Source organism: Henckelia pumila, chromosome 4 (genome assembly GCF_033568475.1).
Source record: "Henckelia pumila isolate YLH828 chromosome 4, ASM3356847v2, whole genome shotgun sequence".
Taxonomy (NCBI): Eukaryota; Viridiplantae; Streptophyta; class Magnoliopsida; order Lamiales; family Gesneriaceae; genus Henckelia; species Henckelia pumila.
In genome coordinates, this window is record NC_133123.1 from 9,302,321 (window position 1) to 9,372,938 (window position 70,618).

The 70,618-nt window shown below is 35.6% G+C and overlaps 7 protein-coding genes and 1 pseudogene across 15 annotated transcripts in view; 4 read left to right on the plus strand and 4 right to left on the minus strand.

Moving 5' to 3' along the window:
* LOC140864974 (uncharacterized) overlaps positions 1-259 on the minus strand; it is a 3,759-nt gene extending 3,500 nt beyond the window's left edge. The window contains exon 1 of the mRNA XM_073269436.1: positions 102-259. The gene's annotated coding sequence lies outside the window, so the exon portion shown is untranslated. The remainder of the gene's footprint in view (positions 1-101) is intronic.
* A 578-nt stretch (positions 260-837) lies between these two features.
* LOC140865506 (carboxyl-terminal-processing peptidase 2, chloroplastic) lies at positions 838-6,393 on the plus strand. 2 transcript variants are annotated; one of them, XM_073270173.1, is made up of 14 exons: positions 868-963; positions 1,371-1,421; positions 1,521-1,881; positions 1,967-2,116; positions 2,723-2,805; positions 2,940-3,148; positions 3,785-3,853; positions 4,139-4,257; positions 4,590-4,665; positions 4,746-4,787; positions 5,202-5,310; positions 5,686-5,783; positions 5,895-5,988; positions 6,086-6,393. In XM_073270173.1, exons 2-14 carry the CDS (start codon positions 1,407-1,409, stop codon positions 6,209-6,211), a joined length of 1,551 nt encoding a protein of 516 aa, XP_073126274.1. In that variant the 5' UTR covers positions 868-963; positions 1,371-1,406; the 3' UTR covers positions 6,212-6,393. The 2 variants fall into 2 exon arrangements, with proteins under 2 accessions (XP_073126273.1, XP_073126274.1); XM_073270172.1 differs by lacking the exon at positions 1,371-1,421 and having other exon boundaries at positions 838-963.
* Positions 6,394-17,987: 11,594 nt separating this feature from the next.
* On the plus strand, positions 17,988-30,505 carry LOC140865006 (putative receptor-like protein kinase At5g39000). 4 transcript variants are annotated; one of them, XM_073269482.1, is made up of 7 exons: positions 17,988-20,802; positions 21,089-21,252; positions 21,358-21,375; positions 21,460-21,562; positions 21,698-21,917; positions 21,997-22,153; positions 22,335-23,292. In XM_073269482.1, exons 1-7 carry the CDS (start codon positions 18,282-18,284, stop codon positions 22,593-22,595), a joined length of 3,444 nt encoding a protein of 1,147 aa, XP_073125583.1. In that variant the 5' UTR covers positions 17,988-18,281; the 3' UTR covers positions 22,596-23,292. The 4 variants fall into 4 exon arrangements, with proteins under 4 accessions (XP_073125583.1, XP_073125581.1, XP_073125582.1 ...); XM_073269480.1 differs by having other exon boundaries at positions 21,358-21,562; XM_073269481.1 differs by having other exon boundaries at positions 21,358-21,562; positions 22,009-22,153.
* Positions 18,639-33,651, minus strand: LOC140865008 (uncharacterized). 4 transcript variants are annotated; one of them, XM_073269485.1, is made up of 4 exons: positions 33,297-33,651; positions 32,677-33,151; positions 19,331-19,370; positions 18,639-18,763 (listed from the first exon to the last, which is right to left on the minus strand). In XM_073269485.1, the coding sequence occupies exons 1-4, from the start codon at positions 33,594-33,596 to the stop codon at positions 18,754-18,756; spliced, it is 825 nt and encodes a 274-aa protein (XP_073125586.1). In that variant the 5' UTR covers positions 33,597-33,651; the 3' UTR covers positions 18,639-18,753. The 4 variants fall into 4 exon arrangements, 2 of the variants coding, with proteins under 2 accessions (XP_073125586.1, XP_073125585.1); XR_012144458.1 differs by lacking the exons at positions 18,639-18,763; positions 19,331-19,370 and adding exons at positions 30,525-32,118; positions 32,227-32,581; XR_012144457.1 differs by lacking the exons at positions 18,639-18,763; positions 19,331-19,370 and adding exons at positions 30,525-32,151; positions 32,227-32,581.
* Positions 27,220-30,297, plus strand: LOC140865007 (putative receptor-like protein kinase At5g39000; annotated as a pseudogene).
* A 2,627-nt stretch (positions 33,652-36,278) lies between the features above and the next one.
* LOC140860018 (uncharacterized) lies at positions 36,279-45,447 on the minus strand. Its single transcript, XM_073262748.1, has 15 exons — positions 45,034-45,447; positions 43,727-43,876; positions 43,532-43,648; positions 43,349-43,433; positions 43,026-43,134; positions 42,869-42,936; positions 42,663-42,788; positions 41,645-42,585; positions 41,236-41,439; positions 41,091-41,151; positions 39,735-39,848; positions 38,869-38,982; positions 38,699-38,785; positions 37,804-37,877; positions 36,279-36,581 (listed from the first exon to the last, which is right to left on the minus strand). Exons 1-14 carry the CDS (start codon positions 45,162-45,164, stop codon positions 37,851-37,853), a joined length of 2,334 nt encoding a protein of 777 aa, XP_073118849.1. The 5' UTR covers positions 45,165-45,447; the 3' UTR covers positions 36,279-36,581; positions 37,804-37,850.
* Positions 45,448-49,284: 3,837 nt separating this feature from the next.
* On the minus strand, positions 49,285-50,197 carry LOC140867547 (uncharacterized). 2 transcript variants are annotated; one of them, XM_073272620.1, is made up of 2 exons: positions 49,744-50,197; positions 49,285-49,641 (listed from the first exon to the last, which is right to left on the minus strand). In XM_073272620.1, the coding sequence occupies exons 1-2, from the start codon at positions 50,129-50,131 to the stop codon at positions 49,406-49,408; spliced, it is 624 nt and encodes a 207-aa protein (XP_073128721.1). In that variant the 5' UTR covers positions 50,132-50,197; the 3' UTR covers positions 49,285-49,405. The 2 variants fall into 2 exon arrangements, with proteins under 2 accessions (XP_073128721.1, XP_073128720.1); XM_073272619.1 differs by having other exon boundaries at positions 49,285-49,644.
* A 16,063-nt stretch (positions 50,198-66,260) lies between these two features.
* Positions 66,261-70,618, plus strand: part of LOC140866598 (myosin-6-like) — a 17,665-nt gene continuing 13,307 nt past the window's right edge. The window contains exons 1-8 of the mRNA XM_073271624.1: positions 66,261-66,676; positions 67,764-67,895; positions 68,047-68,190; positions 68,554-68,699; positions 68,785-68,941; positions 69,031-69,089; positions 69,177-69,336; positions 70,467-70,616. Coding sequence (XP_073127725.1) covers positions 66,674-66,676; positions 67,764-67,895; positions 68,047-68,190; positions 68,554-68,699; positions 68,785-68,941; positions 69,031-69,089; positions 69,177-69,336; positions 70,467-70,616 — 951 coding nt within the window. The 5' untranslated portion in view covers positions 66,261-66,673. The remainder of the gene's footprint in view (positions 66,677-67,763; positions 67,896-68,046; positions 68,191-68,553; positions 68,700-68,784; positions 68,942-69,030; positions 69,090-69,176; positions 69,337-70,466; positions 70,617-70,618) is intronic.

A 70,618-nucleotide genomic window follows, 5' to 3' on the forward strand; every position in this document is an offset into this window, starting at 1 on the left:
AGGATAAGAAAAGCATACTCATGGCTCATATTTTGCACCATAATGAAAAAATAATGGAAAAATTAAAATCATGTAAAAAAAAAAAAGACTTTTTGACTTACAATTATCATCATAAGAATCGGAATCAGCAGCTGAGTAGAAGAAGTCTGATAATATTTGGAGCGAATTTGGTGTTGGGTTTAGGTTTGGTGTGGGGTTTAAGAGAAGGTTTAAGGAGGAAGGAGAGCAGAAGCCGAAATCGGCTCCCTCCCTCTTACTGAGAAATATTGAACTTACAAATGCGATTTTGCCCTAAAGATATACGACACTATTATATATATATATATATATATATATTGGAAATATGATAAATAAATGACACTAAAGTTGCTATCCCTAAAAAAAAAAAAGTTGCTAAAAATGTTGAATAATAATTAATAAATAGTTTCATCAATTTTTTTTACGATAATAGCTTTTCTGGAAAAAATACGTGGTTTATATTCATTTTTTTTTATAACCAAAAATAAAAAATGGGCTTGAGGTCAGAAGGTGTCAATTTATTCTATCAATATCTTTTTGGATAGTGTGGTTTACCTGACTAGCGTAATTTACATGCTATTGCGATACTCCGAGAGTTTATCCCGTGCTTAAGAAAGAGTAGCTGCTGCGGGTTCCGTAAAAAAAACAAAAAATCCAAAAAAAATATATATATAAAAAATGGGACCCAAAAGCGTCATCTAATATGGAGAAGAGACAGAGACAGATGGGCGAGGCAGAACCACGCTTTCTCTTTTACCAGAAGACAAAAAAAATAAAATAAAAAAGCGCGCAAATATAGAAACGACGCTTTTGTGGATATTGTGGCTGCAAACGAAAGAAAACGAGAGTTACCGAATGGAAGTTATTTTGGGAAGCTCAGGATCTGCTGTTGCATTCGCGTCTCTCCCATCTTTCCGAAATTCCTCCGCTCTTTTCTCCTCGGAGGTAAAATTTTCAACTAAAAACTGATTATTTTTCTGCATTATCTGTTATTTCGATTTTCATTGTTTTTTACCCCTTTGGTAGGTTGTTCTCTTTGTTATCGGTTTCAAGATTCATTTTTGATTTAAAACAAGTTGCTGTTTTAACGAAATGACATTATACATTACCGATCAATTAAATGAAACAATCAATTTCACTTCTTCAACCAAGGGAATTGAAGTTTTTTTTAAAAAAAAAAAAAAATTCTTTTGGAGCTTTCTAATTGATACAAAGTTATAGTTAATTGTAAACGGGTTGATTTTTAACTTCAAATGAATATGGCGTGTTTAATGCATGTTCCGTGTACTTTTCATTATCAAGAACATTTGTGTAAATACATCAAACCCCTCATTGTGCATGGTCCTTAGCAGGGGTGGCTGGAATTCTAGGGATGGCTTGTGTAGCATATGGGAAGGATTGAAGTAGCTTGGACTCTATTTTAAAATCTTAATTAGCTTATGATATGAATTTTCCTTGTTGACAAAGTGAAGTTTTCAAATTTTTTAATTGAACATGTCCAGGTGCTACTTTTGAATCGTCCTCCAGCAAAGAGAAGTAGAGGTCAAATACATTATTCTTCATTCAGTAAAGAACAGAGTATTGTAAAATATAATTCAACTCAGTCCTTCAAAAATGACCACGTCCATGACGATGTTCGTCTGAAACTTTGGAGGCTGAATAAGACATTTGTCTCTCGAAGTGGTTTCTTTGTGCTTAAGCCTGAAAGCTTTACCTGGTGGAGAAAATTTATTATCAGCATCCAGAAAGTAGTAAAATGTACCGAGTGGCATAGCAATCTTGGTCCCATACTTTCTATCAATCTTGTTGTCGGAGTGATGCTTTATATGACATTTAGTGCTGCTGTCACTAAAACTCCTTCATGTAAGTTTGACCGTACTTACTTGGTATTTCTAGAGTTGCATATTGCCTCCATTTTACCCATTACTTAGCTTCTCACGATATGTAGGGGCCCTAACTGAAGAAAATCTTATTTTTTTGGAGGCTTGGAGAACAATTGACCGTGCTTTTATTGATAAAAGTTTCAATGGGCAAAGTTGGTTTAGGTATAGAGAAAATGCTCTTCGCAACGAACCTATGAACACAAGAGAAGAGACATGTAAGTTTCTTATCATTTAGCTTTGATAACAAACTTATCTATTTTTATAGCTACCTGACCTTTGAGAAATTATTGATTAATCTTTATTTGTTCAGTCTATCTGCTGATGTTCGTAAAAAAGGTTCGAGAACTTTTTTCGGGATAGTGTCATAGAATAGAAGGGTGACTGGTAAAAGATTAGACAGATACATAGGTACAACTGGTTTTTCCCCCCCAAGGGCTCATACACAAAAACAAGCACACCTCCATGCTGTGCCAATGTCCACAAATAATAATCTAGAAATAGGAACAGGCATCCTGCACAACTCTTCATGTAGTGATGCATATCTGCTTCTGATTTGTTGGATAGTTGATTTAGCTATCTTTGTTCATTGGTTGTACATTTTTTGGGAACCAGAATTTCTTAATTCCAGCTTTAGAAGAAATTAGAATATGTATTGTGGATGTGGGCATGCTTCTTGTTGTGTGCTTGTTTATGTATGTGAGAACGCATCAGCACAGGGATCTTTTTTCAAAACAATTTCACACAAATCTTAATCCAAGCTTTAGCGGTACCATATTTAATTCTCTATCAGCTGTTCTAATCCTGGCTTTGTATGATTGCAGATGCAGCTATAAGGAAGATGGTTGCCACTCTAGATGACCCTTTCACTCGGTTCTTGGAGCCTAAAAAATTTAAGAGTCTGAGGGTACCGGCTTTGTAATGATATTATGCATTGCTATATTTTGCTTGAAGAGAATACATTCTGCAATGTTCATAAATTAATCATTTTGATTGATCTTTGTAGCATGTAAAACTTATTGATATGTCCTTTGAAGGCAGTCTGGAACGAAAAACACTCTTACTGGAGTTGGGCTCTCAATTGGTTACCCTAAAGAAAAGGATAAATCAAGTTCTGAACTCGTGGTTGTCTCTGCTGCTCCAGGAGGTCCAGCATTTAGGGCTGGAATTTTATCCGGGGATTTGATTGTTGCAATTGATGATAAAAGTACCGAGAGCATGGAAATATATGATGCGGCTGAGCGCTTGCAGTGAGTTTCATCTATGATGAGCCTACAATTGATGATAAAATCGATAATTTATTTTTTTCGAACTTTTGAAATTGAGCTGTATATGTTATTGTGTAAGTAGACTTTTTATTTCTCCACAAAGATGACGTCCTTTGAGTTCTTTTATCCTACATGGCGACTATGCCTACCTTCCCAAAGAACCCAAGATTTCATGCAAAAAATCCATTCTAGAGTAATATCTTAAGTAGAAGATCACAATTTGGAATTTACCAATACCAAATTACCATCTTGATAAATGATATTTATCTGTAAAACTTTGAGATATTTGGCTGATAGGGATGAAGTTTTGCTCAAAATATCGTGCTATGAGTGGCGTCTTTGGTTGGCCATCTGTAGCTGTTTAAGGTCATGGATACAGTGAAGCAGAAATTCAATGCTTTTAAATTTGGAAGTCATTATTAATTGGTCTTCTTTCCCTTCCTTGCAAAATATTATAAACTATATTTATGTATTAATTTCATGATTAGATACGATGTATGATATGTATGCTCTTGTATTATTGCTCATGGTTAAGTTCAATACATGATGTATATGTTTATGATAAGGCTCTGCTAAATCGAGAACTAGGTATGACTGAATATTGAAATGGATTTACAGGGGACCTGAAGGAAGTGGTGTGGAATTAATTGTACGCCATGGTTCTGAGACAAGGCACCTATCCTTAATGTATGTACATCTTTATCTGTGTAAGAATTGCTTCATTTACTTTGAGTTACACTCTTCGAATTAACAGGAAAGAATTTTTACCCCGTTTATATGCGTAAAAGTTGAAACAGGACTCCTGTCTGGTTAAGCATAAATTTTTATGCGATAGTATCTTTTGTATGAATTGTATGGATTTAAAATTTAAGACCTTGAATAAAATATTTTTACATGCATGTCTTCTTTTTTAATATTTTGTTTTTTTCCGGATTCAAAATTTTTTACAATCCCTTAACTTCTGTTTTTCAGACGAGAGAGAGTTTTACTGAATCCAGTGAAGTCCCGAGTCTGCAAAACTCCTGGTTTGGGGGATGATGCCCCTCTAGTTGGATATATCAAATTAACTTCATTCAACCAAAATGCTTCTGGTATTTTTTGTTATTGAAGATGAATCTTATGTGTCTGTTTGTGTGAACTCTTCTCGAACTTTTCATGGTTAAATAATATTTCATATAAATTATAACCACCCATTTTGAAAATTGTATTAATACCACAAAGAATTGGAGTATTTTCTTTTTTTGTCTATCTTCGAAGTCTGGTTTCAATTGTCGTATAATGTTAACAGGGCATGCTTGTCTTGGTCATTGAAAGTGGTTTACTCGCAATTTATATTTGACTCTAATACATTCCTTTCCATGCTAAATGTATTATACTTTTCGAGTTTTATTTTTCTCAATATGTCATCATTCATACTTTTTAGGTGCTGTGAAAGAAGCCATTGAAACATTGAAGGGAAACAATGTGAATTCCTTCATATTGGACCTTCGAGATAATAGGTGACATGCTTTGAACATTCTTCATTCTATTTCTACCATTTTCCTTGAGCTGGATCTTTTACTTGCTTTGTTTGTTGCAGTGGTGGCCTTTTCCCTGAAGGAGTTGAAATTGCTAAAATTTGGTGAGTTTCTGGCAGAAGTTAGTTTTTCAGAAGAGACATATGAACTTGACGTTGCTACAATTAATGTTGAAAATCTTCCTTTTTTATTCTGTTCTTCTCCTTCACTCCTTCTGTATGATCAATTTGAATATTCCTAGGCAGTGATTTAGTTGAATTTGTCAGGAATTTTTTTCCTGCTTTTGAAAATGTGCTTGTATGCGTCAGTAAGACATTGTTTGAGGATGACTTTCTCAACTTCATTTGCCTTTTTTTACCTTCAAAATTGAACTGCATCTCTGTCCTGGATATTTTGTTTTCAATATCAGTTTCATTACCTCTTTTAATCTCGAGAATCCATATGTTTCATGATGCTGGCATTTCTGTGTTAAAATGGACGCTGAAGGGTGACTTCTTGCTGCTTTTTATTGCAATCAGGTTGGAGAAGGGAGTGATTGTGTATATTTGTGATAGTCGAGGTGTTCGTGACATATATGACACAGATGGAAGTAATTCAGTGGCATCATCAGAACCCTTGGTAGTACTGGTACGCTGAGTTCTTTTCTGAACCATTCTTGATCTTTATCTTTGCATGTGATCTAGAATCCTTCATATGGCTTCTCCTCCTTTCTTTGTGTCACGTGTCTATAAAAATTGCAAGACTTGTACTAATGGCATTTTGGGTTGACCAACTCGATGTCTTTTTCCGTGAAGAATCTTATCAATTAATCATACATCCAACTCAAAGCTTCACTGTCCATACTATTGATTTTTTTTTCGATGAAATTTCTTCTGGACGATAGCATCGCTACTCCCTACCTTTTCTTCTAAAATATTGAATCTTTGTATCTATATCTCGTATCTCAGGATACTTTTTCTCCGTTCTTCATATGGTTTGATTCGCTTCAATCTTGCCGTGCAGGTCAATAAAGGCACTGCAAGTGCCAGTGAAATTTTGGCTGGTGCTCTAAAGGACAACAAACGTGCAGTCCTAGTTGGAGAACCTACATATGGGAAAGGGTGACTATTTCATGATCCTTACAAGTTAAACCGTTGTTTTTTGTTTGTATACAAGGATATATTGTATTGATTTTAGAACGTTGATAATTTCCCAATTACCAAAATCTGCAGTAAAATTCAATCTGTTTTTGAGCTATCCGATGGTTCTGGCTTGGCCGTTACTGTTGCTCGTTATGAAACTCCTGCCCACACTGATATCAACAAGGTCTCACTCCATCTCCACATATCATTCCATGTTAACATGCGGATCTATCCTCAGTAGATAATAATGCGTGCAACTTTATTTGTTTTGTTTTATCTAGGTTGGCATAATTCCGGATTATCCCTTGCCAGTGTCGTTTCCAAAAGATGAAGATAGTTTATGTGGTTGCCTTCAGGATCCCACCTCTGCTTGTTATCTCAACAGAGTTCAGTTATTCTCTAGATAAAATTTCTGGGTATTTTTTTATTTGAGGGTTCTTTAATCCTTTTTCCTTTGGGCATTCATATACAAAGTATGTTCCCGTTGATGCAAAGTTTCACTCAAGAGTTTTGTTCCTTCGGCTTTCAGGAAGTATAGTGTCAAAAGTGTAAATTTGGGAAATATTTATTAGTTGACCAATGTAAAAATGTTATTGCATTCAAAAACTGTTTGTTCATATCTCGTAAATATATACCTAAATATCTTCAAATAAATCCTTAAAGAATGCATCGTTGAGTTGACCACATTTCATGTGTGTCTTATTTCGAGGACATGAACTAAGTTATTTTTAACAATTTCTTCTAAGCTATGTGTGCGTTAAATCAAAATCCCGAAACCATTTTGTTCACGCAAAAATACGACGCTTAAAAAGGCTGGAAAAATAAAACGTTTCTTTTGAACACAAAATAAGGTACCAAATGTCCTTCTTGTCTATATAAAGGACTCCTTAAAGAATGCATCGTTGAGTTGACCACATTTCATGTGTGTCTTATTTCGAGGACATGAACTAAGTTATTTTTAACAATTTCTTCTAAGCTATGTGTGCGTTAAATCAAAATCCCGAAACCATTTTGTTCACGCAAAAATACGAGGCTTAAAAAGGCTGGAAAAATAAAACGTTTCTTTTGAACACAAACTAAGGTACCAACTGTCCTTCTTGTCTATATAAAGGACTCCCAGGTTATTTAGCCAACGGTTGTGAGACACAAACTAAGATACCAACACACTATTCTCACGCCCAGGAACGAATATGTCTTCAGACAAGATTGTTATTTTTAAAAAGTTTTATAAAATATAGTTTTTAAAAAACAATTGAGATGTGTTTTTAGATGTTTTTAGCAGTGTTGAAAATGGCAGGAGGCGGTGGCGGGACGGTCCGTAACCGCCTATCGCCTTGGCCGCCTAGGCGGCGTCTAGGCGGTTGAATTTTTTTTAAGCACTTTTTATGGGTAATCATATAATTCATCTATAGTCATGCAATGTAATAAAAATAGTCATAATTTTTTTATGTAAGATGTGTAATTAAATAATTTTTATGCATAAAAAAAGCTTCATAAATATAATACCATCTATACAAGATGCAAAAATGAAAAACAAAAAGAAAGTGGCTAGTGTTTTTGAAATATGTTAATAACTAGAGTTTTAAAATGGGTAGACTTTGACTAGGTTTTTAAAATTTATTGACTTTTGATTAGAATTTTAAAATTAGTTGACTCTTGACCTTTGACTGAATTTAAAAATGTATTGACCGCCTTGGCCGCCTCAACCCTGCCACCGCAGCCTCGCTCGTCAGACAGCTTGGGCCGCCTGTCACGCCCCGAAACCGGGCCTAGTTGACATCGGCGTTGTTTAACAATTTAACATTGAAACAACAAGTCTCGTAGTGCAAATCTTTCCAAAAACCAGTCTATTTCATAAACCATAACTGTTTTTTTACAGTGAAAATCACAAGTGCGGAAGCAATTAACATAGTAAGAAATAAGACTGAAATAAATTCTTGAATTTCCATATCTTAAACTTGATCACCAACCCCAAAATGCGTGTTGTTCATCATCTTCCAACTCATCTTCGCCCGTATCTGGGGAGGGAAGTAAGGGGTGAGTGTTTTGGTAAACACTCAGCAAGTGGGGGCCAATCGTACACACAAATATCGAATATATATATATACATGATACGAATTCAAAAGAAGACATGTTCCAGAACAAGTCGCAACATGAGTTAAGATATGAGACAAACAGAATTCGAAACAAAGCATCAAGACAAATCATAACTTAAGCATAACTTAGACATAGTACTGTTATTCATCTCGTTAATCCTGGCTACTGATCAGTCCCTAATTGTTACTCCTCTAAGGGAACGAGGCCTTAAACTGTTATTATAACCCACCGCATCAGAGCCTTATCATATCATGTTTTTGGAATTTCCTTACCATTTCTTAATTTGAATCCTAACAGTGCATTTCAAGATCTCCTTGCATAACAGAGGAATCGTACAGAATGAAACATGAAACGAAATCAAAGGACATGAAACGAGGAATGTACGATCGAGTTTTAAAAACAGGAAAATCATTCTTTTAAAAATATATTTATTCATATCTTATCATAATGACCATGGGCTTTTACTGGTTTTGGACTCTCTCTGGGGCCTTTTCCCATGCATGGGCTCCCTCTGGGGCATTTTCCCGTAGACAGGCTCCCTCTGGGGCCTTTTTCCTCACAGGCTTTTCCCAATGCGCCATTATTCAAATCAGAATCATCACAAACGAACATATCACATGGGTATCAATTGGAACAAAAAGAACAGAATGTTTCTGGACAAAGGCTTAGGAAAGGAATGCATAACGAATCATAAGGTACTTCAAAATGAAGCATAACAAAGGATTCATGTGGAAGGAAACATATACGGAATCAAAGTACATAAAGCAAACAGTGTACGATCAAAACATGAAACAGATGCTTGGTGATTTCAAACAAGAATAAGCCCAAACAAAGACTTCGATGGTTTCTTAGAATAATGCTTGGAGAATCAAAATTAACAAAAAGAGTCCAATAGAAACAAGACTCAATGATTTCCATCGAATTGAAACAAAGATGGCTTAAAGAAACAAAAACCAAATTACCTTATTTTTGGATTTAAATGCAACAAAATTCAGTCAACTTGCAGAAGTATTTTCGGAATATTGAACCGTCGAATCAACCACAAATTTTGTCAGCACGTTCATAAGGATGTGAGAAAGATTATGAACGGTGTAGATCATCTTTGAAGATCATTTGATACCATTTCTGGTCGACGAACTGGAGTCGCTCCCTTCTCGCCTAGAATCTGCCACTTATTATTGCGAAGGCCTTTTACGTAAATCTAACTGTTGGATTCGAAGTCATATGGGGTGACGAAAAAAATCAGTACAATGGACTTTGAAATGCTTCTTGGTTGTGATTTTTCACTCAACCTTTGGGAGTATTTATAGGCAACTTAGATCACCTGAATGGTCATGATTTAAGACCATTAAATCCCATTTTAATGTCATTATCAGCCATGAATTGGGATGTTACAAACCTTGATCATGACTCTTCAATTTCTACATTGATGTTGGCCTTTCAACTCCTTGTAATGTTACTAAAAAAACTGAATCTTCACATCACACCCTCCTTATTGAGAGTTTTGTCCTCGAAACTCGAATCAACTTGCCCTTTAAAAAGAAAGGGATATATCTTGCGCATCTTTTCCTCAAGTTCTGAAGTGCCTCTCTCTCCGTGTGGTTAGACCATTTTATTTTTATGTACGGAATGGTTCTTCATCTCAAAACTTGGTCCTTGGTATCCACTATTTGGATTAAACTTTCTTCATACATCAAATATTCATTCAAGATCCCTTTAATCACGAGTGGTCCAACTTCAAGAATTTGACTTAGATATCTACAAGATAGTATGCTTGTCATGATTCCTCGTAATCACACCATATTGTCCATGTCTAGTATAACCAACTTGTCTAGAATAAATTCATGCGATGATGCACGAATTTATGAGTCTATCAACGATCACCCATGATCTTATTTAAATCCAAAAATAATTTTGATACAATTAATGTCCATACAAAAAATTTCTTATTGGCATATCTCTACTAATTGAACCCAAATTACGTAATTATCTTACATTGTTCAATCAAGTTCACTAAAATCCTCATCCTCTCGGCATGTTTTCTTTTAGCCGGACTTTTCTTAATCTTGTCTATAAGAATTACATACCCAAATTCCTACTAGATGAATCAATCATAGTTGAATTCCTCTCTAAATATATCCATATTTTTCAATAGTTCAAACCTAAATTTCTTTAACTGAGTTTCTCTTAACTAGAATCATCCTTAATTGGTTTACCCTTAGCTAAACACACAAGATATAGTGTGATAGATCTATGAATTAAAATTCATCCTTTCAGTGATAAGCTTAGTCTGTTGCATTTCACGCATGTCTACTTCTATTGGCTCTTTTTCATGTGCGTTCTTTGCGCTAACTGGTGTTGATTTGTAGCTAACATGATTTGAGTACTTGCACGTCCCATAACTCGTTCAAGGACAAAAGTGAAGTTCATTCTAGAATCAGATTACTCTTAAAAAATCTATTCTATCAGCCAACTATTTTGTCTTATCGGATTCTTTCTCTCCCAACTGGTCTATTGTCCCAGCTGGTCTATCTGAACTAGGGCTGCTTCACAACTTTTTTTTTTTTTTTCTGCAAGAAGGTCTTCCAATTCGGATTATGGAACCTGGCGGCTCTGATACCACTAAAATGTCACGCCCCGGAACCGGGCCTAGTTGATATCGCCGTTGTTTAACAATTTAACATTGAAACAACAAGCCTCGTAGTACAAATCTTTCCAAAACCAAGTCTATTTCATAAACCATAACTGTTTTTTTACAGTGAAAAACACAAGTGCGGAAGTAATTAACGTAGTAACAAATAAGACTGAAATAAATTCTTGAATTTTCATATCTTGAAATTGATCACCAACCCCAAAATGCGTGTTGTTCATCATCTTCCAACTCATCTTCGCCCGTATCTGGGGAGGGAAGTAAGGGGGTGAGTGTTTTGGAAAACACTCAGCAAGTGGGGATCAATCGTATACACAAATATCGAATATATATATACATGATACGAATTCAAAAGAAGACATGTTCCAGAACATGTCGCAACATGAGTTAAGATATGAGACAAACAGAATTCAAAACAAAGCATCAAGACAAATCATAATTTAAGCATAACTTAGACATAGCACTGTTATTCATCTCGTTAATCCTGGCTACTGATCAGTCCCTAATTGTTACTCCTCTAAGGGAACGAGGCCTTAAACGGTTATTATAACCCACCGCATCAGGGCCTTATCATATCATGTTTTCAGAATTTCCTTACCATTTCTTAATTTGAATCCTAACAGTGCATTTCAAGATCTCCTTGCATAACAGAGGAATCGTACAGAATGAAACATGAAACGAAATCAAAGGACATGAAACGAGGAATGTACGATCGAGTTTTAAAAACAGAAACATCATTCTTTTAAAAATATATTTATTCATATCTTATCATAATGACCATGGGCTTTTACTGGTTTTGGACTCCCTCTGGGGCCTTTTCCTGTAAACGGGCTCCCTCTGGGGCCTTTTCCCACGCATGGGCTCCCTCTTGGGCATTTTCCCGTAGACAGGCTCCCTCTGGAGCCTTTTTCCTCACAAGAGTTTTCCAATGCGCCATTATTCAAATCAAAATCATCACAAACGAACATATCACATGGGTATCAATTGGAACAAAAAGAACAGAATGAATCTGAACAAAGGCTTAGCAAAGGAATGCATAACGAATCATAAGGTACTTCAAAATGAAGCATAACAAAGGATTCATGTGGAAGGAAACATATACGGAATCAAAGGACATAAAACAAACAGTGTACGATCAAAACATGAAATGGATACTTGGTGATTTCAAACAAGAATAAGCCCAAACAAAGACTTCGATGGTTTCTTAGAATAATGCTTAGAGAATCAAAATTAACAAAAAGAGTCCACTAGAAACAAGACTCAATGATTTTCATCGAATTGAAATAAAGATGTCTTAAAGAAACAAAAACCCACTTACCTTATTTTCGGATTTGTATGCAACAAAATTCAGTCAACTTGCAGAAGTATTTTCGAAATATTGAACCGTCGGATCAACCACAAATTTTGTCAGCACGTTAATTATGATGTGAAAAATATTATGAACAGTGAAGATCGGCTTTGAAGATCATTTGATACCATTTTTGGTCGACGAACTGGAGTCGCTCCCTTCTCGCCTAGAATCTGCCACTTATTATTGCGAAGGCCTTTTACGTAAATCTAACCGTTGGATTGAGTTGAAACTTAAACAGAATATGTATAACATAAAAAGGTATATTATGAACGGTGGAGATTGGATTTCAAAGTCATATGGGGTGACGAAAAAAATCAGTACAATGGACTTTGAAATGCTTCTTGGTTGTGATTTTTCACTCAACCTTTGTGAGTATTTATACGCAACTTAGATCACCTGAATGGTCATGGTTTAAGATCATTAAATCCCATTTTAATGTCATTATCAGCCATGAATTGGGATGTTACAAACCTTGATCATAACTCTTCAATTTCTACATTGATGTTGGCCTTTCAACTCATTGTAATGTTACTAAAAAAATTGAATCTTCACATCCCACTCTCCTTATTGAGAGTTTCGTCCTCGAAACTCGAGTCAACTTGCCCTTTAAAAAGAAAGGGATATATCTTGCGCATCTTTTCCTCAAGTTCTGAAGTGCCTCTCTCTCCGTGTGGTTAGACCATTTTATTTTTATGTACGGAATGGTTCTTCATCTCAAAACTTGGTCCTTGGTATCCACTATTGGATTGGACTTTCTTCATACTTCAAATATTCATTCAAGATCCCTTTAATCACGAGTGGTCCAACTTCAAGAATTTGACTTAGATATCTACAAGATAGTATGCTTGTCATGATTCCTCGTAATCACACCATATTGTCCATGTCTGGTGTAACCAACTTGTCTAGAATACATTCATGCGATGATGAACGAATTTTATGAGTCTATCAACGATCACCCATGATCTTATTTAAACCCAAAAATAATTTTGATACAATTAATGTCCATACAAAAAATTCCTTATTGGCATATCTCTACTAATTGAACCCAAATTACGTAATTATCTTACATTGTTCTATCAAGTTCACTAAAATCCTCATCCTCTCGGCATGTTTTCTTTTAGCCGGACTTTTCTTAATCTTGCCTATAAGAATTACATACCCAAATTCCTACTAGATGAATCACTCATAGTTGAATTTACTTTTTTAAAAACCGGACCGGACCGGCCGGTTCGATCGGTTCGACCGGAAACCGGTCACTGGTTCGGTCCGAAATACCCTTAAAAACCATTTTAACGGTTCAACCGCTCAGAACCGGTCAAGAACCGGTCAAAACCGGTCAAACCGGCCAAGAACCGGCTAAGAACCGATCTTAAGAACCGGCCAGAAAACCGGTTGAACCGGTTTTCGAATTTTTTTATTTTTTTTTTGAATTGTTTTTTTAAAATTTTAAAATCTTAATTTAATATTTTATTATATATATACAAATGCTTATTTGAAATTTTTAATTCGTTAAAAATATTATTTCTATATTATTATTATTTTTTAATTAATTTATTTATTTTTAAAAATATAGTATATATAGCTATAATTAATGTTTTGAATATATTTATATAGTTATTTATTTTTTAAACTATGATAAATATGTTTTTTTTTATTTATATACATTTTAAGATTTTTAAAATTTAAAAGATATTATTAATTATATTATATTATATAAACGGTTTTCCGGTCCGACCGTCCGGTTAAAACGGTCGAACCGGTTGGACCGTTTTTTTAAGGTAGACCGGTTCGATCACCGGTCCGGTTATGAAAACATTGGTTGAATTCCTCTCTAAATATATCCATATTTTTCAATAGTTCAAACCTAAATTCCTTTAACTGAGTTTCTCTTAACTAGAATCATCCTTAATTGGTTTACCCTTAGCTAAACACACAAGATATAGTGTGATAGATCTATGAATTAAAATTCATCATTTTAGTGATAAGCTTAGTCTGTTACATTTCACACATGTCTACTTCTATTGGCTCTTCTTCATGTGTGTTCTTTGCGCTAACTAGTGTTGATTTGTAGCTAACATGATTTGAGTACTTGCACGTCCCATAACTCGTTCAAGGACAAAAGTGAAGTTCATTCTAGAATCAGATTACTCTTAAAAAATCTATTCTATCAGCCAACTATTTTGTCTTATCGTATTCTTTCTCTCCCAACTGGTCTATTGTCCCATCTGGTCTATCTGAACTAGGGTTGCTTCACAACTGTTTTTTTTTCTGCAAGAAGGTCTTCCCATTCGGATTATGGAACCTGGAGGCTCTGATACCACTAAAATGTTACGCCCCGGAACCGGGCCTAGTTGATATCGTTGTTGTTTAACAATTTAACATTGAAACAACAAGCCTCGTAGTACAAATCTTTTCAAAACCAAGTCTATTTCATAAATCATAACTGTTTTTTTTACAGTGAAAAACACAAGTGCGGAAGCAATTAACGTAGTAAGAAATAAGACTGAAATAAGTTCTTGAATTTCCATATCTTGAACTTGATCACCAACCCCAAAATGTGTGTTGTTCATCATCTTCCAACTCATCTTCGCCCGTATCTGGGGAGGAAAGTAAGGGGGTGAGTGTTTTGGAAAACACTCAGCAAGTGGGGGCCAATCGTACACACGAATATCGAATATATATATACATTATATGAATTTAAAAGAAGACATGTTCCAAAACATGTCGCAACTTGAGTTAAGATATGAGACAAACAGAATTCGAAATAAAGCATCAAGACAAATCATAACTTAAGCATAACTTAGACATAGCACTGTTATTCATCTCGTTAATCCTGGCTACTGATCAGTCCCTAATTGTTACTCCTCTAAGGGAATGAGGCCTTAAACGGTTATTATAACCCACCGCATCAGGGCTTTATCATGTTTTCGGAATTTCCTTACCATTTCTTAATTTGAATCCTAACAGAGCATTTCAAGATCTCCTTGCATAAGAGAGGAATCGTACAGAATGAAATGTACGATCGAGTTTTCAAAACAGGAACATCATTCTTTTAAAAATATATTTATTCATATCTTATCATAATGACCATGGGCTTTTACTGGTTTTGGACTCCCTCTGGGGCCTTTTCCTGTAAACGGGCTCCCTCTGGGGCCTTTTCCCACGCATGGGCTCCCTTTGGGCCATTTTCCCGTAGACAGGCTCCCTCTGGGGCCTTTTCCCTCACAGGCTTTTTCCAATGCGTCATTATTCAAATCAGAATCATCACAAACGAACATATCACATGGGTATCAATTGGAACAAAAAGAACAGAATGAATCTGAACAAAGGCTTAGCAAAGGAATGCATAACAAATCATAAGGTACTTCAAAATGAAGCATAACAAAGAATTCATGTGGAAGGAAACATATACGGAATCAAAGGACATAAAACAAACAGTGTACGATCAAAACTTGAAACGGATACTTGGTGATTTCAAACAAAAATAAGCCCAAACAAAGACTTCGATGGTTTCTTAGAATAATGCTTAGAGAATCAAAATTAACAAAAAGAGTCCACTAGAAACAAGACTCAATGATTTCCATCGAATTGAAATAAAGATGACTTAAAGAAACAAAAACCCACTTACCTTATTTTCGGATTTGTATGCAACAAAATTCAGTCAACTTGCAGAAGTATTTTCGGAATATTGAACCGTCGGATCAACCACAAATTTTGTCAGCACGTTAATAAGGATGTGAAAAAGATTATGAACGGTAAGATCGGCTTTGAAGATCATTTGATACCATTGCTGGTCGACGAACTGGAGTCGCTCCCTTCTCGCCTAGAATCTGCCACTTATTATTGCAAAGGCCGTTTACGTAAATCTAACCGTTGGATTGAGTTGAAACTTGGACAGAATATGTATAACATAAAAAGGTATATAATTAACGGTGGAGATTGGATTTCGAAGTCATATGGGATGAAGAAAAAAATCAGTACAATGGACTTTGAAATGCTTCTTGGTTGTGATTTTTAACTCAACCTTTGGGAGTATTTATAGGCAACTTAGATCAGCTGAATGGTCATGGTTTAAGGCCATTAAATCCCATTTTAATGTCATTATCAGCCATGAATTGGGCTGTTACAAACCTTGATCATGACTCTTCAATTTCTACATTGATGTTGGTCTTTCAACTCCTTGTAATGTTACTAAAAAAACTGAATCTTCACTCCGCCTAAAAGACCGCCTCATGCCAAGGCGTGGCGGTCGAGGGCCGCCTACCGCCTAGCGGTCACCTCGACCGACATTTAGAACACTGATTTTTATAATGGAAACAATTATGAAAGTCAAAAAACATTGAAATGTTAAAATGTTTTAATAGAATAGTTGTCAAAATACATTTATTCTTAAAACAACTTTTAAAAAATTATATAAAAATTTTGTAAAAAATATTTTATAAGTACTTACCCAAATGGATCCTAAAACAATATTAAGAGAACAACGAGAAAGAAGATCATGAACTGAAAGACTAGTTGAGTGAGAGTTTTAGCTCAAAGACATTAAAGATTCTGCTTGTACTCTTTGCATAAGAGACGTTAAACATTATGCAGATTGTGAGGTTGAGGCCTACAATCGAGTGTGCTAGGAGTTCTTGTTTAGGCAATGTATAAGTTCTAGATCGGATTGGGTTTGTACAAAGAGTTTATAAATCAAAGTCTTCTAGTTGATCCTTCCAAGGGGAAGAAGGGGTGACATATGAGTTTTATTTTCGAATATCCATAAACAAATTCGTGTCTTTTTCTTTATTGTATTTAATACTTCTTGTTATTGTTTTGGATTTTATTGTTGAAACATTTTATGTGTTTGATAAAATACCAAAATCTTGCTTACAAAGTATTTGATAAAATGCTTCAACCAAACTGTTTTTATCATTTCAACTTACATTCTTTTCAAACGATTTTCAGTTGTTTAAATCAGTTTTTAGAGGGATTATTTCGAGTGATTTTCGCTTGGTTTGAAAACCGAACTCGATATAATCTCTCAGTGCTAGGTTCATTTTTGAACATTTCAAAAACGAGTTATTGTAGCTCCAAAATTATTTTAAGTGTGTATTCAAACCCCATCTACACACGTTCACGGTTATAACATATAGTAAATGCTATCAAACAAGTGAGAGAAAACGGGAAGAATTAAAAAGTATGTCCCTGAAATCTTGGAAATGAAATAGGAAAGACAATTTCTAGTATGAGTATGAAAGATTATTTATGTCGAATAAAAAAGGGGAATAATTAAGTAATGATAACCGTAAGTTAAGATAACAAAGAATAAAAGTGGAGGGTGAGAAATAATTTTTTGAGTGAGAATGTTCTCTCTTTTACATATATAAATGGAAATATCTTATTTCCTTGGAGGATGAATGTAATTTAATGGCGGATTTTTGTCCTTGTCATAAAATTAATTAATCCCGAGATTTGACTTAAACACAGGTGTATCGTTCAAACTTCAAATCCTGAGAATGCATTATTTGAAATTGACCATGTGCCTTATTTCAACCTCATCAATCAAGACATTATTTGAAAGTGTTGTTAGAAAACATTTTTTAATATTTCTTCATAAAATTCCTAGAAGCGATTTCAAATATTATTAAGTTGTGTTTGAACGAAAAACTTTGATTTCGATAATCAAATCCATCGCGATTATCATTATATCTACGTAAATTCATCTAAACAATCAATAATTTGTTTTTAAAATAATCACCGTTTGTGACACCAAACTAGATGAAAACGTTCTTGTAATGTTCTTGATATATTTTATAGTTGATTCCTTAAACATCTTAATAAATTTGTTTTAAAAAAACTTTTGTAATCAAATTTGCCAGCGCCAATTATTTAAGACGGGAGAAGAAATGTAGCCTACGCAAACAATTCAAACCATCTCAGTCATCATCTAGAAAACTTCAATTGCCCAACAAATCAATCGGCGAACACAAAAGATGTTGACCTTTTTTTTTTCCAGGAAGGCAAAAACTGGAATTAATTAACAGAAAAATAAAGCATACATCTACATATACACTTGAATTTGGTTTCCACCTAAACAAAACAAAACAAAAGTGCCTTGATCATCCGAACCTGGAACCAAACCAAGGAATAAGTCTAAATCGAAATTGTTGATTATTTTTTATTCAAATTAATAATGCATCAACTCTCAATCTGAATTGAAATATGAATAAGTTGACATTTCTATCTGTTATCTAAGTTTTCAAGCTAATCTCAAAATCCTTGGATATGAGAAGTAGCACCTCTGGCATAAATGGTCCCATGAACAAAATTTCATGAATGTGAAGATTTCATGAATAAATATCCATAGAGCAGTTGAACCTGGAGCACAAATCACAGCATGAATCTTTATCCGGTTTCAGTTGCTCCCACGATAATTCTCTGCCTTTTGACCATATTTGCAGCAGCAAGCTATAACCAGGATTACCTTACGGGAGATATTTCTGTAAATTGTGGCTCGACTGGAACTTCAGTGGCAATTGATGGAAGGGAATGGCACGGAGATATGAACGCAGAAGACGATTCTTCACTACAAGTGAAGGGAGCATCATCTAGCTCAAGTGTCATCAGCCAGTTAACAGCGACTGCCGATCCAGTTCCCTACAAAACAGCACGAATCTCTCGTTCTACATTCTCATATGCATTCCAGGTTGATCCAAGTCTGAAACTAATCCGACTTCACTTTAATCCGACTCGGTACAAAGGGTTTAAAGTATCAAAAGACCTCTTCACTGTAGAATCTAGAGCCGTCATTTTGCTTGATAACTTTAGCCCTTCAGTCGTTGCTGATGCTCTAGGTGTGAATACTTTTGTCAAGGAATTCTGCATAAACATAGAAGGAAATCAAATATTGGATATTGTTTTCACTTCAGCAAGTAGTCAACTACAAGATGGGATGTATGCTTTTATAAACGGCATTGAGATCATCTCGGTGCCTAAAGCTCTTTCTTACTTTCATGGTATAGATCTTGGTGCACAAGTTTATAGACAGAAGGCTATCATATACATAGATAACAGCACCGCGCTCGAAAGAATTTATAAACTAAATATTCTACAGGATTCTATTCTACCAGTAGAGGATTCAGCCGAGATGATTGAGATAGGGGCCACTATACAAACACAAAAACGACATAGGGAAAAATCTAACACTTGGAAAATATCTGTGGACGTGGGGTTTAGGTACTTGGTAAGGATTCATTTCTCCAAGTCAGGCCTCAAGATGGCAGAAACGGGTCACGAGAAATTTGAATTCCTCATTAACCACATGATTGCCTATATTGATTCTGATACAAGGACACATGGTAAAGATAATGGCATCATCTTGTATAGGAACTACATTTTGGTGATGAAGGGATACAAACAAGAGGGTAAACGTGATTTGTCGATTACCTTGCAATCCAGAGATGAATCCATCGACAGAGAGCGGCCCCTGAAAGGATTTGAAATATTCAAGTTGAGTAATCCTGATAATAGTCTTGCTTGTCCAAATCAAATGTCTACAGCACAAAATTTTCAATCTGGGACTCCCCAAAATTTAGCATCTGTTCTTGGCTACAGCAATGCAACTGCAGTCATATTTATGATTGTTTTTGTGAACATCATTGTTCATGGATCAAGGCAACTTTCGGAAAAAAATCTTACAACAAAGGAAAACAAGCCACTAGTCAAGGGAGAACGACTCTGTCTTCGTTTTTCGTTGGATGAGATCCGTGCAGCCACCCAAAATTTCAATGATGAACTTGTAATTGGACGCGGTGGATTTGGCACAGTATATAAAGGACTTCTTAATGATGGGGGAGAGATTGTTGCCATAAAGAGGTTAAGATTAAACTCCAAGCAAGGGGAGCACGAGTTTTGGAGAGAGATTGAAGCACTTTCTGAGCTTCGGCATCTTAATCTAGTCTCTTTGATTGGTTATTGCAATGAGCGTCATGAAATGATTCTTGTTTATGATTACATGTCTGGTGGAACATTGGCCGACCACCTCTATAAAAAAGCTGATGACAGCAATTATTCACCTTCTCTGACCTGGAATCAGAGACTTAGCATCTGCATTGGAGCCGGTCGGGGACTGGATTATCTTCACACAGGCCATGGTATCATACATCGTGACGTAAAGTCTTCAAACATCTTGCTGGATGAAAATTTTGTGGCCAAGGTTTCGGATTTTGGCCTGGCTAAACCTGAAACCAGAAATATGCTGCATAGTTATGTCAGCACAAATGTTAAAGGCACATTTGGTTACATTGACCCACATTACTTTAGGACTCGTCAACTAACAAGAAAAAGCGACACATATGCCTTTGGCGTGGTGTTATTGGAAGTATTATGTGGGAGAATGGCACTGGATTTAAGGGTTGAAGAAGATAAGCACAGTCTAACCATGTGGGCTCAAGAGCAGATTAGGGAAGGAGAAGTAGAAAAGATCATAAGTTCAGATCTGAGGGGGGATATCTCACTAGATAGCTTGAAGGCATTTGTGAAAGCTGTTCAAAGTTGCATAAACGATGAACCAAAGAGACGGCCAACGATGGCTCAGGTTGTATTACAGCTTGAGTTTGCACTTAAGCAGCACGAGAGCTCGAGACAAGTAACAGATGAAAGAGATGTTTTTGATGTCTTTCCCTATTCTGATGAGATTATCTCATCAGCGAGCACAGAAAATCTAACAATAACCTCCATTGATGAGCTGAATATTTCATCTTCTTCAAAAGAACAAAATGTCATTGATGCTAAGCTGACATCCAGGGATAGAGTTATTAGATCAATAACAAAGCACCCAAGAAATTGGCAATGGGATGTACTCTGGAAACGACCAAAACAATTTCTCAACAAACATATCGAAGACTCAAAATCTGCAGGTAGTCCCGTGGCTAAAATAAATTTGGGAACGTTATTGATTGACATGACCATTAACAACCGACCTTAAATGATAGTGTTCATTTCTAATATATAAAATAGGTCTTGCTTATATCCAAAATATCCCAAGGTCTGCTCTAACTTAATTCCTTAGCATGCATTTCCATATTTTTTATTGCCTTCAAAGCTTAAAAGTTTATTTCGAAATTAACTTCATTAATTCCCAGCTCATTTGAAAGCACACATTTCACTTACATAAAATCTGACTGTCATCTATGCACTCTATAGGACAAAACAAACTTCTTATGAAAAAGCTGGTCATCAGTCTTCTAAAAGATTATGTGACTGGGTTAAGTGCAACTGAGTTGGATTGGGGTACAATGAACTTAGCAACGAATAGATTCTCCCATTCAAATATGATGGGTAAAGGTCTTGGAGGCGCTTATTACAAGGTAATGTTCCTAGACTGGCTGCGTTTACATTAAAGATGACCAGGTACAATTTACTATGATTTCAATCTTTTATTGATAATATATATTTGTTCTTTTGCTGTATAGGCTGTGTTACCTACACAGGTAATTGCAGTTAAAAGGAGTTCACTTTCAGAGTATGGACATAATGAGTTCAAACTTGAAATTTACTTGCTCTCCAAACTTCAGCACCCAAACCTCACAAAACTATTAGGATATAACATACATGGAGAAGAAATGATACTAGCATATGAGTTCAAGGCCGAGACAAGTCTACATGCCGCTCTATTTGGTTAGTAACTCGGAAAATTTCCATCATCTAACCCCTTCCCTTTACAGTATTTCTTAATTTAATGGATAACTTTTGGAGATTCCGAATTGTCATTCTTGCTGTGGTATTACTAAGTAATGGCTGTACGAAAATTAGTGGGACGTGATCAGCTTCCTTGGACACACCGCTTCAAAATTATCAGGGGGATTGCTGAAGGAGTTCTCTATCTTCACCAAGATTCAGAGTTGAGAAAATTTTACGGTGACCTCGAAACCCAGAATATTATATTGGACACCGAGATGAATCCTAAAATTTGTTTTGATTTCAAATTGAAGCCCGGCAAAGATCTTCGCATGTTGTCACTAGATGACAAAAGGTAACTTTCCAAGTTTCTGTACAATCTACTATAACATTCACTCTAAGATGGCGGAGTTACTGATGCTGTTTTCTGCAAGTTATTTGCACAGTGATCATGCCTCTGTGGAATGCAATCTGGGCTGCCAAATATCAGTATCAACGGACATTCATAGCTTCGGAGTTATGGTCTTGGAGATAGTGAGTGGCATGATGCACCGCCGAAGTTCTGAGGAGGGGCTGGACCTAATTGCTTATGTAAGTATATTACTATATTTTTATATCGGTGTATTAATTATGCACTGGTACATTAAGCATTGAATATTTCAACCCAAGCGTAGTAATTTAGTCAAATAATACAGACTACAACAGACAATATCCACAAAATCATGGAAAGTATTAATATAGGTAAACATATATGTTCATGTACAATTTTCAGGCATGGAAGCTGTGGAATGAAGAGAAACCATTATATCTTATGGAAGCATCAACATGGGTATCAGGGTTTTCACAGGAGGAAGTTCTAAGATGCATTCGAGTTGGTCTTTCATGCACCCAACAGCAACCAAAGTACCGACCAATGATGCCTCTTATTCTTCGGTCATTGCAAGGTTATCATGAATTACAATTGGAGCTCAAAGAGACAGTGCAACCAAAAACTATTCAATCCACAAGTAGCAGCATTCACAAATGCGACTAACGCTTTGCTATTCATATTGCAAGACACAACCATGAAATAGGATAGTGCAGTTCCCGTGTCCTTGTGCGGAAAAAATGCAAGTGCTACTCATATGCATAGCATGTATCATGTATGTTGATGTACACTAGAATACAATGAATTCAAGGCCAAAAAGGGTCAAGGCATTTACTAATGCTTGCGACTTGCGGGAACAGTTTCCTGATGCCCGGCGCCGGGGACAAAGTTTATGCCGGTGATTGTTGAAAATTCCCAAGGATTGTCCAAACCATGTTTTTTACATGTTCACCAAACCTACAGAATCAATGACTCACACGATTTCCGATTTCCTATCGAGTCAGGAGAGCATGGAGATTTTGTATTTGCTATCAGAACCCACTCTGCTCACACGGTCACACCCATTGGTGATGAGAAGGAAACTTGCCTATAAGAACCTGAATAAAGAAAACGAATTGCAAAATCCTAGTGTTTTTCTGTGCTTTAATTCTCTCCAAAACAGCAGACATATGCATTCCTCTTAGCATTAATTTGATTAGCTCGGACCTTAGTTGTATCATTCAAGGCCATCCAAGCCAGCACTTATCAAAAGAACAAATCAATGGATATTTTCCCACCATTACAACAAAAAGAATCTACCGAGCAAAGACATGCACGCACGCATACATATGTACACACACATATAACCAAAACAATGCATACAAAAAAACAAACAAACAAACAAACAAACATAAAGCAATGCATACCTCCCATTCCCCTAGGAGACATTTACTTTACGAAAATGGAACCGACACAAATCTGAATAAGAAGCTAGAATAATGAAACTATTCCACATCAATTGCAAAATCGAGCTGAAAATTTTCACACACAACAAGAAACAAGACGATGGATCCCTCGTCACTTATCGGGCAAGAGACAAAGATGGGCCCAAAGATGGAGATATGGAAACAAAACGGGTTTGGGTCATTTTTTATTTATTTATTTATTAAAAAAATTGCCCGAAACGGCTATTGGATAGAAAGTAAATTTGAACTTAATTATCGTTTGATATGTTATTAATCTATGTTTAACTTATTTATTCAATTTTGTTTTATATCAATCAAATTATTAAATTTAAATTATTATATTATCTTTTTTAATGATATTATTTATATTTTATTTATTTTTAAAATGATAAAATGATAATTTATCATTTTTATATAAAATTTAATCAATCAAATCAAATAAAATATAATCTATCAATTAAATCCAATATTATATTAACCATTATTTTTTATTTATTTTTTATTACATAATATTATTTATTTATGAATTATTTATCACATCAATCAAACCAAACGTGAAAAGACGGTGTTGAAGTGATTTGAAAAGTTAAGTTAAAACTCGGGTAATGGATGTGAATTTTGTGTCGGGAAAACGAGCAAAGTAATTTTAGTCAAATATTTTATTTTAAAAAAATGACATTCTTTTGGGTATTTGATTATCTCCATACACTTCACATAGTTTTTATAAAATATATTTGAAAAATATGTTTTAGAAAGTGTTCTCCAATTATAATTTTTAAAAAACTATTGAGAGGTGGTTTTATTTTTTTAGATGTTTTTATAATGGAATTATGGAAGATAAAGATGAACAATATTACTTTAATATATTATAATATTTTTTATATAATAATGATTCAAACACATATTTATTTTAAAAATAACTTTTCAAACATTTTATAATATTTTTAAAAAAATAAATTTATAAAAATATTTTATAAATATTTGTCTAAAACGGATAAATATTTGATTTAAGTTGTTCTCTTTTATTTCCCCACGCGGCCGCTTAGTTGTCCCTTCGACTTTCAAACATGAACACAAGGGAAATATTATTGGACGAATGTAAACTATTTTTTAGCATCTATATTAACTAATTTTCATGTTATTTTTAAAAATCAAATGATGAATTAAATATTTAAAAGTCTAAGAGTGATAACCATCTAATCTATCTAAAAAATTAAAAATACAAACAAATGTAGCGAAATGTCATTTTGGCAAATAAAATAAAAATCTAATGGCTAAAAAAAGAGATCATATAAAATGACTAATTTGTCTAACAATTTTGGTTTTGTTGGAAATTAAATTAGAATATAATCATAATTTCATCTCAAATTTCACTAATTAATTGAAATTTAGTTAGTTAAAAGTTATATACTATAATAATATAGTAAAATATTAAAAATCAATGTCTCTCTTTTTTTTTTTCTTCCAAAAAACCTCATAAATATTGACACCTAAAAATCTTCACGTGACAAATTCAACCCCCTCTCTCTCCAAAGTCCAAACCTTTTGACTTTTTAGATGAATATAAATTTTCAATTGTTTTTTAGTTTTCTGGCTATATGAAAAATTGATTTTTATTTTTGTTATACTTCAATACTCCACATCCGGATAATTGCATCCTACTTTTACATGTATTACCCCAATTATGTATTTAAGAGTGGCGATTTATCAATATTTGTGGGATCCATTGAAAAATAATATGACTCACATGTATTGATAAATCTCAACCATTGAATCTGCATTGAGACAGTGTCTGCACACATAGGATCTCACTTATCCACATTGACATAGACAAGTCAAGTTTGTGTTTTCATAAAAATTAAGAAAGGAAAAAAACATTTTTAGTCCTGTAACTTTACCTATTTCTTTTTTTAGTCCAGTAACTAGTTAAACTTGAATATTGGTCAGTTAAAAGTTTGGCTATTTGGGTCCTCTTTTAACATAAGTATCCAAATTCAGTCGAAAAATACTAACTAGGCTATAAAATCTGATCATATGGCAATAAATTTGGGAAATTCGTCTCTTTTGCAATCATCGTCCCATTTTATGAGTTTGTTTGTTTTTTTAAAGAAAAATTTATAATTTCGGTTTGATTTGATGGAATTTTAGATCGCATTTCACTTGATATTATTTCTAATCAAATTGAAAATCCTCAAATTTTTTGTAAATTGTCATCTCATTGGATTTTACATTTTAATCAACAATTTTTAGTAAAATTAGACATTACGGTAAAATATATATATATATATATATCAAAATAGCCAACACATCAAAGTTAGAGGATTAGTACCCAAGTTTGATTAGTTATAGGAAAAAAGAAAACAATTTAGATGACCAATTTGGATTTTTTACATTAATAAATTGTTTGAGAAAGTAAATTTAGAAAGCAATTTTTCATTTTATTCTTATTTAATGAATTTTAATAGAATAAAATAATTGTATAAATAGTTAATTATATTAATTTAATAGAGATATATTGGGAAAAGATTACGAAAAGAACATTAAATATGAAAACTAGACTATATATTTAGAAGGATGAAAAAAAAAATTGTAAGGATGAAAAAAAAAATTGTAAGGATGAAAAAAAAAATTGTAGGTATTAAAATATGCTTATTTGCATACATCCATGGGTTTAGTTCATTATAGTTTAAAGTACTACCATAATACTAAATTGAAAGGTCTAAAAAAATTGACTTTGACATGTGAGGACCATGAAAATATATGCATCTCATTTTGTTAAATTAAAATTGAACTATTGAATATAGTATGAGTGTACGATTCTCATGCTAACAAACGCTTTTATATTCAAATAAATTGTTAGAATTTATATTTAAAAAATTATGTTATATTTGCTTGCTTTAAAACATACAAGTATTTTTTATATATATTTTTGTTAAGATTTAAGTTTGTTTAAATCAAGTTGATTCTGAGTTTTCCATCGAAACACATGATAAATTTGATATATTGGAATTTAATCCTCTTTAAGAGGAAGAAAAAACGTATGACAATCAGAGGGTATACAAAGGTTCCAGATTCTAATTATTTCCCTCACGGTAATACCTAATAATATAAAATCTTTATTAGTCAAATATATATATATATATATATATATATATATATATATATAATATTATCTTTATCATCTCAAGCTTTAGAATAATAGTAATATCCTATTTCCATGGAGAATGAATGCAATTTAATATGGAATTTGTCCTTGTCATAAAATTTAATTAATCCCGAGATTTAAAAACTTAAACAGAGCTGTATTGTTCAAATCCTTAGAATATATGATTGAGTTGATTGTGGGCCTCATCTCCACAACATCAATTAAATTGACTTAATTTGAAGATTTGGAGGCTCTAATCCATCACGATTATCATTGCATCTACATAAAGATATCCACCAGAGGATGTTGACCTTTTTTTCCTGGAAGGTGAATACTGGAATTAATTAAGTGGAAAAAAAACTAAAATATACATATACAATTGAATTTTGTTACCACCTAAACAAAACAAAAGTGCCTTGATCATCCGAACCTGGAACCAAACCAAGGAATAAGTCTAAATCGAAATTGTTGGTTATTTTTTATTCAAATTAACAATGCATCAAGTCTCAATCAGAATTGAAATGTGAATAAGGCGACATTTCTATCTGTTCTCTAAGTTTTCAAGCCATAATCTCAAAATCCTTTGATATTAGAAGTAGCACCTCTAGCATAAATGGTCCCATGAACAAAATTTCATGCATGTGAAGATTTCATGAATAAATATCCATAGAGCAGTTGAACCTGGAGCACAAATCACAGCATGAATCTTTATCCGATTTCAGTTGCTCCCACGATAATTCTATGCCTTTTGACCATATTTGCAGCAGCAAGCTATAACCAGGATTACCTTATGGGAGATATTTCTGTAAATTGTGGCTCGACTGGAACTTCAGTGGCAATTGATGGAAGGGAATGGCACGGAGATATGAACGCAGAAGACGATTCTTCGCTACAAGTGAAGGGAGCATCATCTAGCTCAAGTGTCATCAGCCAGTTAAAAGCGACTGCCGATCCAGTTCCCTACAAAACCGCACGAATCTCTCGTTCTACATTCTCATATGCATTCCAGGTTGATCCAGGTCTGAAACTAATCCGACTTCACTTTAATCCGACTCGGTACAAAGGGTTTAAAGTGTCAAAAGACCTGTTCACTGTAGAATCTAGAGCCGTCATTTTGCTTGATAACTTTAGCCCTTCAGTCGCTGCTGATGCTCTAGGTGTGAATACTTTTGTCAAGGAATTCTGCATAAACATGGAAGGAAATCAAATACTGGATATTGTTTTCACTTCAGCAAGTAGTCAATTACAAGATGGGATGTATGCTTTTATAAACGGCATTGAGATCATCTCGGTGCCTAAAGATCTTTCTTATTTTCATGGTATAGATCTTGGTGCACAATTTTTTGGACAGAAGGCTACCGTATACATTGATAACAGCACCGCGCTCGAAAGAATTTATAAACTAAATATTCTACAGAATTCTATTCTACCAGTAGAGGATTCAGCCGAGATGATTGAGATAGGGGCCACTACACAAACACAAAAACAACATAGGGGAAAATCTAACACTTGGAAAATATCTGTGGACGTGGGGTTTAGGTACTTGGTAAGGATTCATTTCTCCAAGTCAGGCCTCAAGATGGCAGAAAGTGGTCACGAGAAATTTGAATTCCTCATTAACCACATGATTGCCTATATTGATTCTGATACAAGGACACATGGTAAAGATAATGGCATCATCTTGTATAGGAACTAAATTTTGGTGATGAAGGGATACAAACAAGAGGGTAAACGTGATTTGTCGATTACCTTGCAATCCAGAGATGAATCCATCGACAGAAAGCGGCCCCTTAAAGGATTTGAAATATTCAAGTTGAGCAATCCTGATAATAGCCTTGCCTGTCCAAATCAAATGCCTACAGCACAAAATTTTCAATCTGGGACTTCCCAAAATTTAGTATCTGTTCTTGGCTACAGCAATGCAGTTGCAACTGCAGTCATATTTATGATTGTTTTTGTGAACATCATTGTTCATAGATTAAGGCAACTTAGGGAAGAAAATCTTACAACAAAGGAAAACAAGCCACCAGTCAAGGGAGAACGACTGTGTCTTCGTTTTTCGTTGGACGAGATCTGTGCCGCCGCCCAAAATTTCAACGATGAACTTATAATTGGACACGGTGGTTTTGGCACAGTATACAAAGGACTTCTTGGTGATGGGGGAGTGATTGTTGCCATAAAGAGGTTAAGATTAAACTCCAGGCAAGGGGAGCACGAGTTTTGGAGAGAGATTGAAACACTTTCTGAGCTTCGGCATCTTAATCTAGTCTCTTTGATTGGTTATTGCAATGAGAATCATGAAATGATTCTTGTTTATGATTACATGCCTCGTGGAACATTGGCCGACCACCTCTATAAAAAACCTGATGACAGCAATAATTCACCTTCTCTGACCTGGAATCAGAGACTTAGCATCTGCATTGGAGCCGGTCGGGGACTGGATTATCTTCACACAGGCCATGGTATCATACATCGTGACGTGAAGTCTTCAAACATCTTGCTGGATGAAAATTTTGTGGCTAAGGTTTCGGATTTTGGCCTGGCCAAACCTGAAACCAGAAATATGCTGCATAGTTATGTCAGCACAAATGTTAAAGGCACATTTGGTTACTTTGACCCACATTATTTTAGAACTCATAAACTAACAAGAAAAAGTGACACATATGCCTTTGGTGTGGTGTTATTGGAAGTATTATGTGGGAGACTGGCACTGGATTTAAGAGTTGACGAAGATAAGCAGAGTCTAACCATGTGGGCTCAAGAGAAGATTAGCGAAGGAGAAGTAGAAAAGATCATAAGTTCAGATCTGAGGGGGGATATCTCACTAGATAGCTTGAAGACATTTGTGAAAATTGTTGAAAGTTGCTTAAATGATGAACCAAAGAGACGGCCAACGATGGCTCAAGTTGTATTACAGCTTGAGTTTGCACTTAAGCAGCACGAGAGCTCAAGACAAGTAACAGATGAGAAAGATGTTTCTGATGGCTTTCCCCATACTGATGAAATTATCTCATCAGCGAGCACTGAGAATCTAACAATAACCTCCATTGATGAGCTGAATAGTTCATCATCTTCAAAAGAACAAAATTTCGTCAATGCTAAGCTGATATCCGGGGAAAGAATTATTGGATCAATAACAAAGCACCAAAAATATTGGCAATGGAATGTGCTCAGGAAACGAGCAAAACGATCTCCCAAAGACCAACTGGAAGACTCAATATCAGGTAGTCTCGTGGCTAAAATAAATTTGAGAACATTATGATTGACATGTCCATTAACAGCGTCTTTGACTGATAGTTTTCATTTCTATTATATAGAATAGGTCTTGCTGATATAAAAAATTTACAAAGGTCTACTCTTAACTTAATTCCTTAACAACGGATTTCCATATTTTTAATTGCCTCAAAAGCTCAGAGTTTATTTCGAAGTTAACTTCGTTATTTCCCAGGTCATTTGAAAGCAAGTCTCACTTACGTGAAACACTAACTGTTCTCTATGCACTCTGACTCTATAGGACAGAACAAACTTCTGATGAAGAGGCAGGTCAGTCTTCTAAAAGATTATGTGACTGGGTTAAGAGCGACTAAGTTGGATTGGGCTACAATAAACTTGGCCACGAATAGATTCTCCCATTCAAATATGATCGGTAAAGGTCTAGGAGGTGCTTATTACAAGGTAATGTTCCTAGAGTGGCTGTGTTTACTTTTAAAGACAACCAGGTACAATTTACCATGATTTTAGTGATAACATATATTTGTTCTTTTGCTGTATAGGCTGTGTTACCTACAAGACAGGTAATTGCAGTTAAAAGGAGTTCACTTTCAGAGTATGGACATAACGAGTTCAAACATGAAATTTACTTACTCTCCGAACTTCAGCACCCAAACCTCACAAAACTATTAGGATATACCATACATGGAGAAGAACTTATGTTAGCATATGAGTTCAAGGCTGAGACAAGTCTACATTCTGTTCTATTTGGTTAGTAACTTGGAATTTGCATATCTAACCCATCCCCTTTATTGTATTTCTTAAGTCAATAAAAAAGAATTTGAGATTCCGGATTGTCATTCTTGCTGTGGTATTGCTAACTACTAAGTGATGGCTGTACGAAAATTTGTAGGACGTGATCAGCTTCCTTGGACAAACCGCTTCAAAATTATCAGGGGGATTGCTGAAGGAGTTCTCTATCTTCACCAAGATTTAGAGTTGAGAAAATTTTATAGTGACCTCGAACCCCACAATATTATATTGGACACCGAGATGAATCCTAAAATTTCTTTCGATTTCGAAAATAAGCCCGGCAAAGATCTTCCCCTGGTGTTACTTGATGATAAAAGGTAAGTTTCCAAACTTCTCTACTGTCTTATCTAACATAGCATTCACTTTAAGATGGAGAAATTACTGATGCTACTTTCGGTAAGTTATATGTACAATGATTATGCCTCTGTGGAATACAATTCGAGCCGCCAAATATCAGTATCCTCGGACATTCATAGCTTCGGAGTTATGGTCTTGGAGATAGTGAGTGGCATGGCACACCGCCGTAGTTCTAAGGAGGGCTTGGATTTAATTGCTTACGTAAGTATATTTATATATAGATGTATCAACTATGCCCTGGTACATTAAGCATTTACAAATTTCAACCCAAAAGTAGTAATTTAATAAAATAAAACAGACGAATAAATAACTAAAAATTGTATACATCCACAAAATCAAGACTACCATTAGAGGTAAACGATAAAGGTGAATCATATCCAAAATCCAAAGATTTAAATTGTTTCCAGTCTCTCTTTTTGCTTCTCGAAACCCATTATTTGTTTTTCTTTCCAATGTACACAACGGCATGAGATTGCAGCTCTACATATTGATTTTCTAAAATGGAACAAAGTGAACTTTACAGGGAATCAATTGAAACAAAGCCACTCCATAGATTTAAGCTCCATATGTCAAAAATCAATGGACAAAATCATTTTAATATGAATTTAACTTATCATGGAAAGTATAGCAGTAAAGGTAAACATATATGCGCATGTACATAATTGTCTCACAATTTTCAGGCATGGAAGCTGTGGAATGAAGATAAACCATTATATCTTATGGAGGCATCAACGTGGATATCAGGGTTTTCACATGAGGAAGTTCTAAGATGCATTCGAGTTGGTCTTTTATGCACCCAACAGCAACCAAAGAAACGACCAATGATGCCTCTTATTCTTCGGTCATTGCAAGGTTACCATGAATTACAGTTGGGGCTTAAGGAGACAGGGCTACAAAAAACTATTCACTCCACTAGTAGCAGCATTCACAAATGGGATTAACGCTTTACTATTCATATTGCAAGACACAACCGTGAAATAGGATAGTGCAGTTCTTATGTCCTTGTGGGTAAAAAATGTGAGTGCCACACGTATGTATAGCATGTATATTGATGTAACACTAGAATACAATGAATTCAAGGCCTATAAAGTTAAATCATTTACTTGACGCTTGCGGCAACACTTTCCTGATGTAATCGAAAAGAAAAAATCAATCGATCAACCCATCCTGCCATGTTTCCAAATGTTTTTTCTCTCTTGAAGATCCCATGGCAACACCCCTGAAGTTTCGTATTACTTATCATTTTCCGACTCTATTAAGAAAGTTAAACGTGCCTGCATAACTAGTGAAAACAATTGTATACACAAGGGAAGTAGTAGCATGTTACCTTCAACTGGAGGTGAATGGCGAGTGAGTAAAATGGAGGAAAAATAATTCCCAGAGTACAAGGAAAACACTAAGCTAGTGCAGACCAACATGAATTTGAGCAACAGAACTAGAACGATGCTGGCTTCATTGAACTAATATACAGTAATTCCTGTAGATCAAGCTTAGCTTCTGTAGTTCATGTACGATCAAGCTTAGCTTCGGTGGTTCATGGAATATCAAGCTTAGCTTTGGGTGAATGTACAAATTTTGGGGGTTAAAATCAAAGACTTGAGAGTGTCAAGCGACCTGCCAATTCCGAAGCTGGCCAGCCATTGAAATATATACTAGCACATTGTAAAACATATAGTTGAAACCTAGCATTGAATCGATATAAATGATCAAAGAACCTTAATCCAAGAACTCAAAAAGGGAAAAACAGCAACCAACAACCGCAGCAATAAAGGTGTACCACTTTCACTCGATCTCCAGCTCAACTTACTCTTCTCTGCATCAATAGCCTGCGATCTACTTAATTTTTGAGCTGGACTTCTCGAAGATCCTATATCAGGCTGCCCGCCAGTTTCTAGCTCATCCCAACCACCAAAATTAGCTATCTTATTGTCCATGTTATAATGCAAAACATCATTCTTCGAAAACCAAGGGCGATTTTCTTTCTTTCTTTTGATTGCCCCTTGGCTTCCAGCCCATAACCTAGTTTCTTCAGATTGAACTTTTCTTGATACACGAGTGCGATATCTTCTCTTTTTTGTGTTAGCATTTCGCTTTGATTTGTTTTTGCCTACATTTCGTATTCTCTTGAACGCAAATGCGAGAGTTGACTGTCCAATGGGAAGTGCTAGTGCCATGAGAAAAGCTTTAAGACCATTTGCCAGCAACAAAAACAAAATTATAGGTGGAAGCATCCATCCAAAGGATCGAAAAACCTGCACTGCCAAAAGAACTGAACTTCATCAACAAAAATATGATGGGATTTCCCATCGTTGCTACAAAAAGGGTCTACCAAGCAAATACATACATCTTTCCATCAATCCGCAAGAAAGGAAAAGCTACATATGGAGAAAATGTCACCTTCAAAATCCAGATGCTATCGATATAATCTCGAAGAACATCGGTCCACTGCTCAGTATTGTCATCGAAATCATCGTATGCCGTTCCTCCTTCATCTTTGCGGTTGTAAGATTCGGCGTTGGAGTCCCAGCGGCGGGACCTGCAAAGTATCAGCGGCCATGAATGGAGGAGCTGATTATTGGACGTGGGAATTGCGCGAAGAGGGTGAAAGTGGAATCGGTGGATTCTGAAATGTAGCAGAAGCAGAGTAGATTGGCAAGAACAGAGGTGCTGACAGAGAGGAAAGGCCGCCGCCGCCATTGTTTCAAAGATCTTATCCACGATACCTATCTTTCTCTGGTCCGCTATTTATGAATTTGACGCCAAACATTTGAAACGTGGGAAATTTGTATGCGTAAAATTGTCTGTTATAAAATATGGGTCTTTTTTTTCAAAAAAAAAAAAGTTTCTTTTTTAATAAAATTTTGTTGTTTTTTTTTTAATTTTCTAAATTATCGTTTTTTAATTATTTTTATTCTAACATCGGCCAACTATTTATAAAAAAAAAATTGGATATACCCTTGTAAGACTAAGAGTAAATATGTCATATGTAGCTCATAAATATTAGAGAAAATGATGAAACTGTAGTAGATGATAAAAAAACATGAATTAAATGCGGATCATTGTGGCCCGTGGTATGTGTATAATATGCAAACATCAACCTATTAAATTTACTTCTGGTGATAATCATATAAAACTCTCCAATAAGGAAATTTTTGTAACGAGTTTGTTCAGTATGTTTTATCTAAATAACGTGATTTATAAAATATATTATCAAATTGAGTGCTCACTTACCGTCACGAATGATAATGATATCAAATTTCATCGTACTACCAAAAATAAAAAAATAATAATAATCAAAATCTAAGTCATCAAATTTCTCGTTTTTGTCTCTGGGCCATCTTTACCCCAATCAAGTTATATATTGGGCCTTATTCGATTGAATTTGAGGCAAGTCTCGCCATCAAAAGGCCCAAGAAAATATTTGGGACTCGTCGCCAATTTCCTCTCAGATTCTAGAACAAACAGCACATAAAGAGCAGAAAAAGCTAGAAGGAAGGGCATGAAAACTCTAGCGATGGACTACTTCGGCGAGGCGGAGGATCATAGCGGCGGCGTGACAGTGGCGATGGACGTAGACGATGTTGATTCATCTCTAGATCTCTTCGGCGAAGGCCCTATCGCGCTGGATCTTCACCGCCTAGCCGATGCCGATTTCTTCAATTCCTTCGAAGATGACTTCGACGATGAAGACATCAACTGATGCATCGCGTATGCAATGGAATCCCTATTTTACTATCACTGTTTAGTATTCACTCTATTTGTATGACGAAATTTGGAACAAATTCGTGAAAACATGATGCGTGAGTTCGTAATGAAGTTGTGATTAAACAGTTTTTCATTGTCGTCTTGGCTTGATTTGATCGCTGATTTTGCCACAGGATTTAGATATTATGTTTGGGTAATCTTACTATTTCGTTGGGTTTGGTTTCTGAGCGATGGCCTGAAAGGCTTCGCATCTAGTTTGAAATGAACATACAAAGCCTTCTTTTCTTTTTTTTTCCTATCGGATACCGATCCATATTTACAATGAAATTAATCGAAGAAACGTCTTCAAAAAGTTTCTATTGTTTTACAATTAGGACATCGTCCCAAACTCGTGACCATTAGATGAGTAATCATCCCAAACTCGTGACCGTTAGATGAGTTACCAACCATGGACAAATACAAGGATTTTGATGTGTTAAGTAATGGGTTATTATTGCAGTATCTAATTATTGGCCTGTCTGCATTGAACTTGGAATTTTGTTCTCCGGTTGAATTGATTAGCCGGATTCCTTCATGTGTTTGTTACACTTCTACTATAATATGTGTTCGTTGATGTCCCATGTTTCAACCTGCCCCAGCCCTAAATTCAGAACCATATTATCCGTAACCACCTAGATTTTTCCATTGTTATCTCAAAAGGATCTATGATTCACATTTCACACTGCTAACATTGCTGGATTTGCTGATAAAAACAAGTTTACCAATCTAAAGTATGTTGAGTTTCTTAGAAACAGACCAAGGTGGATCTATGAGTTTATTGAGAATGGTACCATCAAATCTTTCTCAGAACGAATTAACTTGTGGGCGATCAGGAAATTGATCAGGGATTTGGTTGGAAAGATAGGCCTTTGTCTTTACAAGTTTTTTTTATCCAATTTAGCCAAATGAACTCACACTCTGCTTTTAAATTCGAAACCGGTCAAAGGAAGAGGATCGTGATGGCTTGAGTGCCAGAAATTCTCCAGTCTCTTGTGCTGGTGAATCTCTCAAACTTTTCTTATCGACACCAATGTTCAACCAAAGAACCAATACAAGATGATGAGGTACACTGCCTAAAATTTCTATCTTAGCAACATTGTCCACTCGAACAATTTCCATTCCACATCCTTAGTGTTGGTCAAGTAAACTTTGTTAATGAGACCTATTTGAGTTAATTTACTACTCCAGAATTGGAAATTCACCTGCTCTAGTCTTCGGGTTCATTGGCAATCAAAAGCCTATTTTAGGTTGAACCGTACCCCATCATAGAAAAGTTGACTTAAATAATACAGTACCAATTTGTTCTCGATGAAGGTATTACCTTACAACCACAGCCCGTGTAAGTTCCATATGGACTGCTTGAGTTATAAATGCTAGGCTGGAAGACCTGTGAAAATAATATGATTGTGCCTTTATATATTTTTAAATTTAAATTGACAGCTAAAATCTCATATAGTATCCAAACATATATTCATGCAACGATTAAAAAACAAAAACACGAAGAAAGTCGAAACTAGTTCTATTTATAGTCAATGAAGTGAAACATATCGCTTGATACTATGATTGAAGAAGGAAGAAACTCAAAAGAAATTAGTTCTATTTATAGTTAATGAAAATGAGAAGCGAAAAACTTCGTGCAATTTTCAACTGATCCACATTTCTTTGATGCTCTGTTCAAGGAGAGAACTTTAGGTCAACCAGCAACCAGAAGCTGGAAATATAGGCAATACATTTCCTTCATGTTTTCAAGCAATATCGAACTAGAAAGCCCCTATTTGCAAGTTAGCACTTAGCAGTATTGGCGTTGATGACTGCGAAGATCTGTACATGGCAACGAACTATTCCCGGCTTCTGTACGGGCAAGGGCTTGTCACTTGTCCATTTGGAGGTAGCACATCAAGCTGCAGAGACACTAGCGACATCCGATCTCGAGTGAACCTGGAGAAAAAGAAGTTTCATGTTTTGGTGCTAAATCCCATGTGTGGCTATGAATTTGTGGCAACGGAATTGAACTACTAAATCACAAATTTCACTATTTTGTTATGAACTCCATGTCTTAACCATTCAAAATTTATATATATATATATATATATTTATGTGTATATATATATATAATTTTAATCCGCTGGTGCAGGATTTTTGTCCGCTGGTGCAGGATTTTTGTGAGCGACCACTAAAACCCGCCACTTTTTGCACTAAAACCCACTGGTGGTGTAGGTAATCAAAACTATATATATATTTAGAACAAATATATTTTTATAAAGCATTGTCTGTCTATACCGCTCTGGTTTTGGAACCCAATTTCTAAGGTTGCAATTGGATTAATGGATTCGAATCCATAAATTTTGATTAGTTTTATTGTTTATAATGAAATAATGTATCAAATTTTAAATCCACACCTTAATTTTTTATGCATAAACAAAGAAAAAAGAATTTCAAATGGCACTATTATTGAGTGAACTTTAAATTCATCATAATTAGCATAAAATACTTTATAAGCATTTAAGGGTCCGTTTGAAGACATGAATTATTAATCTATGTATTAATAATCTTATCTAGTCTTACGTTTTTTTTGCTATATTATTTGTCCATCTTTCAATTATTTATATCGTATCAATCAAATCATTAATTATTTATATTACATCAATCAAATCATTAAATTTAAATTACTATATTACCCTTTATAAATAATATTATTTATATTTTATTAATTATTAAAAGGAATAAATGGTAATTTACTATTTTTATATAAAATAACCAATCAAATCAAACAAACCATAATCTATCAATTAAATCAAATCTTATATTAACTATCTTTATTTATTTTTTTTATTACAATATATTACTTATATCTATATTATCTATCTTATCGCCAACTCCAAACGGACCCTAAGTGATGAATTTAAAGTTAATGGATTTACTTATCTAAACAACAAAATACATTTGAATATATTTGAAATCAATCAATCCAAGTGCAACCTAAGAGAATATATTCGAACATGGATAACATCGTTTTTTATTTCAATTCATAGAGTCTCGACAGATAGGTTTATGAATATATGCATCTTATGGATAGATTGCCTCAAGTATAACTAAAACCTATAAACCTATAAGAGAATGGCATTCGGCGTTCATGTATTAAAAAAGGCGAAAGACTAACCATATCAAGCAGCGTAGCGTTCATTTAACACTTTCACTCAACAAAAATCAGCCTCCTATTGTATATGCTGGAACCTTCAACCAAAAAACCAAAAGTCGATGTAAGCAATTGAATATAATGCTACATACAACAATACCATGTATCAGTGTTGAAAATAGCGATAGGTGGGGCGGTCAGTAACCGCCTGGCACCTTGGACGCCTAGGGTTGAATTCTTTTTTATTATTTTTTATACATGATCTTGCAATATACGCATATGTGGGTGATTGAGTTGGCTATTATGTTTTGAATAGAAAGTGTATGATGTATTAATAATAAGATTTTTAAAATTTTGTTGATTTTTGACCGCCTCTCCCACCCCGGCCCGGCTCAACTTTAACCGCCTAAAAAACCACGTAAGGCTAAGGCGGTGCGGTCGATGGCCGCCTCCCGCCTCAACGGTCATTTATAACACTGACGTTTATAGACATGAAGATCAGTATCACCAACCCTACAGTATATCACCACATGCAGTTTTTGAGATTGGTACGGGAGAATATAGCATCTATGTAAGAATATCCAGAGGAAGTTGTAAAGGGCGAGGCGATTAACAATTATGAAGTTGGTCAAGGCTAGCTGTGGCTACATCTCAACTCTCGAACAAGATTTTCCTTTTGACAATTAAGGTTTGAACACCAGGTATGATTGTATCATCATTAAGAAAGAATGATTATATCATCATAATATGACAATTAACTACTGATTAAAAGCACAACGCACGGAAAATATTAGTGATCCTCCCTCGTTCATTTACCTTCACTTAGTTCACCACGAGTAGTACATTTATTTCATCGAGACGTATATTTAAAAACAGCAAGAGAAGAGTCAAAAGAGTGTAATAATAAACCTTCCTATACCTCAAACATGTTGTAATCAGGAATAGAGGATACTTCACTATTAAATCCGTGGGATATATCACACTGAAGAATCCTAAGCTTTCCTTCCTGCAACATATAAAAGAAAACCAACATTAGAGACTACTAAACAAGACCTGACACCAAAAAGTAGGCATAATAGTATAGCCTACCTTGGTTCCATATACAAAGCCACCACCAACTGCAGGATGGAAACAGGCTACATTAACCTCATCTTCTGCACTGGGAAGAACCGTCACAAGTTCCATATCGGAAATTCTATAGATCTGCAAGATAAAATCAGATTCTGAGCAAGAATGTAACAAGAGATACAAAAAAATAAAAATTGCACCACAAAGTGTTCAACATATACTCATATCTTGAACTGACCATAGTATTCAAATAGAAATGCAACACACTTTTTCTCATGACCCAGAGGTTGTAATCCGTACACCTTAAAAAGTGAATCACGAAAGTTGAGCAACTTAGATGATAAACAAAAAACAGTAATTTCCAAGTTGTTACTCCTACGTATGCCACTCAAACATTCAATTTTACTGATAACTACCCTGCATCTTCTATGTCCCCAACCCCATTCTCCGCAGCCCCACCAAATAAAAAAAAAATAAGTGTAACCAGAAGCTGTCTCAGCTTCACAGTCCCGTGCTCCAGTGTCCTGATACCATCATGGAGACTTGGGGTTTCTATCATCATCCAAGGAGAATTAAAATCATGGTTCATGAATTTATGATACCGTATCAGCTGTGACCTTCTTTGGGCCAAGGTACTTCAATGGCTTTTGACCAGGGTTCTCAGACTATTAATGTAATTACAAAAGTCGTAGCATATGTCCATTCTAAGATCAAAATATTTTCACTGGTAGAACAAAGAAGCAACTTTACATCAATATAGGAATGACTTTTCCAAAACAATCAATAAAAAAGTCATAATGAATGCTACCTAGTTACCAGGGAACATTATAATTAACTGGTCATATGCACAGAATTAGTAGCAATTACAATTTGCACATGTATCTAACCTCCAGGATAGTATAAATTGGCATTGTCCGATCTCCATCAATAACAACACTTTTAAGAAGGGAACTGTGGCGCCGACCATAGGCAAGTAGAAGATGCTCTGATGTAGGAGAGAACTACAATTGCAAAAAGACTTGAGATCAATTGTCCAAATTGTCAACACTTCCATTAACAATGTGACAACTAAACACACAAATATGATGTCTAAACAATATTCAAACACAATACACATTAACTCCGATCTTCGTGACAAAGCTATATTGGATATTTACTATCAGGCTAAGCATCAAATCTACCAACATGATGTTTCTAATGAAGCAAAATCTTTTTGCCAAAAAGATATATGGTAAATAGCTATGACACTGTTCCACAGAATATGGTGCCGTTCTGCTGCATGAATGAAATATATATGCTCTACAAATATCCTTTTCTCATACACCTTGCCAACCCAAAACTTTCAAACAGTACATTCATAACTGATACAGCACGAAAGACCCAAAAAAATTTAGATATGACCAAAACACTTAACTATTGCAATATAGTTTCAAGTGCCTTTATTCGGTGAACTGCTATTTTTTTTTTACAAAATATTTATAGAATCAGTTACTAATAATAAGAGAACAACAAATGCCGTTATATAAAAAAAAGGTTGTTTAAAACAATCAACAACCCCAAAATTTAGAGATAGATTGGACAACTCCACCATTTGCAGAGCAAGGTGCAAAATAATGTGTTGCTGAAGATAGCAACTTTAAATAATATAATGTGGAAAAGGGATTTCACAACTTCGTGAAAGGTGTAAAATTCTCCAACTACCAGTTAAAAACTGAAAGTATTTTAAGCTGAAAATGAATCCAACAAGAAACAACAACATCATCCTTTCAAATAAGCAAATGCAGTCGCGTAAAACAAATATGAAGTGAAGACCACATATAGGACCAACCATAATAGATTAGTAGGTAAAGCAACGGAAGGAAAACTTATAGAGAGGCCATTTGCAATTTTAGAGTTAGGATCTACTTTCAGAACTGCGGGACCGCTTAACCACAATTATTCCAAGCGTATTGCCATTGATTCTATAATGTCCGCACTTGATCTCTTTTAGTTTTTAAAAGGCGAACATGCCATTAAGATTTAATCCAATGGAAGGAAAGTCGGACAAAGTTATCAAACAAATTTTCCTTGAAAGGTGGAAATTCCTCCTCAACATGAAAAGGACATATTATATGGTTTTTACTACAAGTAACAGGATAGACACTAGCACACAGAATATCTAAACTTAGTTCTTCATTCAATAAATACAACGAGCATTACAACACTATGAAATCGATACCTTAAGTTTCAGTAATAAAACTAACCTGTATCGAAGTCAAACAATGAGCAGCTCTGATAGCCCGAGAAGCTAGAACTGAGCCAAAACTACATTAGCAGAAAAAGTACCAGTTTAAATAACAGTGTAACCTTGTAGGGAGCTGGAATTTAGGTAAATATTTAGAGACTCACGCTGCTGCTTCAAGGGAATAAATCCTTAGCTCATACACAACTTGGTGGGCTAAAACCGGATGCCTAGTTGGAGATGTTGAAGCTTCTGTTACATCATGCCGAACAAGGCCTTGGAACCCTGGATCCGCTTCCATGTTTGGCAGGATACACGCCACGCAGACAGCTAAAAATCTTCCACATGGTGAAAAATGTGCACCCATTTCACTACAGTAAAGTAACTTACACGTCAACACTTGGAGAGAAGAGATATGAATGAACCATGGCATCATGAATTTAAAGTCCTAAAGTTCTTGCAAGCTTCAAGTCTTCAATAAAGTAATGATGTTGATTCATTTGATAAAACCGACGATCAATTATCAAACTATAATGAAACAACAATTTTAGATACCAATAGTAAAGTGATGCATACCTACAAAGTACAGCATGGGGAATTGTTAAGAGACATTGTTTTGTATCAAGCGGTGCGCAAGGATTTTTCACATCATGAGACCATATTCTAAGTTTCACTGTGCAAGGTAATTCCGCAGCTGCAGCTGCGGCTAGAGATGTGGCTACCTCGGATTGAACTTGATTCATGAAATTTTGTGAATTGCCCTGCTCTGATGGAATACCGTTAAAAGCAGCAACATCGCTAGATCCAACTGCAGGTATCGTGCGAGACCGTGAGGATCGGTGGCGTGAACCTGATCTACCAGAAACCCTTGATGTGCCAACATTGTTTGGAATTACCAGAGGAACCATCGATGATGGGTTCCCCATTGCACTATAGGAAGACAAACCTTCACTAGCAACTCCACTTTGTGGGAGCAACGCAGGTTGGCCAGCTTGACTTTGACCAATAAACCAGCCTTGCAAAAATGGAATCTCCCAATATGCTGAGTCACCAATTGGAAAAAAAGGATTGCTTGTCTCTTCAGTCTGCATATCTGACTCCATTGCATCCACTGCAGGCTGAGAAACAGCATCATCCATTTCCCTTGTTAAGGAATTATTTTGCACGTCTTCTCGCACAGGAGAACTACTCGATTCGATCGGGGACAATACAAGTTCATACTGTCCAGAAGGAGTTGAAAAGGTGAGAAGTCGCACAGAGGCAGAAGAATCCACCATCTGTTGTGAAGCATTAGGGTTAGCATCCCCATTATTCTGCTGGGAAGGTAATGTTCCGTCACGTCGACCAATTGAAGGCCAGAGCAAAAATGGTATAGACATAATTGGTAGTTCATTTCCAGAATTTGATCGATAAGAAGAGTGGGTATCTGCCAAATATATAGTAGGAGGGGGGTAGCGTAAGTACCCAGGGGAAGTTGCAAGCGTCATTGAAGGGTCTGATGAGTCAAGATCATTAACCTGTAAAGAGCAACATTATATAACTTAAGCAAATCATAAAAAAATTTCTAGGCATGCCAGAATGGCAGAATCAATACCTCAGCAGTAAGAAGAAATGGTGCAGCATGTGGGTGGAAATGCACAGCACGGAGTGAACGGCATGTCCTCAGTATAATCCTTGGCGAGGAAGCGTCCCCTCTCCTGTTGTAGTGCCATATATAGAGCTGCCCCATAAAGAAAGACAACATATCATAACCATTCAAGCCTAGATCCAAGGGCAATTGCTACAATCTGAAATTCTAACCTTGCGGCCCGAAGCTACAGCCAAGATTTCCCCTTGGGCATGGAAGGCAATTGAAGCTATTGGGCGATCTGAAGGAATATTTTACAAGCACTATTAGCAGTGTTCGAATTAAGAAAATAGAAAAACACTATTCTTTAATCTGAAGATTGTGGATTACAAAAGTCACGCGATCCAATACAATCTGCAGATTTTGCATCCCATAATCGAACTTCATGGTCCAAACTTCCACTTGCAAGAACTTCCGAATGGAGTGGATGGAATCTAACCTGAAGAAATTAATGATGAACATTTGTTCATTCTCCGAAATGATAATAACGATAATAACAATAATAATAATAATCTACTTTTACCACCAAGCACGGGTCAATATAAAAGTTCGAACTTCATTCCACCGATCACTTTATTCAGTAGAGAACCACAACATTATTCCACAAACATTATTAGATCATATCTCACTACAGTTTTTTCAACTGTACTTACCACCCAAGGTGTCCTCCGATGACCACTCAACACTTTTAAGCATTTTCCAGTTTGATAGTCGATTATCTTGACTGTATGATCTCCACTGCCAACATTAAATACAAAGGTAACATTAAAAATATGGTTAAATATGGAAACCAACATTAGAGACAGATAGGGATAAAATAAAATGGAGAAACTAACTGGGTAGAAGCAAGTGTCTTTCCATCGGCACTGAAGGCTGCTGCAATGGTAGACCTTGGTGGAGGCAGTAGAGGGCAATACCTGGCTGATAAACGTAACAATGACTCTGCCTCAGCCCTGGAGTTAAGATAATGATTTTAAAACAAGATATTCATCGATACATCAAAGAAAAAACAGAACAAAAGAGGATACTACCATGAAAAAAGCTCCTGTCTCGCATCTTTAGATATTTCACATTTGATTCCTGAGAAATCAGTATGACTTGATGCCTTGCCCCATAATTTTTTTGGAGCCCGTTTTGTTCGAGGAGATACCTCCCTTCGAGCTAATAAGTGATAAACATTACTGCAAATGAAACTTAGCATGTCACATGCAATGAGAATTCCCATTAAAGCACATGCCACAAAGTCTTACAATCCTTTGTCCTATTCTATACATAACATAAGAATTCGTAACCATGTAGTTATATAGTCGTAAATATTAATATGATTTTGAATAAAGAAATCGCAAATAAAAACCCAGAATAGCTCATTCAGAAAATTAATAACTAATCAGATAAAGGTAGTTGAATAAAAACAAATTATAGTAATAAATCCAAGTAATGTGAGCCGATCACATTATAGGAAAGGTCAAATTGGTTTTAAAAAAAAATACAAGAACTGCGTGCATTCAAATAAGAACAACTGTAAGACAGTTGTTACGTTTTGTTAACAATTCAAAAAAAAAATAAAACATTTGTCATCATAAGACCCAACTCCACATATGCCATGCATAGAAAGTAAAACAAGTGTATCACTGATAAAATACATGCTAATTCATGTTTTGGCACCTTCGAAAACAACAATTGTGACATTTAAGACATTGTTTTTGTAACTAATAAAACAAAGAGTGGCTAAAAATGGTAAAAAGGAAAACCATAATCTGAAACTTTTAACATAGTTGAGACTTGTAAAAAGTTGCCATTCAAAAATCTAAAACCAATAATTATTTCATTTTTACGAACCTCAAAGTAGATTTCATCATTAACCGCCAAATAAATGAACGTTAATTTGAATTTTCGCGCCCAATGCTTATGTTCATGCAACCTAGCATCATTCCATTTATAAAATTTAAACTAACAAACATCTCTCACGTGATATATTATTTAGTAAATCTAATCAAGAAGCAAATTAGTTGAATCATCTGATCTAAATCTCTATTCTATTTCAACAAACTGTCACAGTTAACTTATGAAGGGTTTAAACATAAGCTAGCGCAATCCAATTTTAACACAATTTTTCTTTAAATGGGAATCCGGCATAAGCTACATGAAAATTTTGAACACAGGCACGTGGCTCGACACCAGCAACTCAACATTGAGAATACCTCAATTCGAAAATGAAATTATAAACAAAGAAAAAAATTCAGCACATAAAATAAATACTTCATATAATAAACTCCGGATCTATGCGTACGGGAAAAATGCCAAATTGATGTGAAATTAGGAGACATAAAGTTCGAACCTGTGTCTCGAATTCGATTGCTGGGAATGACCCGCTGGGGGTGTCACCTGTCTCTGCGGCGGCTGGAAATTTGACGTCGATTGTGCAGCGGGGGAGGCTGAATTATCAGGCCAGATGGGCAATGACGTCATGATACAGCGCAATATACAATTGAAATCAACAATTCAGCAGATAAATCCGTCTAAAAAAATGTAAACGATTCTCTGCCATGAGCGAAAGCTTTGAAAATTGGAGGTTTTATATGTACAAGCGAATTACGCTAAATAGACCGGGAAAATCCCCTGGATTTTGACAGAGAGGGCGCGGCGGAGGAGATCTGGGAGGCCGGGGGGCTGATTGGGAGAGAGAATTTAGGGGAGGAGATGAGAAAAGCAGCCGGGTGAACGCTGTGGGGTTCTGAATATTTTCCGGCAATGGGACAGCAATACATTTTATGCCACGACGAGCACGATTTGACGGAAATGCCCTTTTATAGATTTATTATATTATACTACTTGCAACTAAAAATGCATTCATTTATGGGTGTGTAAAATAAAAGTTATTTTTATACGTATTTTTTGTGGATGGAGTGAGAGATTTAGTGAAATAGTAGATAAAAATGAGATAAGAGGATAAAACCAAAAATAAAAGTTGATGTTCTCAAGGTAACAGTTACTATGTATTTTTCAACTATTATAATAAAATAATATATATATATATATATATATATATATTATTATGAAATATGAGATTTTTTATACTTTTATTCGTTCAAATAATAGTATTTTATTGTCGATGACATGTGCTCATTTAACACCAAAATCTAAAATATGAGATGAAGTTTCGAGTTCGACCCCGATCGTAACTATACCTCATCCGATTAAAATAATAATAATATTTTATTTATATAATGAATGAAAAGGGAGATCTACTTTGTGAATTTTGTATTTATGATTTTGGATTTTCTTTAATTTTTTATTATTAATAACGATATTTTAAAATTTTTGGGTAAAGTATTTCACATATATATAGTATGAAATTAGGTGATTGGATTTGGATTTGGATTTGAATTTGGATTTGGATTTGGTTTTATTCCATAATATGTGTGTAACAGATTCAAAAGGTTTGGTTATATTGTTTTTATCTCTCGAACTCATGTGATGGTAGCTGTTACTTGCGTGGGTAGAGTTCTCAAATTGGCAGAGCAAACTCATCCCCTCAATTTTTATTTAAATTACTATAATATTCTTATTTTTTTAATAAAATAAAATATGGATAAAGTCAATTTTAACAAACATTGATGATATATATTACAAGCATATATTTAGTAAATTTGTTGTTTCTTCCATGTACCTTTTTTATGGATAACTGGGACTCTGCCTTTATGACTGGTTAATCTTGTAACTAGTACTATCAAATTCTAATAAAGTTACAAGTTTTATTGTCAAAAAAAAAAATCACCAATTGATTGTATTGTATAATAATGTTTTAAAGTTTACTCATCTATTAGTTTTTTGAGAATTACTCCTCTGTTAATTATATAGATTATACTTTTGTGATTTTATTACATGGATTATGTCACTTAAATAAAATTTTTGAATCTGTTCATGTGACTCACCACCACTTGTCGTGGTCTGCCTTCAAATGAGGGTAAGTTAGATCCTACCTATACAGGCATTGCCTTGAGGTAGATCTAACGGTAGACATTTAACAATAAATGTGGGGTTCATTATTTTTTAGTGGACCCGCATGTATTGATAAATGAGGACCCTTAGATCTATCACGAGGGTAATGTCTGTAAAGATAGGTTGAAATAAACCTTAAAGGAGATGGACCAACCCGCCAAACCAGTGAGTTGGAAAAACCTTTTCCGCCTGCCTCAAGTTGTGGGACGTTAGATGGACAATCGCCAAAAATTCTAAAATATATATATTAAAAAATTATGAAAACAACACTAATATTTGATATTTCAAATTATATTGTATAAAAAAAACACATCAACAACATGAATGACATAAATAGAAATTTAATTATAAAAAATATATTTAAGACATAAAAAATACATCAAACATTAGTTTTAAAATATTCGAAAAAAAAAACATACATTAAAAACAAGTGTGTTGGGGCAACAATCCGAAAAAACAAATCAAAATTTAAATTTTATATTTTGAAAAAATAGATAGGCCGTATGTCCCGACACATTACAACTTGCAGCGCGGTTAAACCCACCTTCAAACAAACCACTAAAACCATAACTCAACCTGCCAATTTTTTCATGACGGATGGATTGGTTCAACGGGCTTAGCTTATTCTGACGGCTATATGCGTGAGGTACCAACAATCTCTATTTTACAACCTATAACAACTATATGTGCATATATAAAAGTACATGAAAGCAATTTTTTTATCACAACAATTCTTGTTTGTGAGACGAATTTTTTATTTGGTCATTTATAAAAAAAATAATATTTTTATTGTAAATATAAGTAAGGTTGACTCGTTTCACAAGTATAATTAAGAGGTTTTATTTGTGAGTATATCTCACTAGATAACTATTTTTTTGCCGTATATTTTCCAATTTTTCTTCCTCCACACACACGTGTATAAAAAATTATATTTGGTTTTATATAGTTAAATTTCAGTGTTGCTCTGTTATCTTTTTTAAAAATTATTTTAATTATTTTTTCGACATAATAAAAATAACTAAAATTAATAAAAATCGTAAACACGTGCCCGTGGCGGTAATGGATTTAATAACAAAGGGTACTAAATCAAAAGTATACACAACAAAAAGCCATTACCTAGTAATTGACTGATGAGCCACGAGGATGTGTACTGTTTACTACTTTACTTGCGTCGAAAATATATCAGCAAGAATTAAGAGGGGGAAAAAAATAGATAAAAGTAGGGGTGCCAATTCGGATGCGTCGGATGGGTTTGAGTCGGGTTGAAAAAAAAATTAAAAATTCCTCAACCGGAACCCGAACCAACCCGAACACGAACCCGTATAACCTGAACCAACACGCTTAACCCGAACAACTCGATTTTTTATTTTATTTTTAATTTTTTTAGAAAAATAATTAAATAAAAATTCAAAACACAAAATAATAATAATAATATTATACTTATTCATATGATAACAAAATCTAAGCTTATATATACTTTAAATTTGAAAATTTAGTTTTAGCAAATTTAAAGTTTATTTACTACAAAAAATAAAAAAAATATTTTAAAAAATCAAAATTGTACAAAATAAACATTAAATCAAAAAAATATATTATATCAATATAAAATAAATGTTTTCAAATAAACAACATATGAAATTGTAACAAACCTTTCTTAATTATATATATAAAAAAGAAATAATAAAAATATTTGGGTCAACTCGGGTTGATCCGAACCAACCCGATCCAACCCGAACCCGAATATTTTTTTCGGGTTGGCTTTCGGGTCAACCCGATTCAACCCGAACCCAAAAACCCCCAACCCAAACCTGATATTTTTCGGGTTGAATCGTATCGGGTTGACGGGTTGGATTGATTTTTGACACCCCTAAATAAAAGGGATATTTCCCGATTTGATATAGAGGCCAACGTACAGGTTTGTTATGCGTTAAAAAAAGGGAAAAAGGTAGAAAATCAGAAATGTCTATAAAAATAAATATCACATCTCGATAAATGAAAAAAGAAATTGAAATAAAATCATCAATTTTTTTTTTACCTTACGAGACTTGGGAAAACTCCACAGAACAACCGGACAAGACAGCGAAACGTGGCAAAATGACTAAACCTATTTTTTCATGCAACTTTACGCCAATGTTTTGATTTTATGTTTTGGTCCTATTGTTTTAAAAGTTATATTCTTCTAAAGGCATTTCATGTTGAAGAATTTCGTAAATTTAAAAAGGATTTAATGATGAACTCTAAGGTACGTTTTAAACGCTATCTTTTAAGAGATGTTTTTAAGATCTCTCTCAGAATACAATGAAGATAATAATCTAATTTCAGACATTTGAATCTGATGATGCACCTCTATTTATAGAGAATAAAAAGACTTATCTGAACGAGTGTGATTCTTAGTCAAACAATATATCCGTTCATGAACCAAAGCATCCACTCGAGAACAGTCGTGATGTTTCCGAAGAGCTTTCGGGGGCGTTGCCCCCGAGCCCTCTGATCCCCGTAATTTTTGCAGCGGAAATCTTTATTCGTCATCGGAAACAAAATTTCTGAAAATATTCTGAAAAATATTCTAACATTTCATATCCTGAATTCTTGATCACGAGACAGGCAAAAACCTTGTAATTTCGAAGTGCACCAAGTAAAATTAACAACGGTTTAGTGGCAATTAAGGCAACATGAAGCTAAATTACTTTTGATTAGTACATATGGTTTCAAATGTCTGAATCTCTCGAATGACCTCTGGCCGAGGTGGTTGCTGCTCTCTTCTTGTGGCTCATGATTCTCAAGCTCTGTCTCAATATGTCCATCTCCCTCTCCCTTCTGAGTTCTTGATCCTCCATTGATATCAACTTCGCTTGCAGAATCTCAATCTTCTCTTGTTTGGATCCAAGTTCCTTCTTCAACTCCATCAACATGTCTTCTTCCTCTGTTTTCCACCCCATTCTTTCTTCTAATCAGAAAACAATTAGAATGTGATCGATAAGTTAAGGAAGTAGTTCTTGGATATATTCATTACTGCTTACGAAATCCCTGCACTTTTAACACTTACCTCTATGAGTCCTTTGGATAAGATCATCAAGCTCAATCTTGACAGCAAGATAGAGCTGTTTCCATTTCTCCACGGTCTCGTCCCGCCCCATTTTTCGCCCATTGATCTCACATTCATTTCCCATGCATTTCGACCTCGTCTCAGCTTCCTTTTCTTCACAAGCCATTCTGAGTCTCTTCAGCTCCGCTTTCAATCTCCTCCTGTCCCTCTTCCACTCCGCTTGCTTGAGCTCGAAAAAGATCGATTCGCGCTCGTAAGATTGGTACTCACCCTCTCTAATGCTCATCATTTCGTTGATCTCCCCTTGGAGAAGCCTCACTCTGTTCTTTAGACTTTCCACCACCTTTTCACTCGGGTTGCACTTGTCTTTGGTGTGAGAACTGCCCATTCTTTTTCTTTGTTGAACAATAATAATGGTGGCTTAATTCGAGATTTATTCAAGAATCAAGATCAATTATTGTGATGAGTTTGAAAATGAAAGACAAAAATAATGAGTATGGGGACGCATGCTATTTATAAGACATTCCGTGAGTGACATGCAAATTCACATGTAGAGGAACTTAGACTTTTTATATTCATTTTGGCACATGAATATTAGCTATTATTATTAGGAAAAAGAGCACATCCCAAAGAAACACGACACTCCCTCTATAAAATTAATAATCTCTTACATGTTGGTTGGTGTTTTGTTTTAAATTAAGCATATAATTCACTTCATTTGCAAGGAATTTTGGGTTTTAAATGTTACTAATTTTACATGAGATTTTTTTTTTCATTTTTGAATTTTCATAGAGGTACTGACGCGATTTGACCATGGAAAAAAGCTTGAAGTACTTTAATTGAGGCTTTGCATCTTTATTTTCTCGTGCCACGCTGATTAATTGTGATGTCCAATAGAAGTGGTCCACACCAAATCTTTGGTTTTGAATGAAAAATATTAGTTCAGATGCGCGCCATCTGCAGGCACATACCGACACCAGCAGAAGTAGTAGTCCTTCCAAAGGTTTGTCTTAGGCAACAGGCCCCTCTATAGACAGAAGAACTAGGGCGATTTTGTGCTTGCATCGGTAGAAACGCTACAGTGTATTTACGCTGATGCACTCTACATGTTTGTTTTTAAGTGAGATGTTCGTCCAAATATCTCGTAAGTATAACAAAATGTATTGAAATTTTTTCTCCGACTGTGCCGACAAACATTCGGAGAAAATCTTTCGTCGAAGGGATTTAATTTGTTCTATATATGATGCTAATTGATTTTATTTATAAAAGGCTCTTTTATATGTTTTGCTTGAATCATTATTATAAATTGTATTGTGTCAAAAGTAACTCGTGAAAAGGGGGGCTCCCCCTTCTGTGTATGACCCCATATTCCAGATGTTGACATTTTTTTAAAGCATCGAGAAGATATCGATACTAGTTAATACAATCATGTGTGGGGAGCATGAATGGAGCCTAATTGGAATAAATATTAATTATTTAGGGTTCAAAAAAATTTATATGAACAATAAAATTTGAGAAGTATATATCAACAATATGACATAAATTCTACAAGAATCTTTTTACAAAATCTGAATATTTTTGGTCCTTTGAGAAAGAAAGGAGATCCCTTATATGGCCATTCATCCTCTTCCCAATCCTATCCCATGATGCATCATAAATTTTTGGAGCCAGTGAAAATGGCCACACAAATTTCTGATGTTATAAGAATGCAAGTAAAGGGAATCAATCCGTAGAATCGAAAAATCATGTATCAACAGGTAGATCGAGCATCTTTTATTTGTATAGGATGATTCGATGTTAGCAGATGGATCGTACTTGTCACCATACATGAACATGATTTTTCATTTCACTGGAAAAATGCAAATATGATCTTTCTTGGAAAACGATTGCACAAGACATGCCCCTCAACAAACAGAGAATAAAGAGGTTGATTTTACTATATTAGAGAAAAATTGCACAAGATAGCTATTGATATCACCTGTTTATCCTTAGGTCCATCCATTTTAAGCAACAAATTGGAGCTGTGGTGTTATGATTATTTGCTGGTGGTGTTTCAATTTAATACGTTGTATTTAATGCCTGGAAAATAAATTAGATCTATGACTATGACCCGCAAGTTGTGAGGAGCATCCTATGCAAATCCAAAACTAGACTAAATATTTATGATATTTATGAAAATATTTTAAATTAAAATATTGGTTGCAGGAGTACTTGGAAAATGACACACTCTTATATAGAAGTGATCCTTTCGAATATGACAATCTGAATGCTTAATAAATAATAAATGATAGAATAGTTCCTTAAAAAAATGATAAAATAGTTTTTTTTAAGTAATTGCATAACACTAGATCGATCATGATTATTCATGACGAGATACCTATAACTATTATAATTTGGATGTATATTAGATAAAAAAATTTATATGTGTACCAACCTGCAAACCATGTATGTCCAGATAAAATTTATTGGTTACATTCTTCTATATTCAACTTTGAGGAGTAATGAAAAGTTATTAAACTAAAATATCTTCATTTACATATGTTTTGTGAAATTTATAAACGGGAAGATTTTTCCCCCCTCTTCGTTCTTTTCTTTGATACACCTTTTCTTTGTTTCTGATCATTATATTTGTTAGGAATTATTGTTTGAAAACTTTGGAGTCAATGTCTTTCCATTTGTGCCTAAAAAATTTACAAGCGAATTTAATATATTATTAAACCTGCAAGACTGGTTCTTAGTCGAATCTATTTTTGATTGACCTAGAAAATTGACTAGGTCATTAATGTATATTATTAATTACAGAGAAGTCTTGGCTTTTGCTCGTTTGATACACAACCCCTCTTCGGTTGTAATTGCGGAGTTACTGGCTATAGAAGAGGGCCTTCGGTTAGCTAAGGATTGTGGTTTGAAGATTGACAAAGTTTACTTGGATTCGCTTCTTGCGGTGCAAGCAGTCATCACTCCAGAAGCGGACTTTAATTATATTGGTGCAGTAGGCACTTCCATAAAAAATCTACTTGATCTTAATTGTAACACACGGCTCCTGCATAATAGGCGACAAGCTAATGTCGTGGCTCATTCTGTAACACCTGTTATTTTAAATACGTAAATTCGCATTTATAATTAGGATATTTAATTATTTAAGTTTTAGATTTATGGGTTAAATAATTATATGAATTATTTGTGCATGATTTAATTTATTTTTTTAAGCATTTAACCCATAATTAGTGATTTTTATGATTTTTAGTATTTTAATTATTTTATCGCGTTGACGGGACCGTGGACGGACGAGATGACAACTTTCCACCCAAATTATTTTATGAGCCTTTTTAGAGCCCTAAAATATTATTTTGAGTTTTATTATCTCAAAATTTTAAATATTTAATTTTATATAATTTTAGGAGTCCATTTTATTCAAAATTAGCCAAAATATTGACTTTTTAGTATTTTTAAAATTCCCTTAATTTAATATTTCGGGATTTTTATTTTAGTATCAGATTTTTAAGTATTAGTTGGAGCTTTTAACTTATATATTTTAGTATTAAAACCATTATTAATATTTAATTATCCTAAAACATATTTTAATTAAAAATTTAAAACCCCAAAACCTAATCTACCCAAACCACCCGATCACTCACCTTATTCAGCCGTCACTCCATCTCCTCCATCTTCATCTTCTTCATCTAGCAATCCTCGAGAACTCCATAGCTCGGTTTTGAAGGGGTGTTCATCGTTCGTCGTCCCGGGACACGTTCTACGCAATTCGTTCTTTGAATTCATCGGTGAAAGGCATGATTCTTTCCCTTCTTTTTCGTGTCATATCTGTTTTAGGCGTGTGTGTGGGTGAACATCAGAGTTTTATTTAAAAATTTTCAGAAAACAAATCGATGTTTGTTGTAGGCGCACGGCTTTGATTGTTTTGATGGACAAGCTCACGTTTTTTTTATTCCTCCATGCATGGTACGACTGCTGGTAGGGGTTCAGAAGGCGTGGTGTGTGGCCTGGACTCGAGTGGCTCGAGTGGTTCGAGCCAAACGAGCCCAGAAAACCACCATGTGCAGATCGGCCCCTTAGTTGACAGATTAGGGTTTAGCGGAAGGGGTGAGTGTGCGGTCATGCAGGGCAGGCAGGGGTCTGGTGGGTGCATAGGTTAGGACCGGCAGGACCCTGTGAAGGTTCTGCCGGCGGCGACCGGCCAGTGGGGGCCGGGCTGGAGCGGCAGCAGCCCTGGAAGGGCTGCTGCACGCAGCCGAGGGCAGCAGGGGGGAGGAAGCTTCGGGTTGTCGGGTTTTAGGGTTCAGCAGGGTCCGGGTCGGGTTGTGGGGCTTGGGTCGGGTCAGTAGGTTAGTGGGTCGAGTTAAGTTGGTCCGGGTCCGGGTTTGGTGGGCCGGGCTCGAGTCTTTTTAATTTTAAAGTATTTTATGAATTAATTGGTTTTTGGGCCAATTAATTTGAAATAAAATTATTTGGGCTCCCAAATAATTTTATTTGGGTTTTTAAAATTTTAATTAAGTTAGTCCATTAATTTTATGGGCTTTTGAGCCCATAAAAGTTATTGGGCCAGTCTTTGGGCTTTTGGGCCCATTGGGCCAGTTTAAGTTATTTTTGGGTCTATAATGTTTTTATGGGCTTTAAATTATTTAATTGGGCTTAGAATAATTTTTATTGGGCTTAAGTATGTTATTGGGCCAGTTTCAGTGTTAATGTGCCAGATTTAAGTAAATGGGCTTGAGTGTTAGGGCCAGCAGTCCAGGACCATCCATGAAAAAATTGCATGTGTCCTGATTATATATTTAATTATTTTCATGCATTGAAGTTATTTTAATATTTATATGTTAGTAAGAAATTTAAATTAAATATATATGAAGGACACACATTTTAATTAAGTACATGCATTCATGGAATAATTTTATGCATAATTAAATGTTTAAGGTTGAGTAATAATAAAATATTTTATGTTGGAAGTTGAAGTAGTGTGACAATTTAAGGGGGATTCGTCCCCATATGTGACCTATTGAAGGGCAATTTACTGCCAATTTAAGAGGTGATTCGTCACCGCCACGTACGTTGGTTTCCACGCTGATCAGTATTTAATGTATGATTTAAGGTTACACTACGGATACAACCATGCGATGTTAGAAAATAATTGCTCAACAATGTTTATGTATTATGTTATTTAAGTTAAGTTAAGTTATGTTATGTTATGAAATTTTCAAGCATGCTCATTCATGTATATATATGTATTAGTATTTAATTGTTTTAAATTATTTTAAACCCTTGTTATGTTAGCATGTTGGGCCTCTAGGCTCACTACACTGGTATGGTGCAGGTGAGTACGTTGAGGATGAGGTTGTACCCACCGAAGGCGAGGATGTATGAGCGGGCATGCAGTGACCCCGTGACCATGATAGATGTCTGAGTCACATGCATGTTTTATTTATGTCAGCATGTTACATTTTATATTATTTTTTTCAGTGGTTGTGAGTTTTGAATATTTTATTGAATATTGTCAGTGCATGCAAATTTTAATCATTTTATTTATGTAGTATTTTTAATTAAATGTTTGACTCAGATATTTATTTTATTTTAAAGAATGCATTTTTATTTAAGTATTTAATCGTTTATTTATTTATTTATTTTTAAATCTTTTTATTCTGTGCATATATGTATGGGCATATATGTACATATTTTATTTAGTAAGTATATATAAAAAAAATTCCGCATATTTATTTATTAATTATAGAGTTAGGGTCGTTTCAGTTGGTATCAAAGCACGGTCCTCGGAGGGGTCATTACTGCTATGCGAGCTCAGAAATCCACGCTACCGGTCTGTAAGTTTTAAGTGTTTATAGCATGATTTAATTCTTTGGATTTAAGTTAGTATTACTTTTAAACAACTTAGTTATGCATGACGATTTACGTAAAGAAATATGTGGTGGTGCAGAATGCCTCCGAGACCAGTTAACAGACGTGGGGGACCTCCACCTCCACCTCCACCTCCGCAGAACCCTATTGCAGCATTGGAGCAGGCCAATGCAAATATGATGGCAGGGATTACTGCTCTGTTAGAGCAGCAGGCTACTCGTCCCAGGTTGTCCCACGAGGAGGACGTTGTTGAGAGGTTCCAGAAGAAGGGACCCAAGGAGTTTGTTGGTACCACCGATCCTTTGGTGGCGGAGGGATGGATTCGCTCTCTGGAGTCCATATTTGCTTATATGGGGATCACAGACACCGACAGGGTGAACTGTGCGACGTACATGCTGAGGGGTGATGCAGCGCTCTGGTGGGAGGGTGCAGCCAGGGGAGTTCACCTTCCTACACTGACCTGGGCAGAGTTTAGGCGTATCTTCTACGCCAAGTACTTCACTGAGGATGTGCGCAGTCGCATGATCCGAGAGTTTATGAGTCTCCGTCAGGGGGACAAGACAGTGGTTGAGTATGTGAGACAGTTCGAGAGGGGCTGTCACTTTGTGCCTCTGATTTCAGATAGTCCACCAGAGAAGTTGAGGCAGTTTGTGGAGGGTTTGAGGGCGGATATCAAGCATGATGTTCGCATGGCAGACGTTCTTACTTATGAGTCTGCAGTCAGTAGAGCCTTGCGTTCCGATGAGGGTCGGAGAGAGATTCAGAGAGAGCAGCAGGGGAAGAGGCAGTTTCAGGCTGGGTATCAGCGACCATCTTCGCAGCCTCCTGCGAAGAAGCAGTATACAGGGCCGGCTAAGGGCCCGAATCCACAGCAGAGGCCACAGCAGCAGAGGCCGCAGCAGCAGAGGGGCGGGGCCCCTAATGCCATAGCTTATCCTACTTGCCCGAAGTGCCAGAAGATGCATTCGGGACCTTGTCTATTGGGAGCAGGAGTTTGCTACCACTGTAGGGAGCCAGGGCATCAGATAGCTAACTGCCCGAGGAAGAAGAACACCGCTGGTAGGGTGTTTGTGATGCAGGCCGAGGAGGTAGATCCAGACACCTCCTTGATCACCGGTATATCTTATCCCTAGCATTTTAATAATTTTCCTTTGGTTAAAAATTTCGTCTTTAATTTGGAATTTGTTGTTATTTGGGTTATTTAACTGCATGTTAGAATAGGAAGCATGTTTTACTTGTGATTAGAATTAAGAATTTGTAGTGGCTCGTTGGGGAAAAATTTAGTAGTGGTATGAAACTGTTGGGAATTTTCTGTGTGCAGGGAGAATTCTAGTTGGAGGCAACTCCACGTTTGCGTTGCTAGATTCAGGGGCTACGCATTCGTTTATCTCCCTGGAGTTTATCAGGCGGGTAGGCGTTACACCTGAGAGTATTGACAGTGGGTATGATGTTACTATGCCGTCAGGGCAGATTATTTCTACCTCGAAGGTTATTCGAGGATTGGAGTTGGAGCTGAAGGGACACTCCATTCGAGCAGATGTAGTAGTTTTGCCTTTGAGTGGATTCGATTTGATTTTGGGTATGGACTGGTTGACAGTCAATGGAGCTTCGATTGATTTTCGTCGGAGATCAGTGTCAGTGAGACCTACAGTAGGCGACCCGTTCACTTTTCATGCATCTCAGAGCAGTGATATTCCTCAGGTGATATCTCATATTCAAGCGAGGAAGTTGTTGAGACGGGGTTGCCAGGGGTTTCTAGCGAGTATTGTCACGACTTCAGAGCCATTTAGCAGATCATTATCAGAGATAGAGGTGGTTCGTGACTTTCCGGATGTCTTTCCGGAGGATGTTGCAGGAATTCCACCAGTGAGAGATGTGGAGTTCAGCATCGACTTAGTGCCAGACACCGTGCCTATCTCTAAGACACCGTACAGACTTGCTCCGACCGAGATGAAAGAGTTGAAGGAGCAAATTCAGGAGTTATTAGAGAAAGGCTTTGTTCGTCCTAGCTTTTCTCCATGGGGGGCTCCAGTGTTATTTGTGAAGAAGAAGGATGACAGTATGAGACTGTGCATCGATTATCGAGAGCTCAACAGGGTCACAGTGAAGAACAAGTATCCATTGCCGAGGATAGAGGATTTATTTGACCAGTTGCAGGGAGCTTCGGTGTTCTCCAAGATCGACCTGCGATCTGGTTATCATCAGTTGCGTGTTAGAGATGCAGATGTGTCCAAAACTGCTTTCAGGACACGGTATGGGCATTACGAGTTCCTAGTGATGCCATTTGGGATGACCAATGCTCCAGCGGTTTTTATGGATCTCATGAACCGAGTTTTTCAGCCATATCTAGATCAGTTCATCATAGTCTTTATTGATGATATTTTGATCTATTCTAGGAGCATTGAGGAGCATAGACAGCATTTTCGGACAGCCTTGCAGACTTTGAGGGAGCATCGGTTGTATGCCAAGTTCAGCAAGTGCGAGTTTTGGCTTGAGCAGGTGGCATTTCTTGGCCACATTATTTCGAGAGATGAGATTGCAGTTGATCAGTCTAAGGTTGAGGCAGTGCAGAATTGGGGTATTCCGAAGAATGCTTCAGAGATTCGCAGTTTCTTGGGTTTGGCAGGATATTATAGGAAGTTCATCAAGGGTTTTTCCTCTATTGCAGTACCCTTGACTTCCTTGACCAAGAAGAATGCGAAGTTTATCTGGAGTTCAGACTGTCAGAGGAGCTTCGATCAGCTGAAGGAAGCACTCACTACTGCACCAGTGTTAGCGATGACAGTACCACACGAGGAGTTAGTGGTGCACACCGACGCGTCTAAACTAGGTTTAGGCGCAGTGCTTATGCAATGTGGTAAGGTTATTGCGTATGCGTCGAGGCAGCTGAAGATTCATGAGCAGAATTATCCGACGCATGACTTGGAGTTGGCAGCAGTGGTCTTCGCTTTGAAAATCTGGAGGCACTATCTGTATGGCGAGAAGTGCAAGATTTTCACAGACCACAAGAGTCTCAAGTACTTCTTCACACAGAAGGAGTTGAACATAAGACAGCGCAGATGGTTGGAGTTGGTGAAGGACTATGATTGTGACATTAGCTACCATCCGGGTAAAGCTAATGTAGTGGCCGATGCTTTGAGTCGGAAGTCGTCAGTGGTATCATGTTTGACCGTACAGTTACCACTACAGAGCGAGATTCAGAGATTTGGCTTGGAGTGTTATCCGAGTGGTCGTGCACCGAGCTTGTCAGTGTTGACGGTGCAGCCAGTTCTGCGAGATCGGATTAGGGAGGGACAGTCTACTGATGAGGAGTTGCAGCGATGGAGACAGAGAGATGAGGCTAGAGGTAATCTCTTGTATACAGTGGAGGATGGTATCGTTCAGTACCGTGGTAGGATGTGGGTATCGAACGTCGATCAGTTGAGAGCTGAGATTTTAGCAGAAGCTCACACATCTCCGTACTCCATTCATCCCGGAAGTACGAAGATGTACAAAGATTTGCAGCTATTGTATTGGTGGCCCGGGATGAAGAGTGACATCGGGAGAGTGGTGTCAGAGTGCTTGACTTGTCAGCAAGTCAAGGCAGAGCATCAGCGTCCAGCAGGACTTCTTAGACCTCTTCCTATTCCGGAATGGAAATGGGAGAATATTACGATGGACTTTGTGGTTGGCTTACCGAGGAGTGCCAGAGGTTGCACAGCGATTTGGGTGATTGTGGATAGACTCACCAAGTCAGCTCATTTCTTGCCGGTGAGGACTACTTATAATTTGACACAGTATGCAGAGCTTTACATCAGAGAGATTGTTAGACTGCATGGCATACCAGTGTCTATTGTGTCAGACAGAGATCCGAGATTCACATCTGCGTTTTGGAAGAGTCTGCACACAGCTTTGGGGACGAGGCTTTTGTTCAGTACAACATTTCATCCCCAGACAGATGGTCAGTCTGAGAGGGTGATCCAGGTTCTCGAGGATCTTCTGAGAGCTTGTGTCATTGATTTTTGGGGCTCTTGGGAGACTAGACTGCCATTAGTGGAGTTTACCTATAACAACAGTTTTCAGTCGTCTATAGGTATGGCTCCTTATGCAGCATTGTATAGGAGGAGATGCAGATCTCCTGTGCATTGGGATGAGGTTGGTGAGCGGATTTTACTGGGTCCTGAGATTGTGCAGCAGACATCTGACATAGTGACTCAGATTCGAGATCGGATGAGGACTGCTCAGAGTCGGCAGAAGAGTTATGCAGATGCCAGACGACGAGATTTGGAGTTCGCTGTAGGTGATCACGTATTCCTGAAGGTGTCACCTATGAAGGGATTAGTGCGTTTTGGCCGGAGAGGCAAGCTTAATCCGAGGTATATAGGGCCATTCGAGATCTTGGAGAGAGTTGGCACGTTGGCCTACCGTTTAGATCTACCTCCAGGGCTAGCGGCAGTGCACAACGTTTTCCATGTATCTATGCTTCGGATATATGTCTCCAACCCGTCGCATGTGTTGGATTTCGAGCCCTTACAGTTGCCACCAGATCAAGTGTATGAGGAGAGGTCAGTGCGGATCTTGGCTAGGGAGGAGCGGAGGCTTAGGACGCGGGTCATACCGATGGTCAGAGTCCAGTGGCTGAATCACTCGGAGGAGGAAGCTACTTGGGAGACCGAGGCTGACATGAGGACTCGCTACCCGGAGCTGTTCGGGTAAGTACTTTAATTTCGAGGACGAAATTCAATTTAAGGGGGGGAGAATTGTAACACCCGGTATTTTAAATACGTAAATCCGCATGCATAATTAGGATATTTAATTATTTAAATTTTAGATTTATGGGTTAAATAATTATATGAATTATTTGTGCATGATTTAATTTATTTTTTTAAGCATTTAACTCATAATTAGTTATTTTTATGATTTTTAGTATTTTAATTATTTTATCGCGTTGACGGGACCGTGGACGGACGAGATGACAACTTTCCACCCAAATTATTTTATGAGCCTTTTTAGAGCCCTAAAATATTATTTTGAGTTTTATTATCTCAAAATTTTAAGTATTTAATTTTATATAATTTTAGAAGTCCATTTTATTCAAAATTAGCCAAAATATTGACTTTTTAGTATTTTTAAAATTCCCTTAATTTAATATTTCGGGATTTTTATTTTAGTATCAGATTTTTAAGTATTAGTTGGAGCTTTTTAACTTATATATTTTAGTATTAAAACCATTATTAATATTTAATTATCCTAAAACATATTTTAATTAAAAATTTAAAACCCCAAAACCTAATCTACCCAAACCACCCGATCACTCACCTTATTCAGCCGTCACTCCATCTCCTCCATCTTCATCTTCTTCATCTAGCAATCCTCGAGAACTCCATAGCTCGGTTTTGAAGGGATGTTCATCGTTCATCGTCCCGGGAAACGTTCTACGCAATTCGTTCTTTGAATTCATCGGTGAAAGGCATGATTCTTTCCCTTCTTTTTCGTGCCATATCTGTTTTAGGCGTGTGTGTGGGTGAACATCAGAGTTTTATTTAAAATTTTTCAGAAAACAAATCGATGTTTGTTGTAGGCGCACGGCTTTGATTGTTTTGATGGACATGCTCACGTTTTTTTTATTCCTCCATGCATGGTACGATTGCTGGTAGGGGTTCAGAAGGCGTGGTGCGTGGCCTGGACTCGAGTGGCTTGAGTGGTTCGAGCCAAACGAGCCCAGAAAACCACCATGTGCAGATCGGCCCCTTAGTTGACAGATTAGGGTTTAGCGGAAGGGGTGAGTGTGCGGTCATGCAGGGCAGGCAGGGGTCTGGTGGGTGCATAGGTTAGGACCGGCAGGACCCTGTGAAGGTCCTGCCGGCGGCGACCGGCCAGTGGGGGCCGGGCTGGAGCGGCAGCAGCCCTGGAAGGGCTGCTGCACGCAGCCGAGGGCAGCAGGGGAGAGGAAGCTTCGGGTTGTCGGGTTTTAGGGTTCAGCAGGGTCCGGGTCGGGTTGTGGGGCTTGGGTCGGGTCAGTAGGTTAGTGGGTCGAGTTAAGTTGGTCCGGGTCCGGGTTTGGTGCGCCGGGCTCGAGTCTTTTTAATTTTAAAGTATTTTATGAATTAATTGGTTTTTGGACCAATTAATTTGAAATAAAATTATTTGGGCTCCCAAATAATTTTATTTGGATTTTTAAAATTTTAATTAATTTAGTCCATTAATTTTATGGGCTTTTGAGCCCATAAAAGTTATTGGGCCAGTCTTTGGGCTTTTGGGCCCATTGGGCCAGTTTAAGTTGTTTTTGGGTCTAGAATGCTTTTATGTGCTTTAAATTATTTAATTGGGCTTAGAATAATTTTTATTGGGCTTAAGTATGTTATTGGGCCAGTTTCAGTGTTAATGGGCCAGATTTAAGTAAATAGGCTTGAGTGTTAGGGCCAGCAGTCCAGGACCATCCATGAAAAAATTGCATGTGTCCTGATTATATATTTAATTATTTTCATGCATTGAAGTTATTTTAATATTTATATGTTAGTAAGAAATTTAAATTAAATATATATGAAGGACACACATTTTAATTAAGTACATGCATTCATGGAATAATTTTATGCATAATTAAATGTTTAAGGTTGAGTAATAATAATATATTTTATGTTGGAAGTTGAAGTAGTGTGACAATTTAAGGGGGATTCGTCCCCATATGTGACCTATTGAAGGGCAGTTTACTGCCAATTTAAGAGGTGATTCGTCACCGCCACGTACGTTGGTTTCCACGCTGATCAGTATTTAATGTATGATTTAAGGTTACACTACGGATACAACCATGCGATGTTAGAAAATAATTGCTCAACAATGTTTATGTATTATGTTATTTAAGTTAAGTTAAGTTATGTTATGCTATGAAATTTTCAAGCATGCTCATTCATGTATATGTATGTATTAGTATTTAATTGTTTTAAATTATTTTAAACCCTTGTTATGGTAGCATGTTGGGCCTCTAGGCTCACTACACTGGTATGGTGCAGGTGAGTACGTTGAGGATGAGGTTGTACCCACCGGAGGCGAGGATGTATGAGCGGGCATGCAGTGACCCCGTGACCGTGATAGATGTCTGAGTCACATTTATGTTTTATTTATGTCAGCATGTTACATTTTATATTATTTTTTTCAGTGGTTGTGAGTTTTGAATATTTTATTGAATATTGTCAGTGCATGCAAATTTTAATCATTTTATTTATGTAGTATTTTTAATTAAATGTTTGACTCAGATATTTATTTTATTTTAAAGAATGCATTTTTATTTAAGTATTTAATCATTTATTTATTTATTTATTTTTAAATCTTTTTATTCTGTGCATGTATGTATGGGCATATATGTACATATTTTATTTAGTAAGTATATATATAAAAAAATTCCGCATATTTATTTATTAATTATAGAGTTAGGGTCGTTTCACATTCCTTGGCTCATTTTGTTTTTTCTTCCCAATCCCCGTCTATGTGGTACATGGGAATTTTTCCTTTTTGTTGATAAACCTTGTAATTCATGACCTTATTCTTCCTCAATAAGATTTACAAGTTTTATCCTAAAAAAAAAAATATTTACAGAGAATCAATCGATTTATTTTTTATTTTTATTTTTATTTATTTATTTTTAAAAAACAATCGATTTCACTAATAATAAGTAAAAAAATGCACACCGATGAAAAAGTGGGCTCGGATGAGACATTTTCTTTATACTCCAAACTACATAACAAGCTTCAATGTATCAAAATGTCAAATCTTTGTTTTGGGGAACATATATATAATGCAAATTTCAAAATTCAGAACAAAAATACTTAGGATAACCACCAAATTATAGTAGCTTTTGTGAACTATTTTATCAATACTACAAAAAAATTGGGGTTCTCTTGGTTGGGAAATCAATTTTTTAAATTTCATTTAGAAAAGATATTCGAGACAAAAAGTAAAAATACAAATTTTGTGGGTTTTGAACAATATGCATATGAAAAAACTAGAGGCATATTGTCTTTGCTTTTAGGAATTAGAGTTGAAAACTTTTCTTTTTCACTATTAAAGTTGTGATTATCGTATTTATGACTTGTCATATGTGAGCATATTTGTTATTTTAGACAAACTATTAATCTCATCAATGCTAGACATATGTTTGTAATAAATTTTTAGATTCTAGTTATTATTTTTTAGGACTGACCTTATTTTTAAGGGTTTTTAAGTTTTCAATCCCCGCATGTCAATTTGTAAAAGGAGAAATCTATGTTTAAAAAATCTGTTTTTTTTTTCTTTTGCTTTTTTATTGGGTGTGACAAAAATTTTCGGTTTGATTGGTTAAATTTATATATGTTGACGTTTTGTTTACTCAATAAAACTTACACATTTTATCCGTAAAAAAATTCCTAAATCTATCACTGTTTTATACTATTTTTATCGATGCATTTCAAATCAATCGGCTTAGATGGCCGTTGCATTGAAATATATAACAAGATAGGAAAAATATTTATTTCACCAAAAATTTTAAAAATAAAGTCAAACAAACTTGTAAATTTTGTCTATTGACCATTTAAAAACTCCAATTTGTAAAATATAACATATATTCAATTAACCGTTCTCATTGACCGCGTCAGAAGGGGATGGAAAGTCAACCGCCCAAATTTTGACCCCAACCGTTAAAATTTCATCTTATCCAACGGCTAAAACCGGCTACGAACATTTACAGTCGTTTTCCACCGTGCGATCAGCAGTGTAGAAATAGCCGTTATCATTCGGCATAACATAACCGTGGATTTCATTTGTGGGCCCTAGATAAGGAGGTGACAATTGACTGGACAAATTTGCCCATGGGCACGCCAGTTTATTACATTAATTAATAGCACATAAGAAATGTTTTTTTTTATGTTAATATGATGTCATTGAAGTGGAATGTTACGAATTTGACTTTATTTTAAGGGTGTGTTTACTTGACCTGATAGTCATATGATGAGTTTGTAATCCAATCTCATTCATTTTTCACTTTCAAAAAATCAATTTTTCTCAAATTTTAAGGCACGTTATTCAACTCTTATTTCATGAGATATTTCATCCTTAATTACATGAGGAATAACATATCCTAAACAGTTAATCAATTTTAACTATTTTAAAACAATACATATTTATATACCCAATAATTTTGATACGTGAAAATGACTTAATTGTGAATTAATAATAATTTACAATATTAAAAAATAATCAAATCCAAATTATATATGAATAAACAAAATTAAACATAAGATTATTTAACATAGATGGAAGGTAAAACTGTAATCCGTCCATCAATCATTGTCTCAATACCAAAATTAATAACTCAAAGTAAACATGTTATTGTTTATCCATCATTATTCCACATCCTTCAAAATCATTTTAATAGTCCTAGTATGATTTATCACATGTAATCTCATCTCACTAAGTAAACGCAGCTTAAAAGTAATTATTATCATTATAATTTCATATTTTTTAAACATCTTATTACCATTTATATTATGATAAAGAATGATATAATTATTTTGGGATTAAATGAAAATTTAGGGTAGATGATAAAAAAATATCGAATAGAGGAATAAGTTGAGATTCACATAGAAGCTTATATACTTTGACTGAATATTATCACAATGGCGACTTCATCAGCATACTGAGATGGATGCGATACAGTCTCAACAACATACTAGCATATGTTTCTAGAATAACACGAGTCCAATTGTTCTCGGATGTCAACATTATCCATTCGCTAATAGTTTTTGCAACAAAAGCCGAGAAAACTCCGCCAACGAAGGAGTCTCGAGCTTTTACACAATCCCTTGATCGTTACGAGTAACCACACCCACACCAACTTGTTGCGCATTTGGAACCATATCAAACATTGATCTTAACAAATCCAGATGAGGGCGATTAAGTTGAATGAGTGATCTTAAGTGATACAGTTAGTCGACAAGCAAAAAATTGCTAATGTAGAAAAACACGTCTTTGGATGTCAACATCCATCACTGAAAAATAAGATGATACTTATCCAACCAAATGCTCACACAAACCATTTCAAAGTTGCCAAGCTCCACAAATGTTTACCCCTTAAAATGTGATAATATCGGCCATGATGCAAATGCTAACGCTAACTTTTTTTTTTATCCATAACAATGGCATATAACATGAATATTATACTTCGAGGCGGAAATCAATTTCATGTACAATAAAAAGTGTGAATAGTTGATATATCTAAATTTGTTAACATTATAAAATACAAATGATCTTCACCTATATATAAAATTATATATTCGGTCATGTTACTTTAGATTGAATTAATGTATTTACGATGATGAATTTCAAAATCTCTGTATTATTTGAATGGATAAATAAACACAACTCACACTCGATCGAACTCTTTTGTATTTATTTATCGTCAGTTGTTATTTCTGTTATTTGTTTATTTGTGGTATTATTATTAGTTTTTTTCCCTAAAACTTAAAAATCATAATTATAATTAAGTGATAGAGGTTTTCATAACGGACATGTTCACATTTGTAAATACACTAATTAGAAGGGGCAATAAAGTCCATCGCATTCCCACATCAGCGTTTACGCTTTCTTCTGTTGGTGGCTTCGCAGTTTGACGTTTTTTTTTTTTCCCGAACCAACAAGAAACCGATACATAACGAGCAAAACCAAAGGAGAATAAAATATCACAGAGAAAATCACCATCTGCTCCTCAAGGAAAGGAAATCCCATTTCAGAGGAGGGATTTTGGTTTCTTCCGGTCCCTCTTTTTATATACATTCACATATACAAAGGAGAGATATATGTTACAATCTCCCGCGACGATATCCATGTGCTTCTGAGTTATTTTTTACATATTGCAGCAGTTCTTGGTATATTTGGAGGAGTTAATAGGTAGCGGAAGGGAAAGATTCTGTATTTTGGGGGTGAAGCATTGAGTTCCGGGCACAAATATTGTGGTTGATGATACGTGACGTTTATTGGGATGGGTTTTTCATGGGTTTTCTGGGACTGGTAACTTGAAGAAAACTATTGCGGAGTTTGACTGGTGCTTATCTCGGACATGGTATGCGCTTGGGTTTATCTTTTTTGAGTTTTATCTGTTGGATGTTATCTAATGGTTTGTTCAGTGTTTAAATTTAGATATCACGTTTAAGTGTAATTTTAATTTATTTCCTAATTAAAAGCTCTTCCGTATCGATTTGGATTTTGGTGGGATTCTTTATTAGTGTCGGGTACTTTGACTTTCGTTCTTTTGAAGTTTTACGGGGGTTTTTTTTTTCTCCGTGAAAAAATTTTGAGCTTGCAGCGCTGGACACTACATCAGTTACATCACGACAAGCGAAAATGGTGGGTTAATTAAAACTTTGTTTTTTCACGATATGGTATGTTTTAATTTAATTTAATGTTTCAAGATCACAAGTACTGAGTAGTAATATAGCTCCGTGGCTTTGGAAAATTTGAAATGCGTTCGATGAACTGGAAGGAAGATATGGAATTCCATTTAAAAATTGGAAGGAGTTTACAGAGAAATCTTTCTTGGCACAGGTGTCTATGATTAAATAAAAAAAAATCTTAACGAAGGGAATCGTGTGATTACAAGTGCATGCACTATTCAATAACGTCTGCGTGAACAACTAACATCATGTGTTCAGATGTTTTTTAATTTATTTTTTAATACAGTGTAATTTATGTTGTGTGTTTATAATTAGGAAGACTTGGCAAATTTGTTCTGTTCGAGTCAATTTGAATTTTGATTTTGTTTGTTATTCATGTATACGTGTGCAGGTGTTGGGTTATTTTGAGATTTGAAGTGCGACTCACTAATTTCAAAATGATAACAAGAACTTCAAAGTTAATGATGTGAAGTAAAATATTTTCAAGGGTTTGGAAAGTTTATGTTTTATTATGGCGGATGTTGTTTCCTTGTCCTTCCATTTGGTATTTAAATTTGTTATATTGCTGGAGCCTGGAGGCTTGTTTTGCTGCTTCTAGATGTATCTTATAGGCTATGAAGTGTTTGAGTATCTCTATCCAATTTCTCTGTCACAGACTGCATTACATGCAGTTATAAGAACCCCGGGATCTGTACATTATACTGTTTAGATTGTTTTATAGCTATTTACAAAATCACAACTCCCCTTGCCTTGCAGGCTGTTTCAGTCAGTACAGCAGCGGTGGGATCTCATGTATGGGTAGGGGATCCTGAGCTAGCTTGGATAGACGGGGAAGTTGTAGAAGTTACTGGCCAAGAAATTAAAGTTACCTGTACATCAGGGAAGATAGTAAGCATCTCTTGTGCTACCTTCTTTTTGCTGAAAATGTTATTATCTTGTTGCTGACAAACTTGTATTTTGCTTTAAATTACATATTTACTTTTATGGTGACTGCTCTCTTATTTGGTGCTCATGATTATTTATTCATCTTTATTTGTAGGTTGTAGCCAATGTAGCGAACGTATATCCAAAAGATCCAGAGGCTCCTCCTTGTGGTGTGGATGATATGACAAAACTTGCTTATCTGCACGAGCCAGGCGTTCTACAGAATTTGAGGAGCCGATATGATATGAATGAAATATATGTGAGTAATTCTAGGGGATTATATATTTTTTTTTGTCTGTTCCTGACCATACGATTAAACTACTCCAGTGGTTCTGTTTTAGTATTATTTATCGTTTCTATGGTACGCTTCTGTTTTCTTTTACAGAGCATCTCTTTAATTTGCAAAATAATTTGTCGTCGCATATATTTTTCTTGTCATTTTTGTGACACGACCTCAGAAGCTTAGTAGCTTATACTGATTATGATGAGGTTCTTCTAGATACATCCCAAATAATACTTTCTTCATTTCAATAAATGAACAAAAACGTTATTTTTACAGTTGATATTTCACAAATCTGTTCATTTCATTTTTATGAAGCTAAATGGCAGGTGGTTTTTGCAGACCTTTACAGGCAACATATTGATAGCTGTGAACCCTTTCCAACGGTTAACCCACCTATACAGCAATCATATGATGGAACAATACAAAGGAATGGCTCTTGGAGAGCTGAGTCCTCACCCTTTTGCTATTGCAGATGCTGCTTATAGGCAAAATTATGCATTCTTCTAGATGTATGTTTAAGTACCTGATCTTTTGGAATGTTTTTTTTAGCAGTTTTACTTCTGAATTCAGGCAAATGATTAATGAGGGTATAAGCCAGTCAATTTTGGTTAGTGGAGAAAGCGGAGCTGGTAAAACTGAAAGCACTAAGATGCTAATGAGTTATTTCGCACATATGGGAGGAAGAGCTGCAGCTGAGGGGCGGAGTGTGGAGCAGCAAGTACTTGAGGTCTGGCCCTCCAAAAAACAGAAAAGTTTTCATTATATTATGCCTTTCATGTTCTTCCTTTCCATGTGAACCCCTCTCCATTTTTGCAGTCAAATCCTGTTCTGGAAGCCTTTGGTAATGCAAAGACCATGAGAAACAACAATTCAAGGCCAGTCATCTTTTGTTTCAAATGCCTTTTGAGTCGTGGTTAGGATTTATTTTTAAAACAGATTTTCTTCCAACATTTTGATTTCAGCCGCTTTGGAAAATTTGTGGAGATTCAGTTTAATGATAGCGGTAGGATTTCTGGTGCGGCAATCAGAACGTATTTGCTAGAAAGGTCACGTGTTTGCCAAGTATCTGATCCTGAAAGGAACTATCACTGTTTTTATATGCTTTGTGCTGCACCGGCTGAGGTAATGTGTTATTTCTGTGGATTAATTGTTTTTAATTCTATCAGGTACCAGCTCAACTTAATATCTAGCATCACGGAGGCTCTAGAAACTTGTCGAAACAAAGGGGAATATAATTAGCACATTATGCCTTTTCAAAAAACGTAGACACCCTTCAAATTATGCAAAAATGCTTCTACGTTCTAACCAAATTCTCCAAAGACCAAACTTTTGATTTATTAGTTTGATATGTTGACAGTAATTACAGATGGCTCATTGCTTCCCGCAGACAGCCAAGGAAACTTTTGCTCTTTTGTAATTTTTCCCAACGCTATACTTAAATATGGTGCATGACTGAAATCATTCATCTGACATCCAGTACCACAATTCACAAGGGACCACAGTTATTAGAACATGAGGTGCTCTAAGGCTCACAGGTTTCACCGGGTCCAGTTCAGACGCAAAGTGTTGCATGCACTTAATTGAAGTGGGCGATCTAAAAGATGATTTTCGAGAATATAAGCAAAGTTCATCACACATGACCTATAATTTTACTAACTATTAAAAATAAAATATTAGTCAATTGGTCTATAAATAGAAAGAATGACTATTTTATTGTATTTCATCTATAGATTAATTATCCTGGAATGAAAAGGTGCATTTGAAAGGTGACCTGATTCTTTAAAGTGCATCACAGCTTGGACTTCATGGATGACACACGCACTTTATGGAAGGACTTCACCTTAGCTTGTGTAATATGATCTTTGGGATTGTTAACTTCCGTCTTTGTTCTGGGAAACATTTTTCTCTAGTGAATTTAGTAGTATTTGTAGCAGTTCCGTGTCTTTTCATCATTTAGACCCATCTTCTAAGCAGTGCATTACAGTTAATATTGTTTTCTCAGTTGCATTCACTGGCAAGAAAGTCTGCAAATATGGAATGATATATATGCATATATCCCGTTGTGGGATTGAGGAATGCCATGTCCGCTTCTTGAATCTTGAGTTCATTTTTTTGCCTTGCTTCTAGAAGTTCAAGAAAATTAGTAGTTGTCAATTGCTGTTTTTTATATTTGTCATTTCTTACAACATTTTTTTGCTTGAATTACATTAATTTGACGTGCAATTCTCATGCTTTCTTACACTTTCTAATAGGATATTGAAAAGTTCAAATTGGGAAATCCTAGGATGTTTCATTATTTGAACCAATCTAATTGTTATGAATTGGATGGAATTGACGATTCAAAAGACTATCGCTCCACAAGGAGGGCCATGGATGTTGTTGGCATTAGTTCTGATGAGCAGGT

Excerpts from the sequence above, each read along its gene's own strand:
- LOC140865506 (XM_073270172.1), top strand. The coding sequence starts at position 874 with ATGGAAGTTATTTTGGGAAGCTCAGGATCTGCTGTTGCATTCGCGTCT. Across the intron at positions 2,806-2,939 it reads AAAAATTTAAGAGTCTGAGG|TCTGGAACGAAAAACACTCT; the intron begins GTACCGGCTTTG and ends CTTTGAAGGCAG. Across the intron at positions 5,989-6,085 it reads CCCACACTGATATCAACAAG|GTTGGCATAATTCCGGATTA; the intron begins GTCTCACTCCAT and ends TGTTTTATCTAG.
- LOC140865006 (XM_073269480.1), top strand. The coding sequence starts at position 18,282 with ATGAATCTTTATCCGGTTTCAGTTGCTCCCACGATAATTCTCTGCCTT. Across the intron at positions 21,253-21,357 it reads TTGGAGGCGCTTATTACAAG|GCTGTGTTACCTACACAGGT; the intron begins GTAATGTTCCTA and ends TTTGCTGTATAG. Across the intron at positions 21,563-21,697 it reads TCTACATGCCGCTCTATTTG|TGGGACGTGATCAGCTTCCT; the intron begins GTTAGTAACTCG and ends TACGAAAATTAG.
- LOC140865008 (XM_073269484.1), bottom strand. The coding sequence starts at position 33,596 with ATGGCGGCGGCGGCCTTTCCTCTCTGTCAGCACCTCTGTTCTTGCCAA. Across the intron at positions 33,152-33,296 it reads ATAGCATCTGGATTTTGAAG|GTTTTTCGATCCTTTGGATG; the intron begins GTGACATTTTCT and ends TTGGCAGTGCAG. Across the intron at positions 32,582-32,676 it reads CTGGAGATCGAGTGAAAGTG|GTTTCAACTATATGTTTTAC; the intron begins GTACACCTTTAT and ends ATTCAATGCTAG.
- LOC140860018 (XM_073262748.1), bottom strand. The coding sequence starts at position 45,164 with ATGACGTCATTGCCCATCTGGCCTGATAATTCAGCCTCCCCCGCTGCA. Across the intron at positions 43,434-43,531 it reads AAGACACTTGCTTCTACCCA|TGGAGATCATACAGTCAAGA; the intron begins GTTAGTTTCTCC and ends TAATGTTGGCAG. Across the intron at positions 42,789-42,868 it reads CTGTAGCTTCGGGCCGCAAG|CTCTATATATGGCACTACAA; the intron begins GTTAGAATTTCA and ends TTTATGGGGCAG.
- LOC140867547 (XM_073272619.1), bottom strand. The coding sequence starts at position 50,131 with ATGGGCAGTTCTCACACCAAAGACAAGTGCAACCCGAGTGAAAAGGTG. Across the intron at positions 49,645-49,743 it reads TATCCAAAGGACTCATAGAG|AAGAAAGAATGGGGTGGAAA; the intron begins GTAAGTGTTAAA and ends TTTTCTGATTAG.